The sequence below is a fragment of the Callorhinus ursinus genome, unplaced genomic scaffold, assembly GCF_003265705.2.
Source record: "Callorhinus ursinus isolate GAN/ISIS: 27379988/994484 unplaced genomic scaffold, GSC_fseal_2.0 scaffold4, whole genome shotgun sequence".
In the NCBI taxonomy this organism is placed as follows: domain Eukaryota; kingdom Metazoa; phylum Chordata; class Mammalia; order Carnivora; family Otariidae; genus Callorhinus; species Callorhinus ursinus.
The window spans coordinates 66244798-66310727 of record NW_027397066.1 but is presented as its reverse complement, the minus strand read 5'-3'; the positions used below and the strand labels follow the sequence as shown (position 1 = coordinate 66310727).

Genomic DNA, 65930 nt, shown 5'->3' with positions numbered 1-65930 from the left:
CTGTTGAGTTGGGACTTTGCCATCATTCTGGGCTTCTGTTTCCCTGTCCATTTAGATACTCCACTTCCTCAGTTTCAGAGCTTATTTTTGTGTAGCCCATCTTTCTGCTTCTGAGACCATTCTGTCTGAAAAGGTCTATTCTGCCCTCTTAAGTGGATCACCAGTTTTGCTATAGATAGAGAATTCTAGGTTTCGTGAAGAAATTGGATGGTACTTTGGTTCTTGATTGTTCATATGAGGTATTTTTACTTTTAAAATTGCTCAAGGTTTTATCTGTATTCACCAGTGTTCTCAAATTTTATGACAGGATGATTTTATCCATTGTGTTGGGCACTCTGTGGGTCTTGTCATTGTTTAAAACTTGCTCTTCAATTCTGGGGACTACTACTGAAATGGTTCTTTGCTCATCCCATTCACCAGCACTCTAATCTTTTCTGTTCTTGGGAATTTTTATTTGAGTGTGAGCTCTAGACATCTGTTTTCCATTGCAGTGTGTTCGGAGTGATTTTTACAACTTAAATCTTACAGCTTTTTTTTTTTTAAGGTTTTAATTATCTAATTTCTAAGACTCCTCCCCTTTCTACCTGTGTTATAAACAGCAACGTTGTTCTTACATGGATACTTTACCTTTTCCTCATCTCTGAGGTTATTAGTAATAACGTCAAAGGTTTGTTTCCAAGATGTTTTACTTTCCTGTTGCTTGAGCTTCTGCCTTTCATATTATAAATTTCCCTCAAATGTTTGGTGATCTTTGGCTCATATTTAGGAGTGGACCATGTAAAGGCTAATTGGATGTTGTGAATTGGGCTAGGGCTTGTTAACTTTGGGGTTTACTATTGAGTGATCAGACTCATTTTATTAGGAACGCCTTGATAATCTCTCTCCCCCTTCCCCTTTCCTAAACTGGTCAGATTCACCAGAAATCTTTGTCCACTTTCCTACCTGAAGGGTAACAAACCTGGCTGTCAGTGTTTTGAGATTCCAGTGAGGGAAGACAGCTGAAGGTTCCGAATAAGTACTTTGTTTGCTCTATGCCTATTGAGTACAAAGAGCACCTTTTCTTAATCCACTTCAGGTAATACCTAGTTTTCTGCCAGGAATGTAGGGTTCTCTATCAGTACAGAGGAACTTGGGGTTTAACTGCTTGTCAAACAGACTTTGAACCAAGCCTCTTAGTCCTTTTACCTCTTTTTTTTTTTTTTTTAAGATTGTATGTATTTGACAGACATCGAGAGAGGGAACACAAGCAGGGGGAGTGGGAGAGGGAGAAGCAGGCTTCCCGCTGAGCAGGGAGCCCAACGCGGGGCTCGATCCCAGGACCCCGGGATCATGACCTGAGCCGAAGGCAGACGCTTAACAGCTGAGCCACCCAAGCGCCCCTTTTTACCTCTATTTTTAAAGGTACCTGAGCTGTCAATTGCTGGGCCTTTGGGAGGTTCTGTGGTACAGTGAGATACCCTCATTGCTGATAGCATATTTGGTTTTCTTGTCTGTCGAGCCCATTACCACTTGTTCATAAGCTTTGCAGTTTTCCAAGATTCTGTGGCTGTTGTTTCCTCTCCCATTCTTTGTCCTCATGGTTTTTAACTGTCCGCGCCGTCGCCCCCTCCCCTCTGCCCCCCAGCTTTTTAAATTACTGGGATTTAGTAGGATTTCAGAAGGGACTAGAAGTGATACGGTCTATTTTTTTAACAGCCCTTTTTTATTTGTGTGGGGTGGATGGTGAAGCAAGGTTTGGGGGGAACATAAAAGGGCAGGTAAATTAAAATACGGGTAGTATTCTAGAACAGTACCTTCCAGAATTTGGCCAACAAAGTAAATTTTACAAGTTTGCTAGTTTATTATAGAATGAATTTCTGTTTATTAATGGACAGTGTTAGGTAGCTTTGATTTAAGTTCACCAGTTTTGTAGATTTACCAGAGCTATCAGTCCCACTTCTTTTCAAGTAATGTGTGAACTTCTTGGTCTGATGTCCTAGTTCAAGTTTTAATACCTTTTGCTTTACTAGATGTATGCTACCAGGTGAGTTATAATCTCTCGGGGTTTTGGTTTTTGTGAGTTTTATAAGGTTGCAAGTTTTGTTTACTACATAATTATTTCCACACTGGGTTGGCAGTTGCTTCATTGTTGTGTACAAGTTAGAATACATTATGTGGTGTTTCTGTCCAGGTGTCATTCATGCTGAGATAATTTGAAAGGTGGTTTCATTAATACTAGGATCCAAGTTATTAGACCTTTGCATTCTGTATGTGCTTCTGTTTTTTTACTGCTTGAAAAAGTTCTTTGAAATTGTTATCTTGTACTTTAAAAAGTACTTTAGGGTCTTGAGGTATTGGGAATTTTGAAAACCAGAACTGAACCCACTATCTACCACAGCATTTGTTTTGGTTCTGAAATGCATAATTTTATTTGGTTTGGGGTCAGATTAACCTGAAATGTCAAAATCTAGGTCCATATATAATATACTAACACATTTCAGTAAATTTCTTTGGGAGCATTTTACTTTATGTAATTTATCAGCATTCTAGCATTTAAGCATGACTCCAGACTATTCATGAAAACTGATATTTACTATCGACTTTTGACAGGCTGAGAGTGCATTCTTTATCCCTTCTTCACTGCTGACCATGTTTGAGAGTCCAGCCTGAAATTTCCACAGCTAAAATGATTCTGGCAAGATTGAATATCCGCTTCCGCAAATTGAATCAGCCTGGCTTATTAATTGCGGTTAGTTGCCTATGATCTGGTAAATTGGGGAAGGGTTGATTATAATCCTCCTCATTTCAAAGAGGCCTGCAGCCCATTTATATCAGAATCAGAATTGTTTGGGACTGTTGCCTGGGAAGTTGTGTATCACAACCCCCCTCCAAGTGCTCTTAGCTACACTAAAGTTTTACATATTGTCCCTTGAAGATGGTTAAATATGCTATTTCATAAGGATTTTTTGTTTTTATTTTTATCTCGTAAAGACAAAGGTGCACGTTCCATAAAACTTAACACCACTCAAGTCTTCGTCATGAACTCCTAAGTCTAGCTTGAAAAAAAAATTGGAAAGGCTTTGTATCCTAGTGAGTGTACAAGATGACAATGAGCAGTAGTGTACCAAGTGGGGTAAGGGATGCAGGAGTAGCAGTAGCCTGGGAACATGGCCAGTTGGTTTTATGAGTTTTAAATTCTCTACAGGCATTATGCTCTCATTGCATATTGCCCCTTTTTGGTTTGTCACTGATGTCACTCATCTATTCCTTTATGAGTTTATAATTAGCAACTCTGAAGTTGTCTTGTGGTGTGGTTACATACTGCCCCACTGTCCTTAGTATCTTTTAGGTTCTCCAGTAATTCCAGCAGCCTCCCATTTTGAATGGCTGTAGTATGGTAGCCTTAGGTAATGACTGGTATCCAAGGGACTATGCAATTTAGGAAGCAAGCAGTGGGTAACTGCTAAGTGTTAATTTTCCCCAGTAAGCCCTGTAAATTTGGGGGGGGGAAGAGGTGCTCTAAGGGCATGAAAAAAGGACCTTTCAAAATTGTGCTACTTTTAAAAGGTGAGGCTTCATAGGAATTCGATCCTAAGTAAGAGCAAGGTGTTCTTTGTTAAGAGCAGTTCAAATCAGTTACTTCAGTGGTCACGAGAGGACTTGCTTAAAGTCTTCAGAGAAAGTACAGATAAGCATTAATTCATTAAGCGATAGAGGTTATTGGATTTTTAAAATTCTATTTTGAGAAACAAGTCACTTGATAGGAAGATTGTTTACTTCAAGGTTAATTGGTATACATTTTATTTTGTAATTGGATAGGCTATATTCTGTTTGCACTTTAGAATTTGAATGCAGGGTTACTTTTCTGGATCTTCTATTTCTCTCAGAAATAAAATATTGGAGGAAACTTAAGAGGTCTGTTAATGGCATTACCTAAAAGTGACATTTAACATGTCATGGAAGCTATGCTTTGAATAAGTACTCGAGAAAAGGAATTTTATAAATGCCTTTTTTTTGGTTGAATGGATGGCCTTGGGTTACACAGGGATTAATCGCATTTTTAGAAGACTTGCCAATCACTAATGAAGGTGGAACCCTTTAAAAAAAATTGGGAGATGGCTCTTTATTACAGTGTAGTTAAATTGGCTAAGGCAATAAAACTTTGAAATGCTCAGAAATTTGTTGTACACTGCTTCTACAATCATTGATATATAAAGCATGCTACTACTAGTCAATTAGTTTTATGTATTAAGACTTATCAGCATGTCTTTTTTTAGTACCTGGTTGACTTGATTTTAAACTAACATGATGTTCTCTGTACCACTTAACATTTTCAAGACCTTCCCCAGCAAATTCTGTTAGAACCAAGTGTTTCCATTTCTAGAAGCCTATTTTTAGTCTTCATATTAAGTTTATAGGGGGCTTTAGTGGGGTTTTAATTTGCACTAAATTTTCTGGAAGATTATGTTCAAATTATAATGTAGTGCACTTGTCTTACAATTAAACTCTTAAAGCACTCATGCATTTTTTGCACTGTCTTTTTCTTTTCTTTTTTTAAATTTAAGCTTTCCCCTCTTGGGTGAATACCTTGGAATAACAGGTCCTATTTTCTTAGTTGAAAAGGTAAGACAACTGTCATGTTTAAAATGTAACAATGTTAAATGTTGGGATTCTTTTGAAAGAGTAGGCATAAGGGTCAAGTAGTGTTTTAAGTTGAGTCACTGAATTTAATGGAACAAAAAGGTAATTTTGAGTTTTCTCAGAATGTTCATGAGGAAGAATAGAGTAGGAAGATTTTGTATGGAGATGTTCAGTCTCTCTGGCCTCTACTGGGTTTGCTGTCAAATGTGAGGCCACTGAAAGTGCTGGTAGGTGTCTACTATGTTTGCAGACGTGTATATTTTTCAGAGGATGGCAAATTGAATTAGATGTGTAAAGTAGCACTAATGTTAGCCAAGGTATTCATACTCAGTGTAAATACAGAGGAAGCCTAACATAACATTGTTTTCATTATTCCATTTCCTATGTGTCCCTTGAGAACTTTTTTTTGAGGAATATGGGTCAAGTCTTATTTCTGGCCCGCCAAAATGAGAGGTTGCCATTATGGCAGGTCATGGTGTGGTGCCGAGCAGGTCTGCTCCGCCACAAATGACCTGTCTATAACCAGCTTGTGATTTGCCTTTTTGTTCTAAAAATCAGGCAAAATTAAATAATGGGCTTTCTTTTAATCTCTGCTGTGATTCTGTAATGAGATAATATGAAATTTTAAAACAGGTTAAAATAATCCTTTTTCAGATTTATTAAAATGTGTGAGACATTCTATCTCGCAGACTTAAAACAATTTCTAGTTTAATACATTCAGTGGAATCGATGATTTCAAATGAATGTTTCTGAGGTCCAGCTCTGTCATTTGCCCTGTGATGTTGGGCAGATAAAATTTAACTTCTCCAAGCATCAGTTTTTCAACTGAAAGTTATGGCTTCCTCAGGTATGGGTGTTATGATAGGCATGTGAAAGTGCTTTGGGATTAGTGGTTCTCAACTTTATTGTGAGATTAAGCACACACTTTGAGGCCATATCCCAGGCTTAAGTTGATTCTTCATGCGGTAGAACCCAGGCATCTATGTTACTTAGGTAAATCTGATGATTTAGGGTTGAAAACCAAAGCTTCATATTTAATGCTATGATGGTTGAAGAGTTAAGGAAATCATGCATATGAAAAGTTACCAAGTATTAACACCTATATGTGCTGGGCAATTATGAAGAGTATAATATGGCCAGGCTTGGGATAGACACAGCTGTCAACCATGATGGGATGAGTGCCCTTTTTAAAGTTTGCCTGAGCATCTGCTAGGACTCCCCACATTTGCTTCTATAACTCTTCTGGGCTTCCTGAGATGAGCAGAAAGTAGGCTAAAACAGTCTGGATTACAGAATAGCGTAATACCCTTTATAGAGGTAAGAAATATGGTCACGTAAGCGTTTTTGTGGGGAAAGGAGGAAGAATAGTTGAGTTTTGGGATTTAAAATTTGAGGTGTTTGCATGATATCCAAGTGGGTGTATCCAGTAGAGAGTTGGAAAACGGTTTGGAATTCAGAAGAGGTTATTTGCTGGAGAAAGCAATGTCAAGGGAGTAAATAAAAGCACCCTAGAGAGTGTGGGAAACGAAGAGAACCACAGGCTGAGCTCTGCTGCAGGCCATTTGATGGATGAGTGCATGATTGGTGTAGTCTGCCCGCACCCCCACAGCAAGCGGTGTCTTCATTTGTTGATCCTGTTTCCTTTTACTAGCCCAGTGGAATCAGGCAAGTGACACAGCTTGTCCTTCAGTTTTCTTAACTGTAAAATGGAAATAATAGTCCCTACCTCAAGGTTGTGAGAAGAAGAATCTCTATAAAGGGGCGCCGGGGTGGCTCAGTCATTAAGCGTCTGCCTTCAGCTCAGGTCATGATCGAGCCCCGCATCGGGCTCCCTGCTCCGTGGGAAGCCTCCTTCTCCCTCTCTCCCTTCCCCTGCTTGTGTTCCCTCTCGCGCTGTGTCTCTCTCTGCCAAATAAATAAAATCTTTAAAAAAAAAAAATCTCTATAAAGTACTTAAACAGCTATTGGCATATATTAAGTGCTCAATCATATAACTGTTAAGTGGTGACTGCCTTTACCTATTGAGATAAGTTCAATTTCTAATAAGATTCAATTACTATCCCGCTTACGACCCATGAAGTCTTCCTCAGTGACTGGAGCTGGTGTTGATCATTATCTTGAATTTATTCTCTGCCATGCAGTGTACCACTTAAGTAGACGTTGTTTTAATGTGTTTGATTTTTATTGGTCTTGCCTCCTCAACTAATGTAAGCTTCCTTTGGGATTAGGTCCATTTCTTATGCTTCTATATATAGCCACTAATTTCTCAAACATCAGTTGTCTCTATCAATATGGTGACTTATAAGAAATCCTAATGTTTTAGAATTGTTTTGGTGCAGAGTAGGAGCTGAACAATATTTGAATGCAGAAATAAATGAAAAGTCTAAGATTGCCTTAATATTTGTCTCTACTCAGGTATTTTCTGACAAATGTAGCACAAATAGCAGGTAAACGCTCCTTATTAAACAAGTGCTTTTCTTCTTCCTAACTCTTAAGCTGTAAGACTGCCTAGGAAAGCAGGCATTATGTGGAACTTACTGCCTGGAACCAGGGTGATAGCCTGTGCTTTATTTAAGTGTGCTACAAGTGGAGAGGAGTTTGTCACATGTTCTTCACTTTTTAGGCTCCTGGGTGTTGGCATCCTAATAGGTAAAATAGGGGAGGGGGTAGATTAGGCGATCCTTAAGTTCATGTCTTCTAGCAATAAATATGCTAGTACTCACTCGCAATCAGGAAACATATTTTTAAAGATTTTATTTATTGAGAGAGCATGTCTCAGTGGGGGGAGGAGCAGAGGTAGAGGCTCCCTGACTCGTGGCTCCTTCCTGGGACCCTTAGATCATGACCTGAGCTGAAGGCAGACACTTAACCGACTGAGCCACCCAGGCACCCCACAAATATATTGTTTTATACATAATTATAAATCACAGGAATGTTAGGAGACACATTTATATAGTCCTCAAAAATAACAGCAGCAAAATACATGACAATTCCTCTTCTCACGTTCCTGTCTCTCCCCACCCTCCCCAGAACAATCTACCAACCTACAAAAAGCAAAAATACTCATGTCTTGTGTCTTATCTGGCCCACAATTAAGGCGTCGATAATATACTTTGAATTAAAGATATGGGTTTCATATATACCACAGCTGGTACTTGAATAAAATTTTCAGCTTTCTAGCTGTGTGACCCTGAACATGTCATTTAGCTTGGCTATTTTCTCATCTGCAAAATAAAGATACTATGAACAAACATTTACACAGCACTTACGTGCCAGCCACTGTTCTATGTGCTTTACATTATACTTAACAGTTTTTACCTCTTTGTCATTGTAAAATTAATGACACTTCTTGCTCAAAGCACTTAGTACATTCTATTAGAGAGTATATACTCCATATATCACCCGTTTTTTTCCTTGGATATGAATTAAACTCCAAAGTTTCTAACATTTAAAATCTTTTAGAAAGTACTTTGTGTGAATGGAAAGGTGATACTGTGCTGGAGGAACAACCTTGGTGCCTAATTAAAATGCTGATACTTGAGGGGCGCCTGGGTGGCTCAGTCAGTTAAACGTCTGCCTTTGGCACAGGTCATGATCCTGGGGCCCTGGGATGGAGCCCTGTGTCAGGCTCCTTGCTTGGCTGGGGGTCTGCTTCTCCCTCTCCATCTACCTGCCACTTCCCTTGCTTGTGCTGTCTCTGTCAAATAAATTTAAAAAAACCTTAAAAAAAAATGCGGATACTTGATCATTATCAGAATTAAAATGAATTATCTAGCAGACAGGAACCCCTTTTCTTTTATTCTAACCTATGGATCACTAAATGATTTTTATTTTTCATTTTAATTTTTTTTAAATATTTGGGAGAGAGAATGAGAGAGAGAGCACATGAGAGGAGGCGGGAGGGTCAGAGGGAGAAGCAGACTCCCCTGCTGAGCAGGGAGCCCAATGTGAGACTGGCATAACCTGAGCCGAAGGCAGTCGCTTAACTAAGCCACCCAGGTGCCCCTTTAATTTTATTTCTTAAAAGATTTTATTTATCTGAGAGAAGAGAGAGCATTGGGGGGGGGGGAGTGGCATAGAGGGAGAGGGAGAAGCAGAGCCTGATGTGGGGTTTGATCCCAGGACCCCAAGATCATGACCTGAGCTGAATGCAGTTGCTTAACCAACTAAGCCACCCAGGCACCCCATTAAATGATTTTTTTCTTTTTACAATTTTATTTGACAGCGAGGACAAGTAGGGGGAGCATCAGACAGAGGGAGAGGGAGAAGCAGGCTCCCTACCGAGCAGGGAGCTGGATGCGGGGACTCCATCCCAGGACCCTAGGATCATGACCTGAGCCGAAGGAACTCATGAAGCCTCGTTAACAACTGCAAAGTGAAGTTGGATGCTTTAGTTATTAGAAATCTTAGTGATTTGAGGTTACTGGATGAAGTGTATCATGTGAAAAAAAAAAGACTGTTAGGGTGGTAAAATAGGACCAGTGATTAGGGAAATAATACAGCTTCCTAATTTAAAAATTTTTACACAACGAAGTGTCTAGTATAAAACAATGGCTTGAGTTGTCATTTCAAATGAAAGAATATGTAGAAGAGGTGAATGTCTATTTCTGGACTGTGTTCTCATGTTAAGACTCGTATTTCTAAGGGAATTATAAGTTCACAGTCATTTTTCTTCTAAGGAGCAAGATAATAGAGATTTAATCAGTGTCACAAATGCAATCATTTTTTCCTTTTAAGTAATAGTTAACACTTAAATAGCACTTACTGTGTGGTAGATATAGTTCTATGCAGTATTATTATTGGCTCCATTTTACAGATGAGACAGGGGCACAGGTTAAATAACTTGTCCAAAGTCACCTAGCTGGTATGTGGCCGAGTGGAGTTACACTTCAGTGGTCTGATTCCACGGTTTGTGCTCTTAATCTTAACAAAGGGCAGAGAGGCTGGGGAAGTAGCTGGAGCAGTGGGAAAAAACAAATGGGATTACAGAAATGGAAGAGGTACAAGGACAAGAGTCAAGGCACACTGAAGGGACAAGGAAGAATGTCCAGCCCCTCTTCCTCCAGTCTTCTTAACCACCAGAGAATGCTTTCATAATTGTTGGTTGTGGAATTCTGTGTTTGCACATAACCATTTATTGGTAACTGCTGGGCATGTGGAGAAAAAGTTAGGTTGCTATTACATTTGTACTTAAAAGAATGATGATAATTGAAAGGAGAATTACCACAGTGAGGATTATGATCTTTCTGAAGTGTTTCCACCATATTATCCTCCTAAGAATCTTTCTTGTTTTTTGGGATTCTTTGGCCTGAAATAAAAATAAACACAAATATAATGTTTTCTTTCTGTATCTGAATTAATGGGCACACCCCAGTACTTCTCAGAGCTGTCTAAAAGAAGAGATTTAGCTTGGTTTTGACCAATCCCAGAGTCTCAATAAGTCTGAACAGCTTTTATAATATGCACCAAGATTCCAGATGCCTTCCTTACTGTGTTCAGTTGTACTTTTATTAGTTTTATTAACTCCATAACCTTGACCAAGTTACTAACTCTTTGAGCTTCAGTTTCCTCATCTTCACTTGATTTTACTTAAATCCTTTACAACCCTATTTAAAATTGCTACCCCCCATGGGGACCCTGGGTGGCTCAGTTGGTTAAGCAGCCGACTCTTGATTTCAGCTTAGGTCATGATCTCAGGGTCATGAAATGAAGCCCCATGTCGGGCTCTGCTCAGCACAGAGTCTGCTTGAGATTCTCCTGCTCCCTCTCCCTCTGGCCCCCCCTCACTCTCTCTCAAAAAATTAATTTAAAAAATTGCTACCCCATCTCCATCCCAGAAAAATAATACTCCCCTTCAATACATTATTTTTCTCCGAAGTACTTATCTCTTACCTAGCATTATGTAATTTTTTTTTTTTTTAACAGAGAGAGAGAGAGAATCTTAAGCAGGCTCTCCTTTCAGTGTGGAGCCTGACATGGGGCTTGATCCCATGACCCTAAGATCATGACCTGAACTGAAATCAAGAGTTGGATGCTTACCGACTGAATCACCCAGGTGCTCCACGTGATGTAAATTTTACTTTTTGTTTGTCGAGAATGTAGCTCCATGAAGGCAGGGGTTTTGGTATGTTTCACTCACTGCTATATTATCAACAGTGCTTAACATAGAACATTCTTCTGTTTCTCTTTAGCACCTGTATGTTGCTACTGAGAAATGTGGTGCTATTCTAATTGCCGAGCCTTTGTTTTTTCTCTCTGAAAACATTTAAAATCTCTCTTCCTTTTTGATGTTCTTTAATTTCAGCATTACATGCCCTGCTGTGGTCCTTGTTTTGTTCATTCAATCTGGAAACTCATGTTACTTAGTTCTTGTATGACTCTGATTTTCTTTCCTTTGATTCCTTCATGTTCTTTTTCTGAAACTCCTGTTATTCATATGTTGGATCTCTTAGACTGAGTCACTGTCTTCCTTATCTTTCCTCTCTCTCTTTTTGCTCTCCTTTCTGAGAGAATATCTCAACTTTATATTAGAATAAATCCATTGAATTTTAAATTTTTACTATGGTTTTAATTTCCAAAAGATCTCTTTTCTATGAATAAGCTTTCCTATAGCTTTTTATTCTTGTTTCAGGGATGTATTACTGTTATTTCTCTGTAGACAAAGGATGGAGTGGTCACCATAGTCAAAATATAGATATTCAGGATAAGATTTTTCACCTAATCCATCTGATTTTAATATGCTGGTCACTCTGGCCTCAACTGCACCTGGTGTCTGAGTTTAGAGCCTCTCTGATCTATTGTCTTTATTTTTTTAATTAATTAATTTTATTATTTTTTAAAGATTTTATTTATTTGACAGAGAGAGACACAGCGAGAGAGGGAACACAAGCAGGGGGAGTGGGAGAGGGAGACCCAGGCTTCCCGCAGAGCAGGGAGCCCAATGCGGGGCTTGATCCCAGGACCCTGGGATCATGACCCGAGCTGAAGGCAGACGCCTAACAACTGAGCCACCCAAGCGCCGCTGATCTATTGTCTTTAGATAATAACATTTATTATCCTTTGTCAGGGATAAGGAGAGGAAGCAATATGGCTGTAAAAAGTAGGGAAAGGGCTCTACAGGTAACATGTTCCTTTTAAAGACTTTATACCCAGTCTCTTCCTAGACTTATACTGCATGTCTACTTTTACAAGTACCATGTATCTCCAATTTCTGATCCTTTCCAAGTCTATGGCCCAGATCGGCTTGCATCTTAATGTCTTCTGCTTACAAACTTATGTCTTGAGTTTTCTGCTCTACTGAGGTTATCAAGTATTCATACTCCATTTTCTAGCTTCCAAAATTGTTGACGTTTCTTACCTGTTGTCTTTTCTCTTTTTTTAACTTATTTATTGCATCTTAGAGAGTGTGAGTGGGGGGAGGGGCAGAGGGAGAGAGATAGGGAAAGAATCCCAAGCAAACCAGCACAGTGTGGAGTCTGTCGCTGGGCTCAATCCCACCACCCTGAGACTGTGACCTGAGCTGAAATCAAGAGAAGCTTAATTGACTGAGCCACCTAGGTGCCCCTCTCTTGTTTCTTATCCTAGTGTTTTATACATTAAAATTCCTAATTATTGCTTTACCTATCATTTTATTAGAGTTTTGAGAGTATACCAAGATAAATGTACCTGTTTAATCTGCCCAATTATAATCCATGACCCATATCTACCTGTAGGCTGACTGAGAGAAAGCTTATTGGCCTAGTTTTTATTAAAAAGCCAAATGTGCTTCCTAAGAACATTCAGTAGAGTCTTTTACATAAAGACCAAGGGAAAAGAGAGAACTAATTATGCTAGGCAAAAAATGGAGGTTTTAGTGAGACTGATTATGTGTTATCTGTATGAAAATATTGTGAGAAAAACAAATACTTCAGTCAAATATATTTTATTGAGCTGCTTCTATTCAACTGGCTTCAAAGATGAAGTCATTTTTTCTTCATGTAATCATATATGCATAAAAGTGAAATTTGTTTGAAAGGTAAGGCAGTAAAGAAATAAAATCTCTTAAAAAATTGTTTTTGCCGTATTTTCATGGTATTTAGATGATGCCACTTTCTGCATAAGAAAGATATATAATCTGGGTCACCTGGGTGGCTCAGATGGTTAAGCATCTGCCTTTGACTCAGGTCATGATCTCCAGGTCCTGGGCTCCCTGCTCATTGGGGAGTCTGCTTCTCCTTCTGCCTCTCCCCCTGCTTGTGTGCGCGCTCTCTCTCTCTCAAATGAATAAATAAAATCTTTTTTTAAAAAAGATATAATTTAATAAAAATTAGATCAAGCAATATGGTGGATTAGGGAACCCCGTAACCCTCCTGCCACTATTACTACACAGAATGCTAGATAAAATATAACAAGCAAACTTAAATTCATACCTAAGTTTGGAAGAAAGTAAGAGTAAGGCCTGGTGCAGGAATCTAGGAAAGCAGTGAAAAATTGCACTTATGGTGCAGCTCCTCTGTATTTGGGAGGGTGAGGATGTTGGCTTCTGTCGTCCAGGGTTTGGGGTTTCACTGCTCATAGGCATAGCAGGCTAAGCTCTGGGCTTACATGAGGAGAGCAATGGAACTGTACTGAATTTTCATCCTTCCTGTTAACTAAGCTCAAAACTTTGGAGTCTTCCTTAACTCTTTCTCACCACACATTCAATCTGTCGGCAATTCCAATGTGCTCCACCTTCAGAGTATATCGAGAATCCAACCACTTCTCACCACTTGTACTGCAGTAAATATTCATTTAATGTTACTTATACCTTTACCACTTTCTCTGCTCTTTAATTTTTTGCTGAAATTCAGACTTTTCTTCAGGTAATTTTCTAACTACCAAAAAACTTCCTTTAGAATTTCCTTTAGTGCAGATGGGACAAAGACAGCCAACTAGCCACTGAAGACTTGAGTTCCCCTTCCATAATGTAGAATTGTTGCTAGCAAGAGACTCTCCAATCTCAGGCCACATTTCTCAGGCTCCTCACCCCACCCTATGTTGTGTCCCTCTCTGCCTCTTGCACTTATGCAAAGCTATAAGACTTAATTCTTACCAATAGGTTGAGAGTAGAAGTGATGGGTATCACTTTGGGTCTCAAGTGGATATAAGCAAATGTGCTTTCTCCACTCCCTGTTTAACCATCTTCCACCTGAAATTGAAAGACTCTGAGGCCCAAGGCAATGGCAGAGTCACAAAATGGAAAAAGCTTGGGTTCCTGGATTACCATGTGAAAGTATGCCCACCAAAAAACTGTCTTGGACTGTTACATAACCAGGAAGTAAACCTCTATTTAGTTAAAACACTGAAAACTGAGGTATGTTGGTACAGCTAGTGTTTCTCTAATATTTCAGTTGGTAGTAGGATGAGATGTTGCTATTACAAGAATCTGAAACGTGGCATTGGTTTAACCATCAGGGTAGGTAAAACCTGTGAAGAAACTATTAGGGCAGTATGTTTCACAGAAAGATAAAGACCTATGTTCTTCAGAATAAAATATTTGATAGTTTTACTATCTCCTGTGACAACTTGGAAGGTAAACAAATTGCCTATTGACTCTCACTTTGGAAGAAAATGTTGGAAAACAGAATGATAGTGGTGTGAGTTCTAATTACTGGCTGCATTTATCATGGTACCAAATGGCTGATTTGCAAGAAGAGGAAAAGAGAGGGTGCCGAAATGTGGAACACTGAAACATTGGATAAGCTGATGTTTTTTTGGTCCAAACAGTAGGAAATAAGATTGAAAAGGTGTTTAATGTCAAATGCCCCTTAAGATTCTGCCCTTCCTCAATAGCACCCCCCAAACCTATTAAAACATGGGCAAAGGACTTGAATAGACTTTCTTCAAAGATCTATAAATGGCCAATAAGCATGTGAAAAGATGCTCAACATCGTTAGTCATTGAGGAAATGCAAATCAAAATTAGTTGCTAATAGAAAAAGAAAATGAGATGCTAGTTCATACCCAGTAGGATGGCTATAATTAAAAAAAAGGAAAAGAACAAGTGTTGGAGAGGATGTGGAGAAATCGGAACCCTCTTACACTACTGGTGGGTACTTGTGGGTACCCTCTTACATTATTAGGTTCAACCACTGTGGAAAATAGTTTGGAAGTTACCTCAAAAAGTTAAACACAGAATTACCATATGACCTAGCAATTCCATTCTTATGTATACATACAGAGGAATTGAAAAGAAGTTTTCAAACATAAGTTTGTACACGAATGTTCGGGGCAGCATTACTCACAATAGCCAAAAGGCAGAAATAACCCAAATGTCCACCAACTGATGGATAAACAAGTAGAGGTATATCCATACAATGGAATATTATTCAGCCACAAAAAGGAATGAATTACTGATGCATGCTATAACATGGATGAAGCTTGAAAACATCATGCTAAATGAAAGAAGCCAGGCACAAAAGATCATAGACTGTATGATTCCATTTATATGAGACAGCCAGAATAGGTAAATCCATAGAGACAGAAAGCAAATTAGTGGTTCCTAGGGGCTGGGGAATAATTGATTAATGGGTATGAGGTTTCATTTTGGGGATGAAAATGTTTTGGAACTAGTAAGGTGTTGGGTATACAACATGATGAATGTATTAAACGCCACTGAATTATATACTTTAAAATACTAATTTTACCTCAATTAGAAAAAAAAAGATTCTGAGGCGCCTGGGTGGCTTAGTCAGTTAAGCATCTGCCTTCGGCTGAGGTCATGATCCCAGAGTCCTGGGATCAAGCCCCACATCGGGCTCCCTGCTCAGCAGGGAGTCTGCTTCTCCCTCTGCTCCTCCCCCAGCTCCTTCTCTCTCTAAAGAAATAAAAAAAATCTTAAAAAAAAAAAAAGATTCTGCCCTGCAGTAGAGATCAAATTAAGGGTATAATAAGGTATCTATCCAAGCCTTACGGCCTCAAGGTAGTTGTCTTTAAATTGAGAGGGAGGCACGAGGGCAAGGAAGCAAATAACCAGGTTTCAGAATATTGTCCAGAAAAGAGCTTTATATGTGGCTACAGGCATTGGAAAGAACTAGAAACAAAAAGATTAGAAATCATCAATCATCAATTTTGAACAGAATTATAAATAAACCAAAATCTCGTCCTTTGAAAAGACAAAAAAAAAAAAAAACAACTTGATTGAAACATCAAGAGAGTTGGGGCACCTGGGTGGCTCAGATGGTTGAGGGTCTGCCTTCGGCTCGGGTTGTGATCTCCAGGTCCTGGGATGAGTCCCGAGTCCTGCATCTGGCTCCCTGCTCAGCAGGGAGTCTGCTTCTCTCTCTCTGCCCCTCCCCCTGCTTGTGTTCTCTCTGTCTCTCTCTCTCTCAAATGAGTAAGTAAAATGTTAAAAAAAATTGTGAGTTTAGGAATGAGGAAATTAAACCAACCATAGGCACAAGATAGACTATAAAAATTATATAAGAATACCACCTCACATGGCATGTAGTATACAGCTTTTATACATTGCTAGAGTCAGTCTTTTGAGGCAACAAAGGTAAAATTATAAAACTGGATCCTACAACACACACAAACATTTAATGTGCAACTTATCATATTAACAGGTTTAAGAAGAAAAATCATTATCTCAATGTAAAAACACTTGATACAATTCAACTCCCTTTCATGATAAAATTTCTTAGCAAATGAGGCATAGAAAGGAAGTTGTGTAACTTGTTAAAAAGTATCAAAATCTGAATGTAAATTTAATACTTAATTGGGAAACATGAGAAATAATCATTTTAAATTGGGAACAAAACAAGTATTTCAGATATCACCATTTCTATTCAACATTTTCCTGGCATTGCTAGCTAACATAGTAAGACAAGCAAAAAAAGTAAAAAATAAAAAATAAATAAAATAGGGGAACCTAGCTGGTTCAGTTGGTAAAGCATATGACTTGATCTTGGCATTGTGAGTTCGAGGGCCATGTTGGGTGTAGAAATTACTTAAAAATATCTTTAAAAAAGAAATATATATTGGAAAGGATGAAAAAATACAGTCATTATTTATATATGATAAAATTACAATGTACAAAATGTAAAGAAATGCATAGATAACAATTTTATCATGAAAAAGTTCACTAAGATTTAGGATACAAAATCAGTATGCAAAAATTGATTGTGTTTCTATTAATCAAAAAAAGCTTTTGAAGGAGAACTAGAAAAATGAAGAGACAGCATGTTCAGAGGTGGGAAAACAATATTTTAAAGATGTCAATCCTCCTCCTATTAATGTAATTCCAACTAACATCCCAACAGTTTGTGTGTGTGAGTGTAACTTGAGAAGTAGATTCTAAACTTCACTGAAAGAGAAAGACTTGCCAACACAATTTTCCAAAAGTAGAAAGTATCTTGCACTATAAGATATTAAGGCTTCTTATAAAACCACGGTAACTAAAACAGTATAGTACTGGTCCAAGGATAAAGAAATAGATCAGTAGAATAGAATACGTATATATAAATTAAAAGAAAGAAAACATGAAAACATGATATATGATAGGGTTGGCATTACAAACCAAATGGGAAAGGCTGAGCTATTCAATAAATGGTGTTTGGGCAAATTGGTTTTTTGAAAAGAAAAGAATAAAATTTTGATTACTATCTTATACTATGTGCAAAAATAAAATTCCAGATGTTTTAAAGATCCATGTTTAAGGGGCGCCTGGGTGGCCTAGTTGGCTAAGTGCCTGCCTTCAGCTCAGGTCATGATCCCAGGGTCCTGGGATTGAGCCCCAAGTCTTGCTCCCTGCTCTTGCCTTCTCTTACTATTTCTGTTGCTATCTCTGTCTCTCTCAAATAAATAAATAAAATCTTAAAAAAAATCCATGTTTAAGGAGCAGAATTTAAAAATTTTAGGAAACAATACTTTATAAGCTGGGGAAAGGAGTTTTTTTTTTAACATATTTTTATTCCCTTATTCATTATCTATTCAAACATTTGGCAACTTTTTTTTTTTTTTTTTTAGAGGGGGGCTTGTGTGGGCGGGGGGGGGGGGGGAGGGGCAAAGGGAGAGGGAAAGAGAGAATCTTAAGCAGGCTCCAAGCCCAGCACGGAGTCTGACGTGGGGTTTGACTTCGCAATCCTGAGATCATGACCTCAGCTGAAATCAAGAGTCAGATGATTAACCGACTGAGCCACCCAGGTACCCCATATTATTTAGTTTAAACTAAACTAAAAAGTAGACATGTGGCTTAAAAATTATACCAATAAAGGGGTGCCTAGCTGGGTTAGTCAGAAGAGCATGGAACTCTTGATCTCAAGGGGGTGAGTTTGAGCCCCACGTTGAGTGTAGAGATTACTTAAATAGATACATAAACTTAAAATTATGCCAATAAGGCAAACGTGAACGACAAAAACATGGCAAAGAGGATATAGTTTTGCTTCTAGTTTGAGTACTCCATCTGCCATATTTAGAGATAAATAGTAATTGTAATCAGATCTGGCTTTTAATCACAAATTACTATCATTAAAATACATTATTGTTAATATTTTTCTTAATCAGAGAGGAACAGCTTTCATCTTCTTAAAAAACCAAATTAGCTAATATTTTATTTCATCTTCATCCCATTCTTTTAATTTCTGTTTTTCTGTGTGCTTTATTAAAATGTTATTATAGAAGAATATATAATTTAGATATATATATTTAAATGCATTCTCAAGAACATTTTACAAATAAGTATGCATGATCAAAAAACTTTACAGATCATTGTCTTAGAAATAGTTTTGCAGGGGCGCCTGGGTAGCTCAGACAGTTGGGTGTCTGACATCCATTGACTCAGTCATTATCTTGGGGTCCCTAAGATCCAGCAGTGTCAGGCCCTGCCATCAGTGGCCAATCTGCTTGTCCCTTCCTCTGCCCCTCCCCTGTGCGCGTGTGCTCTCCCTCTCTCTCAAATAAATAAAATCTAAAAAAAAAAAAATGGTTTTGCAAAAGTGTACCAAGAGACATGAATGAGAGTGTTCAAGGCAGTATTGTTCATAATAAAGTTGGAATCTACATTAATATTTATTAAAAGGAGAAAAGATAAGTACACTATGTTTACTTAAATAGTAATGATATGCTGTCAGAAATTAAATTGATAAATTAGAGCTAAGTGTGTCCAAATGAATATATTTCATAAACATAATGTTGAACTAAAAACTCAGGTTTTAGTTCATTATATGTACATTATAATGTCACAAATATAAAGTTAAAAATGCAAACCAAGAATGTAGATACATATGTACCTACAGATACATACCAGAGGAATCAAAGCATGCATACAAATGATTCATACAAATTCATGAGAGTGGTTCTTCTGGTGCGGGAGTGGAATGGGCTTGGGAAAGGTACACAGAGACTTTAATCATATGTCTTTTAAAAACAAAGGCCCCTATCAAATATGGCAAAATATTAGGTCAGATAAAGTAGGCTTATGATTACAAGGGCATTAGATGTATTATTCTGAAAACTTTTTCATATGCTTGAAATAAATTTTCATAATAAAATAGTTTTGATTCCCAACTATGGCCTCTGTCCATGTACTATTTAAATACTATAACATGCTTCCTTTTCTTAAAAAAAATTTTATTTATTTAAGTAATCTCTGCACCCAACATGGGGCTCAAACTCATGACCCTGAGATCAAGAGACATGTTCTTCTGACTGAGCCAGCCAGGTGCCCCTATACATGCTTCCTAATACAACAGAATGAGTTAATACTGATCGTGGAATTTTAGAACTGACATTTCAAAATGCTTTGTAAGAATGTAATGTCAGTTCTCCACTGTTTGGCTGTTACGCTTTATCCATCTATTGTGACACTTAACCCACACTTAATATTGCAGTTAAGTAGTTAAGTTTATATAAATCTGTTTTCTGCAGTAGATTAAACTGTGGCAAACATCTTATATTCTTTTATTCCTGAAGATGACCAACATATTATTTTGTACATAACAGGCCCCTGAAGAACACTTTTTAATGAATATTGAATGAATCTAAATGGCTTAGACAGTATTATCTGAGCTCTTGTGTTATAACTTTCATAAAATACAAATGCAATCTTAGACAATCATTTACTTTATTGATTCTCCTTTGTAAATAATATAAACTGATGTGACCTTATCTTTTTTCTGCTATAAAAGTGATGTAAAGGATTGCTTTGCTCAAATAAATAGTATTAATTTAACTAAGGCTAAGGGCTTGTTTGCTAGGATTGTATGTAACTATTCATCATTGTATTCTTAATTCTTCATATAGAGCCTGGCAGACAATAGGTCCTCAAAAGATATTTGTTGAATAAATCAATCAATAAAAGTTGCAGGGATGGCAGAGATGAGAGAGTGATAAACTCAGTCTGGGCAATGGGGAGATGACCCTTGAGTTGGGTTTTGATGAGTGAGTAGAAGTTTTCCAGGGCAAGGAAAAAGAGAGGGAACAGCATGTTTAAAGGTGTGAAATAACACAACATGTATTTTGAAGGCCTACAAATAGTTTGGTAGTTTTTGAGATTTATAAATCACAAGACTGTGATCTCTTGGCGATATGACTAGAAATATAGTCTGAAGAAAGTTCATTATGTTAGGGGGGTTGGACTCTACCCTGTGTGGACAAAGGTGCACCATGGGAGGGTTTAAGGAGGCTATATATAGATAAGGGTGCCTGGGTGGCTCAGTCCCTTAAGCACCCAATTCTTGATTTTGGCTCAGGTCATTATCTCAGGGTTGTGAGATCGAACCCTGTGTCAGGCTCTGTGCTCAGTCGGGAGTCTGCTTGAGACTTCTCTCCCTCTGCCCCTTCCCCTGCTCTCTTGCATGCTCTCTCTCTCTAAAAATAAATACAGACATCTTAAAAAAAATAGAGAAGGCTATATATAATACTCCTAATTGCATTTTACTTTATCTTATTAAATTTTTTTAAATTATTGAAGCATAGTTGGCATGCGATGTCATATTAGTTTCAGGTGTACAACATGGTGATTCTACAATTGTGTACATTATTCAATGCTCACCATGATAAGTGTAGCCACTATCAATCACCAGACAATATCATTACATTGACTATATTCCCTATGCTGTACTTTTCATCTCTGTGATTTTTTTTAGAGGGAGGGAGGGGGAGGGGCAAGGGAGAGGGAGAGAGAGAGAGAATCTTAAGCAGGCTCCACCTCACAACCCTAAGATCATGACCTGAGCCAAAATCAAGAGTCGGTTGCTTAACCAACTGTCCACCCAGGCACCCCTCTGTGATTTATTTTATAAATGGTAGTTTGTACCTCTTATGCCCTTTTCACCTATTTTATTTTAAGATCTTATTTATTTATTTATTTGAGAGAAAGAGAGAGAGAGAGCAGGGAGAGGAACAGAGGGGGAGGAACAAAGAGGGGAAAAGAATCTCAAGCAGACTCTGCACTAAGCATGAGCCTTACATGGGGCTTGATTTCACGACCCTGAGATCATGACCTGAGCCAAAACCAACAGTGGGTTGCTTTAACCAACTGAGCCACCCAGGTGCCCCTGTCCTTCACCTATTTTGTCTGCTCTTCCAAACCCTCCCCTCTGGCTACCACCAGTTTTTTCTTGGCATTTATGAGTCTGTTTCTGTTTTGTTTATTTATTTTATTTTTTAGATTTCACAAAGCTATAGTAATCAAAACAGAATAGTATTGGCACAAAAAGAGACACATGGATCAATGGAACAGGATAGAGAGCCCAGTAAAAAACCCATGCGTATATGGTCAATTAATCTATGACAAAGGAGGCATGAATATACAATGGGGAAAGGACAGTCTCCAATAAACAGTGTTGGGAAAATTAGCTATATTCAAAAGAATGAAATTGAACCACTGTCTTACACCATGCACTCAAAATGGATTAAAGACCTAAATGTGAGACCTGAAACCATAAAACTCCTAAAAGAAATGGGAAATAATTTCTTGGATATTGGCTTTAGCAACCTATTTATGGATATGTCTTCTTAGGCAAGGAAAACAAAAGCAAACATAAACTATTGGGACTATGCCAAAGTAAAAAAACTTTTGCATAGGAAAGGAAACCATGATACTTGCATTTTTAAAGAATAGTCTAGTTTCAGTGTGGAGGATGACTAGAGTAGAATAGAACTAAAAATAGGGAGAACAATTAAATAGAGGGAAGACAATAGTTAGAAAAGAAATAATAGAGTGTGGTGTGACATAATGAGTGGTACTGAATGAGCAGAAGGTGGAATTTAGCCATTCTGTGGAATATTATCCAGCAATGAAAAGGAATAAAATACTAACACACACAACATGAGTATCAAAAAATTATTACTAAGTCAAAAAGTCGGACACAATATGTATTGTATAATTTTATTCATATGAAATTCTAGAAAAGGCAACTCTATAGTGACAGAAAACAGATCAGTTGTAGCTGGGGTCAGGGTGGGGGAAGTCAGCTGCAAAGGGCAGTAGGAAGATTTTAAGATGAAAGAGCTATTCTATAACTTAATTGTGGTTACACAATTGTACACAAGTACCACAATTCATCAAACTCTATACTTAAAGTGGGTGAATATTATTTTACGTAAATAATATCTTAATAAGTTGTTTCTAAAAGTGAAAAAACAAGGCCAAGAACAAAAAAGATTTAGGAGGTAGAATCAGTAGAACTTGGTGAGTAAAAAGTATGTGCATATTTTGTTTTACATGGTGGCTGTGTTTCTAGAAAAGATCTGTAAAAATAAAATTTAAAATGCTCTAAGGTGGTCTAAGGTAATTAACTATTCAAACCTCACTGATTCCTTTAAAAGTACTTTCTAATAGAGAATTTTGAACATATACAAAAGTTGACAGAATGGTATAATGAACCCCTACATACTCAACATCCAGGTTTTTTTTTTTTTTAAAGATTTTATTTATTTATTTGAAAGAGAGAGCACAAGCTGGAGGGGGTGCTGAGGGAGAGGGAGAAGCAGACTCCCTGTTGAGTAGGGAGCCCACCTCTGGGCTCTGTCCCAGGACCCAGGATCATGACCTGAGCCAAAGGCAGACACTCAACTCACTGAGCCACCCAGGCACACTCAACATCCAGTTTTAACAGTTATCAATTTATGGCCAATTTTGTTTCACTTATACCCCATTCTACTCCTGACCTATTCTGAAGCTAATCTCAGACATTATATAAATTCACTCAAAATAGTTTAATATGTATCTCTAATAAGTAATGACTCTTTAAAGCATAACTATAATACCATTATCATATCTAAAAATTAATAATACTCCTTAATGTTATCTAATATCCAGTCAGAGTTCAAATACCTAATTATCTCCTGAAGTTGCAAATTTTCATTTTTATAGTTTGAGTTAAATTCCAAATAAGTATTGCAATTGATACACCTTTTAAACCAATGTTTTGGTAAGTTCTCCCTTTTTTTTTTCCCTTGCAATTTATTTGTTGACTAAGCTGTCTGTTTCTTAATGTAAGAAATATATCTGTTATGCAGATAACCACCTACTACTTTAATGGACTTTTAATTTTCATTGTTCTATAATTAAAAAATACTTTAGTTGCATTCCAATAATTTTTTGATAAAGCCATAGTTTGGCAACATAAGATTATCTCACAGTATCCCTGGTATGTATTTGCTTTTGGCCATTTGTTTTGAGCACTATTTAGATATCAAGACAGGTGAGCATCACTTACAGTTGTTTGCAGATCATTGGTTCTATCAGTGAAGATATCCAGTCTGTTTTCGCTTTCCAAAATTTCATCAATATTTTGGGACATAATATTTTTTACATCAGTTACTTGACTCCTCAGTGTAGATATTGAGCTATCATCTTGATTTTTATTGTATTTCATCTATATAGAAGTGAAATATAATACAAATATTATTTTCTATAATTAAAATCTATTACAATATATTGTACAAATTGAACAAAAGTGTCAAAGGTACATTTCACTTGTTTTTCAGCATAAGGAATCAACTAAGCTTCAGATTGTTCCACCTTAATCTTGCTAAGAAAAGGTGGGGGGGATGGACAGGAGAGTGATATTTCAATGTATTCAATCAGTGGTGGAAGTCTTTTTTTTTTTTAAGTTGTTTATTTATAGATTTATATAGTTTTTTAAAGAGAAGTTTTAGGGTCACAGTAAAATTGAGTGGAAAGTACAGAGTCCTCACATATCCTTATCTCCTCCACCCCCTGACTCCCCAGCTCCCTATCAACATCCCACACTAGAGTGGTACATTTGCTACAATGGATGACCCTCTATTGATGTATCATTATCACCCAAAGTCCATAGTTTACTTTACGGTTCACTGTTGGTGCTGTACATTCCCTTGGTTTGGACAAATGCATAATGACATGTGTTCACCATTACAGTAGCATACAGAACAGTTTCACTGCCCTTAAAATCCTCTGTGCTCCACCTATTCATGCCTCCCTTCTCCCTAAGCCCTAGTAGCAATTGGTCTTTTTACTGTCACCATGGCTTTGTCTTTTCCAGAATGTCATAGAGTTGGAATCAAGCAGCCTTTTCATGTTGGCTTTTTTCACTTAGTAATATGCATTTAAGATTCCCCCATATCTTTTCATGGCTTGCTTGCTCATTTCTTTTTAGTGTTGAATGATAGTCAATTGTTTGGATGTACCACAGTTTATCCATTTACCTATGGAAAGACATCTGGGGTGCTTCCATGCTTTGGCAATTATCAATAAAGCTGCTATAACACTTGTATGCAGGTTTTTGTGTGGACATAATTTTTCAACTTATGTGAATACCAAGGGTGTGATTGCTGGATTGTATGGTAAGGTATGGTTAGTTTTGTAAGAAACTGCCAAACTGTCTTCCAAAGTGACTGTTCCATTTTGCATTCCCATCAGCAGTGAATATGAGTTCCTATTGCCCCACCTCCTTGTCAGTATTAGGTGTTGTCAGTGTGAATTTTGGCCTTTCTAATAGGTAGGGGGTATCTTATTGTTGTTTTAATTTGCAATTCCCTAATGATGTATGATCATCTTTTCGTGTTTATTTGCCACCTTCTTTGATCTTCTTTGGTGAGGCATCTATTCAGGTCAGCGGCCCATTTATTTTAAAGACTTTATTTTTTTAAGTAATCTCTACATCCAACATGGGGCTCAAACCTACAACCCCAAGATCAAGAGTTGCGTGCTCTACTGACTGAGCCAGCCAGGTGCCCGTTTGGCCCATTTTTTGATCAGATTGTTTATCATCGAATTGTTGAGTTTTCAGAGTTCTTTGTGTATTTTGGATAACAAATGTGTCTTTTGCAAATATTTTCTCCCGGTCTGTAATTTTATCAGATGTGTCTTTTGCAAATATTTTTTTTCCAGTCCATGGCTTGTCTTCTCATTCTCTTGACAGTTTTTTGATCCAATCTCTGTCTCTTAATTGCTATATTTAGACCATTAACTTTTAAAATGATTATTGATATAGTTGGACTAATATCTACCATATTTGTTACTGTTTTCCATTCATTGTTCTTGTCCTTTGTTCCTATTTTTGTCTTCTACTTTATCCATATTAACAAAAATGATCTCTACAATAGAGTGTTATATTAAAAAAGTAAGCTGCAGCTGCAGAACAATATCAAATAATAACTTATTGAACACTTAATATGTGCCAGGTACTGTTTTAAGCACTTCACACATATTAACTCATTTAATTCCCAAGCCACCATATAAAGTAGTATTTTTATCATCTTTTATTTTCTAAAGAAGAAAACTGAGGGGTCCCTGACTGGTGCAGTTGCTAGAGTGCTTGACTCTTGATCTCAGGGTCTTGAGTTCAGGCTCCATGTTGGGTGTGGAACCTACTTAAAATAAAAAAAAAGAAACGAAAACTGAGACTGAAAATAATAAGGTACCAAAATTGTTACACAACAAAACAAGGACAGACTCAAGCTCCAGAGATTAAGCCTTTACCCATTGCATTAATGACCTCAGTTTTGTGAATTTAAAAGGTATGTATAAACTTATGTTACATATATTACAAACATACATGCATATAAAATGTATATTCAGATATATTTATTATATGCATATTTATATATAAATAATTCTGGAAGGTTATGCACTAGGTTGTCTGTTAAGAGTGCTCACTTCAAGGGTTTGACTGAGATTGTATTTTGCTTTATATTTTAAAGCTTTGCTTTATATTTGCTTTGTATTCAAAATAAAGCGTATTTTGCTTTATATATTTTATGTTATTTTACTTTATTAATGAGCATTAGTTTTTAAATAAAAATAATATTAAAACCCCCTGCTCTTTGGCAATTGATCAAATCCACCTTTTAAAAAAATTAAGATCTTTTTAAAAAGTATTTTATTTATTTCTTTGAGGGAGCAAGAGAGAGAGAGAATGAGAGAGAGAGAGCATGAGCAGGAAGAGTGGCAAAGGGAGAGGGAGAAGCAGATTCCCCGCTGAGCAGGGAGACCAATGCAGGGCTTGATCCCAGGACCCTGAGATCATGACCTGAGCCACCCAGGAGCCCCCATCTTTTTTTTTTTTTTAAGATTTTATCTATTTGAGAGGTTGAGCAAGCGAGAGAGAGAGAGAGAGAGAGAGAGCATGAGTGGGAGGAAGGGCAGAGGGAGAGAGAGAAGCAGACTCCCTCCTGGGCAGGAGCCCGCCACAGGGCTCAATCTCAGGACCCTGGGATCATGACCTGAGCCCAAGGCAGACACTCAACTGGCTGAACCACCCAGGCGCCGCTCAAATCCATCTTAAACAGAACGCTGATCTTGCTGGTTATTGGATCATGCAATCTACAATTGATGTTCTGTGAGGAGCTCACTAGGTAAATGTAGAAAAGAAGAGGTTGCTAGTTGAATTGTGTCCCTCCAAAAAGATAGGTTCAATTCCTAACGCCAGATAGCTGTGAATGTGACCTTATCTGGAAATAAGGTCTTTGCAGATATAATCAAGTTAAGATCAATGGTTAATTTTTTATTTTTCTTTTCCTTTTTTTCTCTTTCTCTCCTTTTAAAAAATGCTTAATCTTTTTTAACCTAAGGGAATCATTTAAGTTTTGTTAAGATAATGTATTCATAGTCCATTCATTGATGTTAAGCTTCTACACACATACACACACACGTATTTAAATTTCTCAAAACTATTTTTATTTTGTTAACTATTGTATAAGAAGTTCAATAACTTTTATAAAATTTTCCACAGATTTAATGCTTACCAGGTTAGTTTATAAATGTTAAACAGAAATTTCTTTGATGTCAGATGTGTTAACTGCTTAAAATATGCATATTTTCATATGGTAACTAATTTTCAGGGAGCTATGTCAATAATATATTTTGGCTGTGTTGAATATGCAGAATTCTTCACAAGAAAATTTATGAATTTGAAATAAAAGCATCTATCCTTAATTATTTTTCAGGCATTGTGGTGGACACACCCTATGGTGACCACCCCCCCATGCATCACATCCTTGAAACGAACCTCCAAGTATGACTTGCTTCTAATTAATAACAAAGGTGATGGGATGTCACTCTTGTGATTATGTCACATTATATAAAATTTAGTAAACTGGGGGGGCCAGGGTGGCTCAGTTGTTAAGTGTCTGCCTTTGGCTCAGTTCATGATCCCAGGGTCCTGGGATCGAGCCTGGCATCGGGCTCCCTGCTCGGCGGGAAGCCTGCTTCTCCCTCTCCCACTCCCCCTGCTTGTGTTCCCTCTCTCGCTGTGTCTCTCTCTATCAAATAAATAAATAAAATCTTAGAAAAAAAACCCCAGAAGTTTATTAAAAAAAATTTAGTAAACTGTAGTAGAGAGATTCCTCTGCTAGCCTTGAGAAGCAAGCAGCCATACTGAGGATGGCAAAGTGGCAAGAACTATTATCAGTCTCTAGGATTTGAGGGTGTCCCCTGGCCAACAGCCAACAAAAAGCTGCATCCCTGGAAGAGCTATAAAGAAATGAATCCTGCAACAGGTTCTAAATGAGCCTGGAAGCTGAATCTTCCCGAGCTTCCAGATGAGAACATAGCCTGGCCTACGACACTCACCGCAGCTTTGTGAGACCTGAGAAGAGAACCTGTTAAGTGGGGCCTGGATTCCTGACCCACACGAACTATGAGACGATAAGCGTGTGCTGTTTTAGGCTGATTTGTAGGATTTGTTAGATACATAATAGAAAACTAAAGCCGGTATACCTAGAATACTTTATTATGGAAAAGTTCAAACATACACAAATGCAAAGTGAACAGTATAATCAATCCTTAAGTGCCCATCACCTAGTATCAACACATAGCCAATCTTGTTTCATCTGTACTACTACTGATTATCCCTTCCTCAAATGCATTATTTCAAAGCAAATCCCAGACATTATATTATTTTAATTTGTAAATGCCTCAGTTTGTATCTCTAAAAGATATGGCCTCATTTTTCTTAAAAATGAAACCACAACATTATCACATCTACAGAAATTCCTTAACATCATCAAACATCCAGTTTGTGTACAAATTTATCAAAAACAAATCGTTGTTGGTTTTTTTTTAACATTTATTTTATTGATCCAGGAACCAAAGTCCACATTTAATTGATATGTGTAAGTCTCTTTTAATCTATGAGTTCTCCTTAACTTTTTCCCTGTTGCAATTTATTTGTTGAAGAAATTGGATTATTTGTCTTGTAGATTTTCTCATATTCTGGATTTTGCTGATTGCATTGCTGTGGTATCGTTTAATTGGTCACTGATCTCTCTATTTCCTGCAAACTGGTAGTTAGATATGAAGGCTTGATCATATTCAGGTTTGATGTTTTGGGCAAGTATACTTCAGATGTGTGCTTTATACTACTCATTGTGTAAAAGTAGGAAACATAACTAATGATTGATCATCTCCGTTATTGTGACCTTAGGAATAATCAATGGGTTTAGGTGTGTTGAGCCCGTTTCATCTGTTAGGAAGTTCCTCACAGCTTTTCACCTAATTTTTTCAGTCATTGATGATGACTGCTTAGATAAATGATTTCATCAGGGATTATAAAATAGTGAAATTTATCACCTCTTCTTTGTTTATTAGCTGGAATACTTCTATAAAGACCAAAAAACCATTTTCCCTATCAACTACTTGTTTTCTTTGAGGTACAGTTCATATAGGAAAGTCAGAATAAATGGTTGAGTCTTTATTTATTGGTTTTCAGAGTGTTGAGGTGGATCCTTAGTATCTTCCAGGTTGACTGATGAGGGATTATTTTGTCTTTGATAGTATCTAGGAACTCATGGAATTTAACATATTTGATGTGTTACAATCCACTGCAGTTATTATTCTTTTCGATGTTCAAGTTATTCCTTTACTGACCAGTGTTAGCCTCTTTAAGTTGGCTCCTGAAGTCTTTTGCCATGAGCACAGTGAACTTTGATAGCTTCCTTGTTTCTGGCATGACAAAATGCTTCTGGCTTCTATGTTTCCTGCCTGATATCTGCAATCAGGCCTGGTTCCTTTTGGTGTAAAATGGTATTTAGAGACTATAATCTAGATGCTAAGGGGGCACACTGCTTTTGGGTTGCTCATTATTTCTAAAGTTTTTCAGTAGGTAGGGTAGGAAATACTTTTTTTTTTAAAGAGAAAATATATCATGTAATATATTTTTAATGAAAAAATTTTTGGGGTGCTTGGCTGGCTCAGTCAGTGGAGCTTTCAATATTTAATTTTCAATTAAAAATTTCACAGTATGATTTTCTTTTAAAAATATTTAATTTTCAATTAAAATTTAGGATTATAAGGTTTTACTTAATTCTTTGACCTTATATTTGCAACTCTTGCTGAAAATCTTGATTCCTAATGACATTAACTTTCTTGCTCAAAGTAATATATCTATATAAACCAATTTAAGAATAGCAACACCAATGTTATCACTAACAATGTGACACTTGAAAATAAATACTTTAAGATTTATTTTTAGTTCTTTTGTCATTAGGGTATAATTTCACTAGGAATATACAATCAGATTATTGTGTTTTAAAGTCACTTGAAATAAATTTTCACTGTCTTTCAAGTCATCAACTCAATACACAATTAGGTTCTTGTTTTTTTTTTCTTTTGAGTTTTAGGGATTACTTTTTAAAAATTAAAAAAATTATTATGGTAAGATATACATAACAAAGTTTATAATTATAATGATTTTTAACTTAATAGTTCAGTGGCATTAAGTATATTCACAATGTTGGGCAATTATCACCACCACCATCTCCAGAACATTTTCCATCTTCCCCAACTGAAACTCTGTACCATTAAACACTAATTCCTCCTCATCCCTTTTCCCCGGGCTCTGGCAACAACCCTTCTGCTTTTTGTCTTTATAACTCTGACTACTTAGGTATTTCATATATGTGGAATCACACAGTATTTGTCCTCTTCTGACTGTCTTATTTCACTCTATGGACATTTTTTTAAATATTTAATTTTATAATTTTATGTAATTTTATTTTTTATTTTATAATTATGTAAGATATTTACATGGTTCCAAAGTCAAATCTGCAAAACAAGTTTCATTCAGAGAGGCCTAGTTTCTATTCCTGTCCCCTATCACTATATAGGCAACCATTAAAATGTTTTTGGTTTATCCTTTTCTTGCCCCCACCCCCCTTGTTTTTTACTATAAGCAAACAAATATGTATATTTGTATTTATTCTCTCTTTCTTAAATGGTTGCAAATAAGAATAGTAAACAATAGTACACCATACATACTTTATCTATCTTGCTTTATTCACTTATCTGTATATCAAGAATATTCTTTGTCATTATATAAAGATAGAAGTTCTCTGTTCTCACTCATCTTTAAAGCTCTTCTCTCCTAATTCCATACAGTTTTGTCAGCTGTAATACAATGTTTAGGAGTATAGTTGAAGGTTACATACCATATACTTTCCTAATACTTGTTGAAAATCTGCAGCAACTGCATTTGAAGGAGAAAAATGTTCTTGCGACATCAAAGGATTTCTCAGAAAAGTATCACTAACCTGGGGACGTTAATGGAAACATTTAACCTATTTAGATAACTTCAACTGGAGAATTACAGAGTTAATTTGAAGCAAAGTCTGGCAGAAATGTGAAATAATATTCTATTTCCACACTATTTCTAGCTTTTTGGTGGCAGGGTGTCCTTTCCAATCAAAGATGCAGTATGTAGGACAACTGTGCTTGCCCATTCTTCTCTGCTGCTGTAGTACAGATCACAATCTCATACAGTGAGACTGCAAATAGCACTTTGAGTCTTTGGTATGTCTGAGGACTTGAGGGGAAGAGCAGATGCTCACCTCTGGCACACAGAGAGAGATGGGATTCCATGATCTTTTCTAAATAAGTGTTTTTTATTTTGCCCTCTTCCTCCTCCCTTCAAAATCCATTCAACAATGATGAAACAATCCCAACTGAATGTCATGGTACTATCTTTCAAACCGTTATTTTTTTTCTTTTTCCAACAACTTTTATGGTTGTTAGAGGACATTTCAAAGTCTCCAGAAGGAATTCTTGCAATTGTTTGTACTCCATATTGTATTCCCCAGAAATAGTGGTAAAATGTATGTGGTTAGCAATTTGGTATCTGGTTTTGGAAAGGTGGTAAAGTTCGGATGTTTTGTCATAGTAGCAGAGAGGGAGAACAATTAAAGTACAGTCACTTAAATTACTAACAGTGTTTAGCATCTAGACTCTAGCACTTATCAAGGTGTATCTGGAGAGTGAATTTCAATATTAGTCCTTAGAATCCTTGATTCTATATGTGGTTACAGTTTCAGTTGTGTTGAAGTAAGACAGTACACTAACAAATATGTGCATGATTCATGAATATGACTGAAAATAACTGTTAGTCACTATAGTATTGCTGACTGATTTTTCCATTAATATATTTTACTTATTTATTTATCTTAGAAAAGATCTATTTATTTATTTTAGAGAGAGCACGCACAAATGGGGGGGAGGAGCAGAGAGAGAATCCCAAGAAGACTCCCCACTAAGCAAGGGAGCCTGAGGTGGGGCTTGATCCCATGATCCTGAGATCATGACCTGAGCCAAAATCAAGAATTGGATGCTTAACCGACTGAGCCACCCAGGCACTCCTATTTGTAAATTAAATACACATGCTATTGAAATGGTATATTAAATATTAGGAAAATTTAATTTCTCTCTTATGTGTAAAGAACAAGATAAATACTAGGAGAGAGTCTAATAGATCTGTGTGGGTAGTCTTTGCAGACCTGCTTTAGGGTCTGGAGAAGTGTGGAAACAGGGCAGATGAAGGATAGGGGTAAGAAATCTCTGAAGGTCAAAAAAAAGAAATCTCTGAAGGTCATTAATGCTCTGTTTTATAGACAAATGAGTGATCTGCTTTCAGTTAGTGACACAACTACGAACACACTATAAAATAGAGACCTCATGGGGTACCTGGGTGGCTCAAATGGTTAAGCGTTTGCCTTCGGCTCAGGTCATGATCCCGGGGTCCTGAGATCAAGTCCCACATTGGGCTCCTGACTCAGCAGGGAGCCTGCTTCTCCCTCTCCCTCTGCCTCTCTCCCAGCTCATGCTCTCTCTCTCTCTCTATCTCTGTGTCTCAAATGAATAAATAGAATCTTTAAAAAAAAGAGACTTCATAATTTCAATAAGTGAAAAAGTCCTTGAAGTAGTATTAAGAAATTACTTACATTTTTAAGAAAGGCAGATGGTGTTATGGTATCCAAGGCATTGTCTGTGGCACATAGGTAAGTGATTCCATCAATAAAGAGAGTATGGTAGACAAAGCTTTGAAAAGAATACATTCATTTACATGATAACATTGAAGAAATTAAGTACCCTCACAGAGAATCTACTTTTTCCCAAGCTCTCAGTAGTAGTGTACAAGTTGTATAGGTAACTTTTTATAATGAGAATTAGAAAATCTTTCATATATGTGAAAAATTAAATTATGTTAAATAAAAACTATAAGATTAGAATATGTATTTAAAATTCCATCAATAAAAATGAAATACAATAAAGAGAATCTATTTATCTATCTATATTTAAAATGGCTTTGATGGGGCACCTGGGTGGCTCAGTCAGTTAAGTGTCTGCCTCCAGCTCTGGTCATGATCGCGGGGTCCTGGGATCGAGCCCCATGACGGGTTCCCTGCTTGGCAGGGAGTCTGCTTCTCCCTTTGCCCTGCCCCCCCGCTTGTGCTCTCTTTCTCTCAAATAAATAAATAAAATCTTAAAAAAATGGCTTTGATAGATAATTACTCATTCCAAGACTGAATAAAGATTCTCATCAAGTAGAAAATGCTATGTTCACTGATTTTTACTATCCTTATATCTTTAGGAAGGCATATTTAATTTTGGTACTTCTTGGCTTTCTAGTATGATAGATTAGAATTTAAAAGTTGTAAAGTGCCAATACTAAATATTCTGAATATTGGGGAGGGGGAAATTAAACTCCCCTACAGTATGTGGAAGTGTATCTTAGCTGACCTTTTGTGCCTTCTCAGAGTCACATGTTAGGAAGCTAGAAGATTCCTGGAAAGTGCCTCCATCTTTACTGCCCAACAATCCAGAAAATTTAAAAATATGGTAAAGAAAAAATAGTTGCTTGGTGCCTAGACTTTGAATCTAGTCATTCTGAACACTCTATATCCAAATGGTTAGCAGGCAATAGACCTGGTCAGATGCTAAATTGGATATACACAAAAATGACAGATCTCAGAAACAGGGAGAAAAGATAATCCCAGAGGCAAAAAATTTAATGTGCCCGCCCTTTCCATGTAAATCCTTCATATCATATGAATACAATATGCTACAAATATTTTTAATGATGATATTGATACACATAATCTCTACTTGAAAATATTATTATTTTGGGAGGAGTCTTTGTTGAAAAAGAGTTGCTAATTCTATCATCTCCCTGAAAGGTATATATGTGATTTGAAGTAAATTGATATTGGATGTGAGGAAAGAAATATTTTAAATTTATGCTTAGTACGTTATTAGTGAGTAACATTCAGAAACCATCTTTAAAAGTTAAAAAACTTGAATACCCAATGTCCAGGATACACTGTAATTAACAAAGGCAAGATGAGGAAAACTGTGTACATGGTACTACCATTTATCTATCATCCTCATATGCTCCCTGAAGGGAAATGCACATATATGCATGTGTCTCTTACGGAAAAGAAAAGAAAAGAAAAGAAAAGAGAAGAAAAAGAAAATGACAAACTGAAAACTTTGTCAAAATGGTTATCTGTCTGCAGGGAAGGGAGAACAGTGTGGAGAGGACAGGAATGAAAATTAGACTTCTTTTTTTGGGGGGGGAATTAGACTTCTTAAAGTTGTTTTCTCATTTTGACTTTGGAACCACATGCATGTTTTGCATAATTATAAAAGCTATTAAATCAAACTCTAAGAGAGAAATTCTTGTAAATAAAAAAAATGACAAAAATGAACCTCACTTTGTATGGAGGAACCCAGACAAGAGATGATGGTGGCATGGTTCCCATGGTAGGGCTGGAGGCGGTCGGATTCCGGATATTTGGAAGGGAAAGGCAACAGGATTTGCTGATGGATTGGGTTTGGATGTCAAAGAGACTAAAGTCGAGGATCACAAAGGTTTCAGGCCTGAGAAGCTGGAAAAGTGATACGTGCAAGACTGTAGGGGGGGCTTGGTTTTGGACATAAGTTTGAGATGCCCATTAGACATCCAACAGAAATGCATAATAGGCAGTTGGATTTATGAATCAGGAATTCAGGAAGAGATCTTCAAAAGATTCAAATTAGAATGCATAATCTAGGAAAGCAAATAGTAGATGAGAAAAGAATCTCCTTTTGAAATCATGCTGGCTAATAAGTGAGAACAAAACTAGAATATCACCATTTTGCACTCCCCAGTCAATGAATGGCTCTAGGGTATCAGCAAGGAATAGTACTGGCTGCTAGCATGTCAAAAGGAGATACAGGTAGACACATGTACCTAGCATGTCAAAAGGAGATACAGGTAGACACATGTACCATCTGATGGAAAAAAGCACCTATAGTCTTGCGGAAGGGATTCAGCCTGTGGATTCAGCCGCGTGAAACATGGTGAACTGCATTCTGCAGTCAGCAAAACCAGAGAGTGGGAAACTACACTCCACAGGTTCTTCAGTGATAAACTGTAAGGAAAGGAAAGGGATGGAGGGGGAAAAATATAGATTAAAGAGGTGTAAAAGACACCAAAAGAAAAAAATCGTGTGGGATTAGGCTCTTGTGTCTGAGGTTGCGTATTTAGGTGCTGAGGCAGTGAAGACCCAGGGTAAGTGACTGCTATAGGGGCTGGAATGGTGGGGAAGAGGGACGAAACTGTGGATGGGACAGGACGCATGGCCGGCCGTTTCGGGGATGGCTGGCAGGATTCCATATTTTTGGCTTAGGTGGTAGCTGCAGGTGGTGGGGAGGTTTCCTTGTAAAGCTTCACAAAGCTATACTTTCACTTGATGTGGTTTTTGTATTTTGTTTTATTCTTACAATATAAGGGTTAAAACAAACCTGCTCTTAAAAAGAAAAATGATGAGTCTAGAAGTAATAGATGCTCTTATTTCCCACCTGTTCTTTTACTAACAAAATGGTGTCAAGACTGGCTTAGGCCATACCATGTAGTGTCCCAAGTATAGCTTAGAGTGGTCTTATTAAAGATGTTTCAAGTGGAAGTTTCCTTTTTCATTAATGAAATATTTTGGGTATACTAAAGAAGTTTGGAGAATAAGATAACAAGAATATTTTAGACCTGCCATCTGGGTAAAATGTTACAGATACAATTCATGTCCCATGGCTATTCTTTCCCAACTTCATTTTTTCCTCCCTTTTTGCAGAGGTAACCACTATCTTGAATTTGGTGTTAATTATTCTCATTTGATCTTACCTTTTACATATGGAAGTTCTCCTTTTTGAGGGTTCAACTGAGAGCACGTGCAACTAACCTTTTTTTCCTTCATGTCATTACTATTGTTAAAAAGCAGTCTTTTATGAGAATAAACCTTACCTTCCCATCTGCATTATGGTCTTTGGCTCAGCTCTAAGAAGCACTAGTTTAAGCACTGTTGCTGCTGCTTCCTAAAAATAAATTACCAGCATTTACTTTGGGGAACACTGTAGTGTCTTTACTTAATCCTCTCCCTAAATTTACCAATGGTCTGATTGGTTTATTAAAGAGCAAGTGTTCACTAGTAGAACTAATGGGTAGTTAGTCAGAATGTGTGGCAAGAGGTAAGTTATGAAATAAGTCATTTGAATCTGAAGAAAAATATGAAAATTACACAAATATACATATACTTGTGTGTATACTTATGTGTGCAAATACAGGTTGCACTAATCAGTCTTAGAGTCACATCTTACATCTGGCTTTAAGGCTGGGAAGCACTATCTAATCAAACATCTTTTCAGTGACTTGTAGTCACTGAAACTATACCTAAAAATGTTGATGGATTAAAACTATTCAGCCCTTGGGGCGCCTGGTTGGCTCATGGTTGAGTGTCCAACTCTTGATTTCTGCTCAGGTCATGATCTCAGGGTCATGAGATTGAGCCTTGTGTTGAGCGGTGGGGGTGGGGGTTCCATGCTCAGCGGGGAGTCTGCTTGAGATTTTTCTCTCTCCCTTTGCCCCTCCCCTGTGTGCGTTCTCTCTCCAAAATAAAAATAAATCTTAAAAAAACCTATTCAGTGCTTATTCTTTGAATATCCTAAGCCTGCTTTCTTTCTTTTTTCTTTTTCTTTTTTTTCTTTCTTTCTTTCTTTCTTTTTCTCTTTCTTTCTTTCTTTCTTTCTTTCTTTTTCTTTCTTTCTTTCTTTCTTTCTTTCTTTCTTTCTTTCTTTCTTTCTTTCTTTCTTTCTTTCTCTTTCTTTCTTTCTTTCTTTCTTTCTTTCTTTCTTTCTGCATTCTTCTTTATTTTGATTAAGATAAACATTTTTTATTCAATATTATTCACTGATTTCTTTCTGTGAAACAGATAATTTTCAAGGTCTCTTTTTTCTGTTTCTTGTAAGGCTCATCCTCTGGGGGAAAATGTGCAAGATGTTGATGATTATTCAGAATATCTTAAATATGGTTAATTGTATGGAGTCCTATTAATTTACTTTAGAAATGTGAAAGGAACCTGAAAGTTACCTAGGAAGACTTGAATAGCCACATTCCTTTTTTTTTTTTTTAAGATTTATTTATTTATTTGAGAGCGAGAGAGTGAGAGCGAGCGAGCACATGTGCTTGGGGGTGGGTGAAGGGGCAGAGAGAGAGAATCCCCATGTGGGTCTTGATCTCACAATCCATGAGATTCGATCTCCCTCTCCCTCTCCCTCTTTGAGAGGGAGAGAGAGAGAGAGATAGAGAAAGCGCATGAGTGGGGAGGGGCAGAGGGAGAGGGGCAGAGGGAGAGGAGAAAGAATCTGAAGCACACTCTGCATTGAGTGCGGAGCCCGAGGCAGGGCTCGATCCCACAACCTCTAGACCTGAGCCAGAACCAAGTTAGATGCTTCCCAATAGCCTACATATGCTGAAAGTCTTTCCTGTTCTGAAAAATAAGGCCCCTTCCCGCACCATGCTTCTTCAGCTTTCACCCCATCTCACTCCCTTTCTAAATTCTTAGAATATCTAACTTTGTTCTCCTGACTTCCTCATCTCCCATTCAGTTGGCCTCAAGCAATCTGGCTTCTGCCTCTACCACTTCTTCCAAACTGCTACCTGTAAGGTCACCAATCATCTTTTTTGTTTTTTTTTTTTTTAAAGATCTAAATTTATTTTATTTGAGAGAGAGAGAGTAGGAGCAAGAGAGAGAGCAGGAGCAGCGGGGAGACAGAGAGGGAGAAGCAGACGCCCCACTGAGCAGGGAGCCTGATCTGGGGCTCGATGTGGGGCTCGATCCCAGGACCCCAAGATCATGACCTGAGGCAAAAGCAGAGCCACCCAGGCACCCCCACCAATCTTCTTCTAATTGTAGAGTCCAATAAGCACCTTTTAGGTCTTGCTCAACTTCTTTGGGGCATAAAACATTCTTGTAACTTTCTTCTCTTGGCTTTCAGGACGCCACTGCTCTCATTTGGGTCCCCTTCTCTCTCCTGCTCCTAAACAGTGTTCTGCCTTTTGGTCCTCTTCTCTCCTCCCTCTCATACTTTTCTTTTCTACCCTCTTCTACTAGCTTCAACTCTTAGCCATGACCCTCTGAGTGCTACCTATTAGTGCTACGTATTGGACATTTTGTTGACTTAAATCTTTTGGGAATAAGGTGGAGGAAGAAAGACACGAATAGATTGGCCACGTCCAATTTTGTTGCCAAGAGGCAACAAAATTCAACCTGTCCCAAACTATACTCTCCTCCCTTGCATTTCCTCTGACTTCCTCACAATCCTGCTCCTCCATCTGTAGTTTCAATCTTGTTTAATGCCACCTGAGGAAAAAATTTGACAAATCATCATGTGGTACACCTTAAATTTATACACTGTCATATGTGAATTATGTCTTAGTAATTCTGGGGAGAAATGATTGAAAAAAAATTGAGAATCATTCCAGGCATGACTCAGTTCCCTTAGTTTTACAATCTCTTTAGGATCTGCCCCCTCCTTTCCATCTGCACCTCACTGCCCTTTGCTCACACCCTTCAATCTCCTACAGAATCTACAGCAATGCCATCCTAACTGGTTCTCTCCCCTCCAATTCACCTTCCATATTATAACCAAACCAAGTTTTCCAAAGATGAATCAGATCCTGCTATTCCTCTGTTTAATTGCTCTCCAGTTTCCCTACAATAAGAAAACAAACAGTATAGGACTCTTCATTAATTATTCTCTGTCCGCTTTCTTGACCTAATCTTTAGCCCTACATATCGCGACCCTGTGTTCTAGCCACACTGAGGATCTTGAGGTTCCCCAAACACACCGTGCCGTTCCATCTGAGTGGAGCCCACATTTCTCTTTCCTGTCTCAGGCTAAGACTAACTCTTATAAGGCTTCCAAGCCAACCACCCTGATATCACCTCTGCTGTGGTCAGCGAGCAGCCACCATCCTGAATGCTACAGGAGCAATCTCGACCTGTCTCCACTGGAAGGCTTTTACACTGTAGGACAAACTATATAGTCCTTGGTCATAAAGAAACAACGAGCTCATCAAAGGGCAACTGCAGGTCCCGTCTTTTCTTCATTGCTGCATCCCCCACACCTTTGCCCCGGGATGATGCAACTAACACATGTTCAATAAATGTGTGCTGAACTGAAAGTCATTTCTCCTCAAGGGGAGTTAAAATATTTAAGGGTCTCCTCCAAAGGGGTCGCGTGCACCACCAACCCTAACCCCTAGACGGCGCACGTGCGGCCCCGCGGTCGGGATTCAATACCCGCTCGCAGGCTCCGCAGCTCACAGAAGCCAGCCTCTCGCGGGGCGGGGCCTCTCGCCCACCACGGCCTGCTCCCGGCCGCCCGGGGGCGCCGCGTCCTGAGGGGCGGGCCCGGCAGGCACCACCCTTGAAGAGGCGGGGCCTGCCGAGGTGGCGGTCAGGACCCAGGGGTACCTGATAGGAGCCTCCGGTCAGGGCCAGCTCCGCTAGGACCGCTCGGCCATTAGCAATACAGCTGTAGGTGATCGTCATGGTGGGCGGGCCAGTGAAGGAAAAGCTTCGGCCGGACTTAACCGCCTGGGACAGCCTCGGGGCGGTGGCTGGCGCGGGGCTCTGGGCGGTGCTTGCGCAGGCGCGAGGAGCGGTTGATTGGCAGGGAGGGAGGCGGGGTCATCCTTGGCTTGGGCTGAGCCTATGATGAGACCGGGCGGGGTTTCGGGAAAAACTGGCTTTGGGTGAGTGAAACCTTTCTCCTTCCTGGTTATTCTTAAAATCCATCGCTAGTTGAATGCATGCATAAAATGTGGTATGTTCAGCCTTAAAAAGGAGGAAAATTCTGACACATGCTAGGCCATGGATGAACCTAGAAGACTTTATGCTAAGTGAATAAGCCAGTCATAAAAGAGCAAATATTATATGATTACACTTACATGAGGTACCTAGAGTAGTCAGATTTATAGAGACAAATTAGAATAGTGGTTTTAAGGGTGAGGGGGTAGGGGGGAAGGGGGAGGGAGGAATGGGGAGTTAGTGTGAAATGGGTACAGAGTTTCAGTTGGGGAAGATGAAAAAGTTCTGGAAATGGATAGTGATAATTATTACACAACAATGAATATACTTAATACCACAGAATTGTACACTTAAACATGTACAGTTAAATGGTAAATTTTATGTTATGACTATTTAACCACAATCATAAAAATTAAAAAATTTTTAACCCATTAAAAAAAGTCATTTGGTGAGAGCCGGTGTACTTCACAGAACTACCTACCTACACTTCATTCACAGCCTAGAACATGAAAAGTACAGACCTTGATTTAAAATGAAATTCATCCATTAACTCAGCAAGTGTTTGTTGAACTCTCACAGTGCCGGGATGCTAGGATGCAGGCCCTGGGCCCTGGCTCTGAGGGGTTCTTTCTGGAAGTGGTTACAGAGGCATGTGCAGACAGACGCCAATCCCAAGTGGTATGTGTGGGCTGTGGTGGAAAGATAAACCAAGTTGCAGAAGCTGGAGTGGAGGCTGCTAATTCTCCTTGGGAGAGGGAGCAAAGCTTTCAGTCCCCGCCTGATTTAGGTCCGGTTGGAATTCACTAAGTGGGGAGGAAGGCTGGGACACTCTAAGCAGAGGGAACAGCTTCTGTAAAGGCTGGAGAGCAGGCAGGTGGGGGTTTAGGGAAAGGATGTGAGTGAGTGTGGCAGAGGAAAGGTGTGTGGTAGAGTGGGTAGGAGATGAGAGGGGGAGGGGTGGTCGAATGACTTATCCTGGATCTTGAGTTCCTCGACAAGAATTTTTAAAAATACAAGCTTCAGATAAGTGTATATATTCTCATTAGCAGGGTGTCGTGGTAGAGTGAAAAGAAGTCAAACTTGGATTAAATATAGGCATTGCCACATACTCTGCGCCCTTACTGTAACTTAACCTTTCTGAGACTCAGTTTCCTAATCTATAAAATGGGGATAGTTGCCAAATTTAAATTAAGTCGTCATGCAAAATAGTTAGCATACCGCAGATAAGCAATTGCACCCTTAGTGTGATAAATACATTAATGAGAATTACTTTCTTGCTCCTGGTGGTATAACTCTAAAGGAAAAACAGTCGATGTCCTTCTGGGGTGATTGGCAGAGGTGAAGACGGGTAGTCAATGGAGTTTATTTTAACCAATGCAATCAAATTGGATTTGACAAGCAAGTAGCAAAACTTGTCTGGACTGTAGCTCCTGAGAAAAATGCTTTGTTGAATCATGTTTCCTCCTGTATAAAGGAAATCTTCAATGTGCCTTAGCAGCTTAGAGAGACTATCTTGTGTTACCGGTGGGGTCACTGAATTAAGAGCACTGGTCACATTGTTTATACAATGTGGGAATGTGAAATATGTTAATTCTGAGGTAATGGGTTGGAATATTCTTGCTCACGGTAAAAATAAGCTGAATAAACTTGGCCACATGGCGGCACCCCTTGTGTTTAGTAACTAGTGGCGCGAAAGAGACTGGGCAATGAAATCATGAGCTATAGGAATGACAACAAGCATCTGATAGTTGGAAGGGTGTATATGGGGCCTCCCCCATCCTGGTCTCACCTTGTCACGTTAAAACAATCCTGTAAAGCAGGCATGATGGGTTCATTTTGCACAGCCCACACATTTAGACCTACGGAAATGTAAAACTTAAGTGATACCACACTCTCTCTTTGAGTCCCAATTTACCTGATATCTGAGGATTAATCTAGTCAACACCAGGTTTCCTCAGTTAACTCAGGATTTACCCCTTCCCCTGTTTCTATATGGGGTAGGGGTGGTGTCTGTGAGTGTGGGGAGGTCTGACTTGTGAAGGTCAGCTTTTTAAGGTGGCACCTGCTGCTAATGTTCGTTTTCTGTCTTTGGTCATCAGTTCACACACTCCCCTTGGAAACCCTAAGGCCCCTTCGGGCACTCTGGTTCTCTCTCAGCCACTTTTGTAGCCCTCTTGAGGGGAGGAAAACTTTCCCCTGCCCCCTCATGCTATTCTGAGGCCGTGGGAGGCTCGAGAGGCTGTCTCAGGCCTCTGGCCAACACGGCACGCTGCCACCGCTCCTGTCGTGCTGTCACTTTGTTGTCACGTGGGGAGCAGCTCTTAGACCTTACCTACCTGGGCAGCAAGGCCTTGGATTCCCAATTAACTGAGAGTCTTCTCATTACCACATCCATCACCCCTCACCTTCCAGTGGGGACTCTGGCTAATTGGCTTGCTTCCTTCAGACTCTGCCCTCCTCCTGCCTGTGGACACTCCAGCAAGTCTAGGGGGGGAACCTCCTACCACCCCGGGCATTCTTCCCAATTTATGGCATTAATGTTGACTTCTGCGGTCCCAAACCTTTTCTTTTCATATACTCTCTTTCAGGGACTTGCTAAAACCTATTTGGAAACTTTTAAGAGGAGAGAATCTTTTCCTTCTTTGCCTGCTCTTCCGCCTCGGTCCCTCCCCGCCCTCTTTGTTGTCTGTTTTTATGCAGAGAATAACAATGACAGCTGCAGCAGGTAATATAAAACATCGCAGGCATTTTTAGCTCTTCCTTGATAGTTTGACAAAACCTTGAGGGCGGAGCACAATGAGTGGTGAGAAGCTTGATCTGTGGGAAGGAGAAATGGGACTATTGTCCATTTCTTTTAACTCAAGCTTTTAGACTTCATGACTGCTTTCATTGACTAGCGAATCTACTGTCATTGCTTTATACAGGTTAGCTTCACAGACGGGAAAGTCACCAGGATTTGAATCATCCAATCTCTTAGGTCACTGCAGAGTTTGTAAATATTCCACAAGCTGGGGAGCATCAAGCACTCACTGATTCAGAATACTCCTTCTTTAGTATTGAAGTTCTCCTCTGAAGGACTCCTCTTTTACTCACTGTTGTTCTTCAAAATGAGAATATTTATATATATTTTCCTTATGGCATGTAATTGCTGTAGTAATTCAAACAATACAGCAGTAAAAGTCTCTTTATTTTTACCAACCCATAAAAAACCCACTAATCATCATCATCATCTACTTTATTTTTGACTGTTTTGATACATTTTTATATTTAACATTAATGGATACATGCAGACTATTTTTTCGGAAATCTGTTGTTTTGTTTTTAAATTAAGATATAGCTTTCTTTGACTATCACATATATTTCAGATATTTTCCTCTGAGGTTTATCGTTTTCCTTTTCTTTCTGGTGGCTATTCTTTTTTTAAAAAAATATTTTATTTATTTATTTGACAGAGAGAGAGAACATAGGCAGAATGGCAGGCAGAGGGAGAGGGGAAGCAGGCTTCCCACGGAGCAGGGAGCCCATCGAGCCCTGGCTCGATCCCAGGACTCCGGGATCATGACCTGAGCCGGAGGCAGATGCTTAATGACTGAGCCACCCAGGCACCCCTTTTCTGGTGGCTATTCTTTTGCAGACATTTTTGTTTCTTACTTAGTGAACCATGTCCCTACTTTTTATTATGATGTTGGAACTTAGTGGCTTGTTAGGCAAGGCTTCCTTTCCTATTCCCATATGAAAATATTTCTTTAATAGTCACTTTGGTTTATTTTAATGTTTAAATCTTTAATCCAACTGGAAGTTGTTTTTGTGTCTCTTGTGAGGGAGAAGTATGTGTTTTTCCAAATGTACTGCCAGTTGTTTCAAGCCACGTACTTGAAGTGCCACTTTTGCCATAAACTAAATTCTTCCACAACGTTGTTAATTGGATTTTAGAGTTGATTAACACGTCTGTTTCTGTGCTGATATCACAATGATTCAATATCTGTAGCTTGAATTGCTTTAAGTTGAACAAATGGGGAAGAGTTAATATATTTGCAGTATTGAGTCTTCTCATCCAGGAACATGGGTTGACTTTCTAGTTATTCTTTATTATATCTTCCTATAAAAGCTCTGTAAGTTTCTTCATAAAGGTTTGCCAATTTTTTTAAATCTTTATTCTAGGGTATTTTGGCTGTTCTTGTTTATTTTTATTTATTTATTTATTTTTAAGGATTTTATTTATTAGAGAGAGAGAAAACACACAGGGGGAGTGGGAGAGGGAGAAGCAGACTCCCTGCCCAGCCGGGAGCCCGACGCGGGGCTCGATCCCAGGACCCTGGGATCATGACCCGAGCCGAAGGCAGATGCTTAACCAACTGAGCGACCCAGGCATCCCTTGGCGGTTCTTGTTTATGGATTTTGTTCCCCATTTTGTCTTCAAATTGGCTGTTTCTGGCATATATTATTCCTTTCTTTTTGTTTTTTAAGTAGACTCCACGCCCAAAGTGGAGCTTGAACTCAACCCTGAGATTAAAAGTGGTGTGCTGTACTGACTGAGCCGGCCAGGTGCCCCTGTTTCTGGCATATAGAAAATCTGTTGGCTGTGATGTGGGGTTGTTGAGTGCAATGGCCAAGAAAGAATTCTTGAGATGTTGTCTGATGCAACTTAGTGAGTTTATCTAAGTAGCGTGGGATCAGGACAGGTGGGCAGAAAGGGCTGCACCCTTTTGCTGTATGAAGCTGGTGGTTATATGCTTGGTGCTCAGGGGGGAAGGGACATGCAGGCGGTATTAGATCAGAAATGTCTTCTTTGAATTTCTACTCGTAAAACTACTTTCACAAGATTTCTTTGGTGCTTATCATTCAGTTCAATATTAACTATCAGTGAGATACCCAGGCAGTCATGAGTCCCTTTCGGGATGTAGCAACCAGCACATATTTGATCCTTATCGGAGCTATGCAGGTCAGCCTTGTGGGCTAAAGTTAAACATTTTTCTGCTTCTATCCCTCATCAGCTATATTTAATTTATTTTACATATAGCCCCTGCTCCATTATATTGTAAACTCCTAAAGGCCAGGGGCTTCATGTACAGCACAGAGTGCTACCCTCCATGTGACCAGGAGGTAGGATACTATTGTTGGCTCTCATATTAGGCTTTTCCATTATATTCAGAGGCCAAGTGGAGGGGAGCCTCAGGTCGCAATATCTGTGAAAACTAGATAATGATTGAAGATAGTGTAGGGGGAGGAGATTGAAGGGACTTTGGAGTCAAGCGGACCTGGACTGTAAGGCTGACTTTGCCACTTTTTAGTTGTATAATCTTGGCATTTCTGAACCTTAGTTTCTTTCTTGGCTCATCTCTGAACTTAATTCAGAAAATGAACTTGGGGCGCCTGGGTGTCTCAGTCGGTTGGGCATCTGACTCTTGGTTTTGGTTCACATCATGATCTCAGGGCTGTGAGATCGAGCCCACGTCAGGTTCCATGCTCAGTGCGGAGTCTTCTTGTCCCTCTCCCTCTGCTCCACCCCCCCACTCTCCCTCTCAAGTAAATAAATACGTAAATAAAATATTAAAAGAAAATGAGCTAACATACATAAAGCATATTGACTGGCCCCCAGTAGGTGTTCCAGTGTGGATGGCCGTTATGATCATTATGAGTCCGTAATGTCATGGAACCAGATGTATCCATTAAGATGCACATTTAAGAAAACACAGCCTGGCCTATGTGAGCTGCCCCTCTAACAGTCAATGAACATATTTGAATCACCATTCAAGGCACATGATACAGAAGTCTTCTAAAATTCTTCCTTTTGAGAAATGTGTTATCTCTTGGGCTCTCCTCTATGATAAGTTTCCCCAAAACAGAGGTCAAATGTTACTGATTTTTTTTTTTAAAGATTTTATTTATTTTTGACGGAGAGAGAGTGTACAAGCAGGGGAAGCAGCAGGTAGAGGGAGAGGGAGAAGCAGGCTTCTCACTGAGCAGGGAGCCCGATGTGGGGCTCAAAGGACCCTGGGATCATGACCTGAGCCAAAGGCAGGCGCTTAACGGTCTGAGCCACCCAGGTGCCCCATTACCAATCTTTTTATCTCTAGCACCTCATGCAGTGGTGGACACAATTTAGGAGGCTGTATTTCATAGTATGAAGCACAATAATTTATTTAACCATTTGCCTACCTTCATTTTGTTGTTGTTGTTGCTAATACAAAAGATGTTGGAGTCTCATCTTTGCTAGGAAGCGTAGCCAGGTTTAAGAGAGGGTACGTAGAGGCAGACATCTCTGCAGGCCACGCAAACGGAACTTTCTGGTCTAGTCGGTTTTAAATCTAATTGCTGGTCGTGGCCAGCAGAGGGAGCACAGAGCACAGCTTTGAAGGAGAAAGCAGGTGCAGCTTACTGGGGAAGAATGAAAAAGGCCACTCAGGACTTTTACAGAGGAAGGGAGAGCTAGGAAAAAGGTCATTCCTCATTTTTGTTCTCTTCACCCTGTTCTCTTTGGTAACTCATTCAGGCCCGACAGGCCTCGTCTCATCTTTTCTTTTGCTCCTTGCTTAGCCACTTTTCATAGCCCTTCCCTTTCCTCTAGTTAATTACACAGGAAGACCCACAAGTGCCCTCATGTTCTCCAGGCTAGTTTCTCTTTTAGTCAGCTCAGTTACTTAGCTCAGATTCAGGGGATGGGCATTGGTGAGGTCCCAGAAAAACACGGAGGAACCCAGGTGCCTTGATTCACAATTCCTTCTGAATAAAGCCATTTGGGGGGACTGAAAGGGCTGGGGTTGGATTCCTCTCTGCATGAGGAATTGGAGAGGCAAATGAGGACTGGACAGAACGGTTGTAGGGAGTGGGGTTTCTAGAGAGTGGGGGGAGGGGCACTTCCTGCTTCATTGTCTTGCATAAGCAGATCTATGGCAGGTGCAGAATCACACGTGACGTAACCGCAACCACAAAGAAGCGAATATAGGCCAGTGTTACAGTTTTTTCTGTGGAATACTAAGATGTTGGTAGATATTAAGTGAGAATAAGTCTGTGATCAAATAAGTGTGTGGAAGCTGTTAAAAAATTGAACAGATTTCTCTACTGTGGGAGTTCTTAGATCCTTTAGCAGGCTAATAAATACGGTTTGTGAATCTCTGGTAAAAGGGGATATTATATGTATGTGGGATTTCCCAAACTTATGTGAACTGAACATTTTTAACAGATGGCATCTATGAAATGAGTATTTCATGAATCCCATTTTGGAAAGTGCTGAAATAGACTTGTCTAATGTTCAAGAAATTAGGCAATTACTCCATGAGATACAGCCATGAAGGATTTTCAAAAGGGCACTGTTTCCTTCCGAGATCTATGACTTCCCATTCCCACTGAAAGAGGTGTGGAGGAATGAGTGGAGTGGTTAAGGAAGGAATAGCAGAATCTCAAGTGGGGCTTTCTGAAGTCTCTCATGTCCCTCCCTTCTGCACCCCCACCAGAGATTCTGATACCATTCTCACCACCTCATCCCTATAGTTGAGGATCTCTTGAATTGTGAGCCACTTCTGTAACTGGGAGTGATCGCCTCTCTCAGGTGTATTGGAGGAGGAGATAAAATGGTTGTGAACTGTTGTCCTCCAAGTCAAGTACAAAATTCTCTGCCTGTTGTTTAAGTTTTGCCATTGTCTTCCCCAACCCCAGTTATCTCCCTAACTTTAACCTTCTTCTTCTTCTCCCCACATCAATCACTGCCACAGTGAATTTAGTCTGCTCACTAATCTGAGATCGTATTATGGCGATTCCAGGCTGGGAGCTTTTGTTCGTATAATTTTCCCCACATTCTCCTAATTCTTCTTCCATCCTTCAAAACCCAGGTGAAGACCTTCAGAGGTCACCAGCTCTCCCACTTATTTTTTTTATGGTATGGGTTTCAGCCATTAATGACATACAGCTAATTCTTTGTTAACAAGTCTGTTGGGTTTCAAAAGTTTATAAGTTGATTGTTTGGAATGTAGAGCACGTTTCTCTGCAGAAATATTGTAATTGAGTCAAGGTGTATTTGAAATAGAAATAGTAGAAAACAATCTTTAGTAATTAAAATAGCAACTCTAGTGATTAAACAAAACCGGGAATCAATAAGATTGAATTAGCTCACTCCCATTCATCTTGGTGCTGGTGTTTAAGGAAGAGCAGGTTTAATTAAAGGAGGATAGAGAGGTGTTGGAAATTAGAGGATATTCTGAATGGGCCTTATGGAGCAATTTCACAGAAGACACAAGGCTTTTTGTTATGTCTTTATTACTTCCCAACTCCTCACTCTGCATTTCCATGATGCTGGTGTCTGGCTGCTAGTGCTTTTGTACTTAGCCATAGTTTGGGTTATTTTTGGCTTAAAAAAGGTTATGGGAGAATGTCAGAAAAAATGGCAGAATAAAGGACCTCCAAAAATATTCCCCTTCATAAAAGCAATGAAAAAAAGGTATCTTTTTTTGAATTTATTTTGTAACATACAATTGTTGAATCACTGTGTTGTATAGCTGAAACTAATATATGTCATCTATACTTTAAAAAAATTCAGAATTAAATTTTTAGAAATCTAGACGTTAACCAAAGTCTTGCTAACCTAAGGATCATTTAAGTGGCTGAATCTTAGTAAGAATAATGAGCTCTGTGGCATTTTAACTTATCCTAATCCCACCCCCAACTTTCCAGTTACGCAGTAGTCTTTTTTTTCTAAAGATTTTATTCATTTATTTGACAGAGAGAGACACAGCGAGAGAGGGAACACAAGCAAGGGGAGCAGGAGAGGGAGAAGCAGGCTTCCCGCCGAATAGGGAGCCTGATGTGGGGCTCCATCCCAGGACCCTGGGATCATGACCTGAGCCGAAGGCAGTTGCCCAATGACTGAGCCACCCAGGCGCCCCTATGCAGTAGTCTTAATAACAGTTCATATTCCTGGGGGCAACTTGGCAGCCACCCAAGAGGGCAGAATGAATTTGGAACTCTTTCAAAGCCCCATTCTCATAGAATTGTCATTATCTGATCTGTCTAGTGGTTCTCCAGAAGAGTTTACTTACAAGGCTGACTCAGAGCTCACTCAATGCTAAAAAACCTTCTCCTCCCACAGGGGACATTGTCAAAACAATTATAAGCAAGGGTTTCAACTTGCAGATGCTGTAGGTGATGGGTAACAGTTGGGAAAACAGTAGACTAAACCAAAAGCTTAAAAGGAGTAGCTGGTGAATGCACTGTCCGTAAGGACTTTGAAAAGTTCTGACATATTTTTGGTAATCTAGAAGTCCATGTTATATGAAAGAGTTCTGAGCATGCTCGGGAAAGATGTGAGAAGGCTCTAAGCTCTCATGTCTGAATGACCTTGAGATTTTATGCAAGTAGGAAGTGAAGGCTGAGGTGGAATTATAAATTGAGTTTTTTTTTTAAGATTTATTTATTTATTTTAGAGAGAGAACGAGCACAGGTTGGGGGGGCAGAGAGAGGGAGAGAGAATTTCATGCAGACTCTGTACTGAGCACGGAGTCTGACTTGGGGCTGAGTCCCACGACCCTGAGATCATGACCTGAGCCGAAACCAAGAGTTGGACACTTAACTGACTGTGCCACCCAGACATCCCGTGGACAGAGTTTTAAAGGCATGCTCTAACACTTACACAGAGCTGCTCACAGCAAAGCCTGGGAGACTGATTAGTTCCAGCTATTTAAGGATATTTCTGTCCAGTCATTAGTTGGCCAATAAGCTAACTAAGTAGAGACACTAACATGACAAAGAATGTAGACTTTACAGAATTAGTTCAGAAAAGTCACTGAACAAACTGTTACTATAACAAGTGGCAACAATAGACTCTGCAGGTGGGGGTGTTGGATCTGATTGTCTGAGTTGTCACAGTATATTATTTTAAATGTCTAGTTCTTAACAAAAAATCATGAGACATACATGGAAACAAGAAAATATGTTCCATAAAAGGAAAAAAGCAATCAATAGAAATTGTTCCTAAGGAACCCCAGATGTTGGACTTACAAGACAAAGACTTTATTTATTTGTTTGTTTGTTTATTTATTTTAAGATTTATTTATTTGAGAGAGAGACAGAGAGAGAGAGAGTGCAGGGGGAGGAGCAGAGGGAAAGGAAGAGAATCTCAAGCAGACTCCCCACCGAGCATGGAGCCTGGCATGGGGCTTGATCTCAGGACGCTGAGATCATAACCTCAGCTGAAACCAAGAGTCAGACACTCAACCGACTGAGCCACCCAGGTGCCTCCCAAGACAAAGAGTTTAAATCAGCTGTTTTAAATATTCCAAAGAATTAAAGCAAACCCTAGCTAAAGAATTAATGTGTGATAATGACATTTCACTAAATAGAGAATATCAATAAAGAGATAGACATTATGAAAAGGAAACAAATATAAATTTTGGAATTTAAAGTACAAAACTGAAATGAAAAAAAAATCACTTAGAGGACCTCAACAGCAGTTGAAGATGCAGAAAAAAGAATCAGGGAACTTGAAGACAGATATGCTGATATTATTCAGTCTGGGGAACAGAATGAAAAAAAGAACGAACAAAAGTAAACAAAGCCTCACAAACCAGTGGGACATCAACAAATGTTACCAACATAAGCATAATGGAAGTCCCAGAGGAGAGGAGAGCAAGAAAAGGGAGAGAAAGTACATGAAGAAATAATGGCTGCAAACTTCACAAATTTGATGAAAAATATTCATCTACACATCCAGGAAGTTAAAGAAACTCCACATAGGGTAAACTCAAAGAGATCCACTCCTAGACATATTGTAACGAAAGTGTTGGAAATTGAAGGCAAAGATAGAATCTTGAAAATAGCAAGAGAGAAGGGGCTCATTACATATATAGGAACTCCAATAACATTAACAGCTGATTTCTTATCAAAAGCCAGAGGAGCCAGAAGACAGTTGAATGACATATTCAAAATGCTGAAGGAAAGAAAGAAAGAAGAAAGGAAAAAAAGGAAGAAAAAAACACCACTGTCAACCACAAATTCAGTATCTGGCAAGGAGAAATTAAAACACTGCCAGATAAACAGGAACTGAGAGAGTTCATCATGAGCAGATCTGCCCTGTAAGAAAAACTAAGTAAAAGAACATTATACAGTAATTCAAATCCACATGAAGAAATAAAGAACACCAGTAAACACATAGTTAAATTTAAATGATAATATAAATGTAGTTTTTCTTTGTTACTCCTTCCCTGCATAAAAAGACAAACTGCATAAAGCTATAACTATAAATGTATGTTGATGAGCACACAATGTATACAGATGTAGTTTATGATAACAGCATAGAGGAGTAGTGGGGAATGGAGTTATTTAGAGCAGTTTTTAAAATATACTATTGAAATCAAGTTGGTATTAATCAGGACCAGATTGCTGTAAATTTAGATGTTACTGGTAATCAACAGGGCAACCAGTAAGAAACAAACTCAAAAATATATAATAAAAGAGTTGATAAGGGAGTTAAGATGGTACACCAGAAAATATTTAACACAAAAGGCTGTATCAGAGGAATCAAGGAACCAAAAAAATCAGATATGTAGGAAACAAATAGCAAAATGGGAGAAGTAAATCTTATCAGTAATTAAATATAAATGGATTATACACTCCAATTAAAAGGCAGATATTGGTAGGATGAATTAAAAAACATCCAACTGTATGCTGTCTGCAGGAGACTCACTTTAGATTAAAAGACACAAATAGTTTGAAAGTAAAAGGATAGAAAAAGATATACTTTGCAAATAGCAATCAAAGAGGTGGTATAGGTATACTAATGTGAGACAAATAGACTCTGAGACAAAAAACGTTCCTAGAGACAAAGAGGACGTTTTATAATTCATCAGGAAGACATAAACATCTGCACATAATAACAGAGTGTCCCATTATATGAATTTAAAGCTCCCAGAAGGGAGTTTTGAAGGAAAAAAATTAAAAAATAATAGTTGGGACTTTACTGCCCCACTTTCAATAATAGGTAGAATAAATAGGCAGACAATCAACAAGGAAATAGAAGAATTGTATAACACTATACACCAACCAGACTAATAGACAACGCAGATTCTTCTCAAGTGCACATGGAACGTTCTACAGGATAGACCATATATTGGGCCATAGAAAAAGCCTCAGTAAGTTTGAAAGGATTGAAATCATTACAAAATATGTTCTATGACTACAAATCAATAAAATTAGAAATCCATAACAAAAGGAATTTTGGAAAATTCAAAATACATGAAAATTAAACAACACATTCCTAAATTAACCTGTGGGTCAAAGTAGAAATCACGAGTAATTCATCTATACTTCCAGATAAATCAAAGTGAAAATACAGCGTGCCAAACTGTAGGATATAGCTAAAAAAGTCCTTAGAGGGAAATTATTTATAGAGGCAAGAATCCCAAATACAAATTCTATAAATTGATAGATAGATAAATGCAGAAGACTGTTTGAGGCATGTGCTCATGTGATAGCAGAGAAACAGGAATAAATAAACTCAATCAGGCAAGCTCGTTCCAAGCCTCTGCTTGTGTTACATCTGCTAATTTCCTGTTGGCCAAAATAAATTACATGACAGAGTCAAGGGGAGGGGCACGATGGTGGGAGGGCCTTGGTGCTCTGACTATTATACTTCCCTAAAATGTTGCTTGTTTCTGTTTCCCTCTTTTTGAAGTAGGTATAGAATTATAAAAATCCAAGATAAAAGCAGTGAAAACCATGTTGCTTTCATTGTTCAAGATCTGTGGTTGTGAATTAATACTTAGCATGAGTTCATATGTTAAAAAACTGCTTTAACTGTGTATTCTAATCATTGTGGTGTCACGGAGGAAATATTTACTTGTTATACATTCCCTAATCAGCAATGTCGGTTCTGTTCAGATGCCATTGTTTAAAAGGTCCTGGAAAATGATTCTTTGATATGGCTTATCTTTTGAGGGTGTCCGTCTTGAATTAGAGAGTCCTGCTGGGGCTCTATTAATTAGCCCAGAATTAATAATCAATCCTTCACTAACCTGTGAAGTTGGAGGGTAGAATTGGAAAAAAGCCTGAATATTATATCACATAAACTAATTTTTGTATTGTCCACTTGGTGGTGGAGTTGTTTTTAGAAAGCAGTGTAAAGAGTAATGAATTAAGTAAAAGAGAAAGAGTCTCATGAATTTCTTACTATGAGAAAAATGCAGCATACATTTTTAGTAGGTATTTTTCTAGGCAGTAGCATTACCTTTATTAAAGTATATAAGAGATAATGTAATCCAGGGTAGGTATGTTCATATAATAGGTTTTTTTTTTCCCTAAAGAGTTGTGATAATTCCATTTCCCAATATATCAGATGAAGCTACTTGCTTACTGATTGGAGTTCAGTGCTCAAAAATATAGATTTTACAAATTGTCTTAATTTGGGTAATCCTAAACACCATCTTTTCTTTTTTTTTAAGATTTTATTTATTTGAGAGAGAGACAGTGAGAGAGAGAGTGTGAGCGAGGCGAGGGATAGAGGGAGAAGCAGACTCTTTGCTGAGCAGGGAGCCTGATGTGGGGCTCGATCCTGGGTCTCTGGGATCATGACCTGAGCAGAAGACAGATGCTTAACTGACTGAGCCACCCACATACCCTCTTTTTTGTTTTTTAATTTAGAAAAATCCTTGTATAAAGTAATACTCCTTATATAATGTTGTCTAAGTCCCTCCTACTCACTGGCATCACTTGGACTTGGGAGCTTATTAAAAATGCAGAATCTTGGCCCTCACCTCAGACCTCCTGAATCAGACTGCAGTTAGGGTTTTTGCACGCACTTTAAGATGCACTGTTCTCCCTTGGTCAGATGCCAGCAGTGGATGTGAGGTACAAAGGGAAGAGAAGTAGGCAGGTATCAGGACTGGAATCATTTAACAGTCACAGATTTGTTCTGAACCTTTAATTGCTTTTTTGAAGCCGTCCCTGAAATGCTCATGCTCTAGTGCTGGAGACTGTAAACATGAAGCTACCTCATGTTCTTTTAGATTCTAAAAGAAAGAAAGCAGAGTTGGGTCAGTCATTCACACACTTCTCAATCCATCATTAAAATATGGGAGATTCCGGAGACTGGTGCTCTAATCTGGCCAAGCCAGTAACTGATGGTGTCATATTTGGCAAACCATGAATCTCTTCGTTTTTAGCTTCTTTATCTGAAAACTGAGGTGGTTGGGCAGGTTTATCCTTTTCAGTCTTTCTAAGAATGCTATGGTTTTGGGTATAGTCAGGGCTGATGTTCAGCTGGTAAACCCAGGTCGCCCGGTACCTGTCTTTAGCCTGGCATCGGTTCCGAGTGGCGGTGCTGGTGCCCCGCTGGTCATTACATAGTTTGCTCCTGTTAACTGATGACTGGAGGGGAGCTAAGTACCAGGATCTTTTAGGGACTAAGTATTATCACTGTAGGTTCCCGAATCCTTGCATGTCATGGATTCAGAGACCTGTAAGTATAGGCCTGAGGTATAAGAAAGCTGAACCCAGCAGTGCAGGGAGTGGAAAGTACACGGGCTTTGGTGTCAGTCTTGGGTTTGAATCCTAGTTTGGCTGTATGGGCTTAAGTACATTACCTAAACTCACTTGGTATCAGTTTTGTTTCTTAGCTGAAAAATAGGATTAATATAATAATATGTACCCCACAGTATAATTATGAGGAATTAATAAGATGATTGATGTAGAGAATCTGGTAAATAATAGATGCTCAATAAATGTTAGTTTGCTTTTTCACTTAGGTATCCATATACAGAATGACTTGTACATACACTTTTTCTTCTGGAAACCTCTGTAATGTGATATACTGAATGGACAGAAGTACTATGTACCTTTATAAGAATAAAAGAAGATGGGGCACCTGGGTGGTGGCTCAGTTGGTGAAGTGACCGATTCTTAATTTTAGCTAGGTCATGATCTCAGGGTCGTGAGGTCGAGCCCTGTATCAGGCTTTGCACTGGGTGTGGAGCCTGCTTGAGATTCTCTCTCTCCCTCTCCCCCTCCCCCTCCCCCTCCCCACACTCTTGCATTCTCTCTCTAAAAAAAAAAAAAATCTTTAAAAAATAGTAGAAGATAGATAACTTTGAGGGCAATTCTAATAATTCCAATTGGGAAGGGGGAGTTTATAACTCTACCTAGGGCTCTTGCTGAAAATCAAAGATGATTTTCTTCTTTAGGCCAGTGGTCTTTAAACTTTTTTGCTTGCATGTCCTCTCTAAAACTTTTGAAACAAACAAACAAAACCAGCCATGTTCTCCACATACATTTTTAAGTTCACATCTAAAATTCTTCATCATAAGTTTAGATGTTGCCAAAGATGCAATTTCTGGTGTACTATAAATATTACCATTTAAAAATAAAACTATTGTTTATCTTTCTTAGATTTCACATATTTAAAGTTTGTAAAGAAACATGCTGGGAAATTCCAACCTGCAAGGAGGACCATTCTGTATTTTTACAATTCTTACTAGTTAATGAGAAACAGCTTGGTGAGGACTTGTTTTCCCTAGTGTCTCATTCTGTGCCCTGGGTGCTTATTTCAAGTTTCATTTCAAGAAGAGAAGGTGAAAAATTACATATTGCTCCTGACAGTTCAACATTGCATCTTTGAATAAAAGGGAGAGTGGCAAACTTTTTCTTAAAGGGCCCATAGTAAATATTTCAGACTTTGAGGATCACAGTCTGTGTGACAACTATCCAACTCTCCGTTATAGTACAAAAGCAGCCACAGACAATACCCAAACAGACAGGGCTGTGTTCCAGTGAAGTTACTTCCCCAATTAACAGTCACTCCCTTCACCCCCACACCAGCCCTAGGAAGTGAGGTGAGGCATCTCTATAGATTTGCCCAGGCCGGACGTTGGGAAGTCTACTTAGAGCTTGTTCTGGTGATTCTGTAAGAACGTAATTCTTTGTATTAAATTCCTTTCTACTTAAAAGGCCTTGAGGGCCTTCTGTTTCTTTTTAAAAATTTATTTATTTATTTATTTATTTATTTTTAAAGTAATCTCTACACCCAGTGTAGGGCTTGAACTCACAATCCCAAGATCAAGAATCACATGCTCCACTGACTGAGCCAACCAGGTGCCCCCAGAGGCATCTGTTTCTTGCATCGAACCCTGACTGGTTCAGTCAGAGTTAAAGGAGAAAGATGAAGGATGTAACATTTTTAACTTTTATTTTATTTATTTATTTATTTATTTATTTATTTATTTTTAAAGATTTTATTTATTTATTTGACAGAGAGAGACACAGCGAGAGAGGGAACACAAGCAGGGGGAGTGGGAGAGGGAGAAGCAGGCTTCCCGCCGAGCAGGGAGCCCAGGACCCTGGGATCATGACCTGAGCCGAAGGCAGACGCTTAATGACTGAGCCACCCAGTCGCCCCTAGGATGTTCTTTGAAACTAAGGCTTTGACTATACTTTTTGGCTTCAGTCTTTAAAAAAAGTTTACCAGCTTTTTCAAATCATTTTGTTTGATTCCTTAGATGACAAAGCAATATGCATTTATTACTTAAAACTTTTGAACAAAACAGATGCGGTGGTCCTACTTTTAACCACACTTTCTAGATGTTAATCATAATTGACAGATTTTTATCCTTTGAGATCTTTCTCTGACACAGGAGCTGTAAGAGAAACTTACTCGGTACATTCGATGATCTCTTGAGGTGCTTCCCAGCATCTAAGACTTAAGTACAAATTCAGTGCTTTTCACTGAGCTCTATTTGAATTCCTAAGACAGTGCCCTACCTCTGATGCTTAATGAATCTTTGTTGATACTGACCTAAATGATTCAAAGCCTGACAAGGAGCTGAAATGCAGATCATTTAAGATGTGAGTCTGAAGTGCACATCTTTATGTGTGGCAAAGATCCTGTGCAGAATCAGTGTTTTGCTTTTGTTTTTGTAATTGTGAAGATTTTATTCACATTTTAAACAAGTGGATACCTATTATACAAAAATAACAAATGTCTTTTTTCTCAAGTATGATCTAGATCTGAACAAAATGAAGTGATTCCTCATGCTATATCAGTAAAGATTAATACTAATAATACCTGACATTTATAATTGCTTTGTATTTTTTAACTGCTTTGTATTTTTTTAAATGCTTTGTATTTTACGAAGTACTTTGAGATGTATTTTATTTAATTATTTGAGATGTATTTTATTGGACCCTAGTGAGGCAGACTTAGGAAGGGTTATACCCATCTTAGAGATGAGTAAATGGAGACTAAGAGAGGTTCATCAACTTACTCAAGGTCACACAGTGGTGGAACTTGAACTAAAACATTTTGACTTTAATGTTCTTTTCCCCACACAAAACATTGCCCAACAATTGCCTTTATTAAGTGAGAATTTGAATTAAGATGACTTTGGGGGGTAATTATGGGATGGCTGGCATATACTTATTTAATTTTCACTTACTGTTGCACAACTTTCTCATCTTGGAAGCTAAGTGACAGTTTAGCACTGTTAATATAACTCAGTAAGTTAGTTGTGGCCTGAGGAGGGTGCTCTTCTTCAATTCAAGGTTTGAGAATTGATGTTAAATTTAGTTTATAACTTTACATATTGATTAAATAAATGAGTGTGAGCTTGAGTATATTTATCTTGGACCAAATATATAAATATATATATATATATATATATTTGTATGTATTACCTATTCAAAGAAGTGGAATCTTGTCTTTTCCCCTTAACTTTGAATATACCATAGATTTAAAAGGATAAAGAACCTTCCAAAAAGGAGATAGATTTAACTCTGATTCCGGAGGGAGGGTGTGAGGTGGGAAATGAGGCTGGATCAAACCAGCCCTGAGAAGATGGTCAGTGGCTGGTGAAACTCCTTAAAGGAGCCCTTCTGACCCTTTTCCTCTGACCCAGTCCTCACAGTGCAGACATTACATAAATTGGATTCTCTTCTGTGGGCACTCAGGTTTTGGATTAGCCTATCTAAATATTTGGCTAACTCCAAAAATTATGAAGTTTACATTTGTTTTTCTTGATTTACTGGTGGAAAAAATTAATCTTTTTTAATCCAAGCCGCCCATTTATGGACTGACTTGGGTAATATGTTTTCCTGGCCGGGCCAGCTTCCCCTCCCTGCACTTGCCACTGTCATGCATGCACACACATCCTCAGGTCTCTTTTGAGCAGGTGCTGCCCCATTCACCCAAGCCTGGGAGGCCCTAGACAGATTAGGAAGATCATGTGGTCTGTCGACCCAATGATCACTCTCATTGTCTTGGCCTCTAGACAAGACATTAGTTTATTAAAACCCATTATACTGTGGCACACTTAATTCCTTAAGTTACATAGTGTCAGGCAGCAGTGACCCTGCCACTTCCTAGCCTAGAAACTCTGAGCGAGTTACCTAACCTTTGGGTTTCAGTTTCCTCACTTGCAGAACGGGGCTGATAATGGTACCTACCTTAGAGTTATGGTTGTGGGGATTTAAAGATGCTGTAGAAAAACTGCTAGCATATGGCCTGATGAATACTTGGTATTATTAACTACACTTGGGTATATGCCCTAAACTTAGGGGGTAGGGTTTTTTGCGGGGAGGGAGTGAAGGACTGGTAATAATAATTTTAGGAACAATAAATTGAAATAGGGACCAAAGAAAGATTCCTATAAACTCATAAGCAGGAACTTAATAATGGGAACTTAAGGGGGAAAGATTCAAGGTTCACAAAGGAAATTAGTGGTCATTTTGAGAGATAGTGTCCTGGGTACAAGTGGCGGTATGGGGGGCTCAGGTTAGAATTAGAGATCTATCAACTCCTTCCCTAGTCATCTAACAGGAAGGATGCCTCAGCGTTAAACATCTCCAGGGTGGTGGCTGGAGCAGCTCAAGTAAAAGAAGATCAGTACTTGAGTTATACCCAGGAAGACAGAGGGAGGAAAAAATGGGTAAATTGGCCCCGGAAATGATGAAATTCAACAGTATTTCATTGCATGGCTATCCCTTTTATCCTCTCAGTGTTCAGCTCCTTCAGAGTTTATTTTTATATAGTTGAAATAATGTACGTGCTAATGATTTTTTTTTTAGTCAAGAAAAATCTCTTGTTTGGAGATCTCAAATATTTTTGGTTTGGCAAACTTTTTATAGCAATGGATTATGAAGTTCTTAACAGAGCATTTGAAGTGATATATTTAGTGTGATATGATTTTTATTGCTGAAAAATAGAGGATTCTCCCAATATATATACAGCATTCAGGTGATTTTCTCTTTCTTATCATCATTTAAATTTGTGTTTTCAACTTACCCTCATCTTCCTTCTCTGTTTTCAACTGCTGCAGAGAAAGGATGAAATAGAATTGATGTGAAAAAGACTTCCCTGAGAAGGGGGCATCTATTAGAGATATAGGATGCCTAGTGGACTCAAGGAAAGATGCCAAAGTGTGTATTTCTGTGTATGTGTGGGAGACAGGCTGAGGATGGTTATGTAAAAGGAAGGGTGTGGTCAACTTAGAAGAATTAAACTTTAGTTATCTTTTTTAAATGACATTCTTGATTCCAGAATCTTAATTAAGTAGACTGTAGTAGCCCAGCTAGGCTAAGCTGTTCTATGGAACAGATTAACCTGAAAATCTCAGGAGCTTACCACAGCAAAGGTTTTTTTCTCTTTTATATCACAGGCTGATGTAGGTTGGGTAGCTCCCCTGCTTGGCTCTCCTCCAAAAGGTGACTCGGGAGTCCAAGTTGTTTTTCTTTCACAACTCTGATGTCTTGGAGTACTTGGTTACCACTGCATGGATGGGAGAGAGAGTATGGATAAAGTACATCCTTTTTGGATTAGAAGTGATGCATCACTTCAGCTCATATTCCATTGTTAAGAGTTAGTGACATGACATGGAACATTCACCAGAATAGATCACGTATTAGGCCATAAAACAAATCTCAACAAATTTAGAGATTGAAGTTGTACCATGCATCTTTTCCAACCACAGATAGAAATCAACCACAAGGGGTGCCTGGGTGGCTCAATCATTAAGCGTCTGTCTTCGGCTCAGGTCATGATCTCAGGGTCCTGGGATTGAGCCCCACATTGGGCTCCCTGCTCAGCGGGAAGCCCGCTTCTCCCTCTCCCACTCAGCCTGCTTGTGTTCCCTCTCTCGCTGTCTCTCTGTCAAATAAATAATCTTAAAAAAAAAAAAGAAATCAACCACAAGAAAAAATCTGGAAAGAACACAAATACGTGGAGGTTAAATAACATGTTACTAAACAATGAATAGGTCAAGCAAGAAATCAAAGAGGAGAAATATCAACTGACACAGACGATTATCAGCAATGAAATTGAATTAGTAATAAAAAAAAGTCCCAACAAACAAAAGTCCAGGACCAGATAGCTTCACAGGTGAATTCTACCACACATTTAAAGAAGAGTTAATACCTGTTTTTCGCAATCTATTTCAAAAAATAAAAGAAGGAAAGCTTCCAAATTCATTCTGTGAAACCAGCATCACCCTGATAGAAGTCCAATGCACTATCCATTGCGCCCCAGCATCACCCTGATAAAGACAGTACAAAACCAGATAAAGACAGTACAAAAAAAGAGAACTACAGGCCAATATCTCTGATGAACATAGATGCAAAAATCCTCAACAAAATATTAGCAAGCTTTATCCAACAATACATTAAAAAAAACCATTCGCCACGCTCAAGTGAGATTTATTCTTGGGATGCAAGCATGGCTCAATATTTGCAAATCAATCAGTGTGATCACATCAGTAAGAGAAAGGATAAAAATTATATGGTCATCTCAATAGATGCAGAAAAAGCATTTGACAAAAATATGACATCCATTCATGGTAAAAACCCCCAACAAAGAAAGTTTAGAGGTAACAAACCTCAACTAACAAAGGCCAAATATGAAAAATTCACAACTAACATCATACTCAATGGTGAAAAACTGAGAGCTTTTCTTCTAAGATAAGGAACAAGATAAGGATGTTCACACTCACCACTTTTATTGAACATAGTACTGGAAGTATGAGTCACAGCAAAAAGACAAGAAAAAGAAATAAAAGGCATCCACATTGGTAAGGAACAAGTCAAACTTTCACAATTTGCAGGTGACATACTGTATGTAGGAAACCCTAAAGGCTCCACCAAAAAACTACTAGAACTGATAAATGAACTCAGTAAAGTTGCAGGATACAAAATCAATATACAGAAATCTGTTGCATTTCTATACACTAATAATGAAGTAGCAGGAAGAGAAATTAAGAAAACAGTCCCATTTACAATTGCACCAAAAATGATAAAATACCTAGGAATAAACTTAACCAAGGTGGTGAAAGACCTGTACTCTGAAAACTATAAAATGTTGATGAAAGAAATTAAAGGTGATACAAATGGAAAGATATTCCATGCTCATGGATTGGAAGAACTAATATTGTTGAAGTGTTCATACTACCAAAGCCATCTACAGATTGAATGCAATCCCTATCAAAATACCAACAGCATTTTTCACAGAATTAGAACAAATAATCTTAAAATTTGTATGGAACCACAAAAGACCCCGGATAGCCAAAGCAATCTTGAAAAGAAGAACAAAACTGGAAATATCACAATACCAGATTTTAAAATATACTACAAAGCTGTAGTAATCAAAACAGTATGGTACTGGCAGCACGGAAATAGACACATGGATCAGTGGAACAGAACAGAGAGCCCAGAAATAAACCCATGATTATATGACCAATTAATTTTTGATAAAGGAGGCAAGAATATGCAGTGGGAGAAGACGGTCTCTTCAACAAAGGTGCTGGGAAAACTGGACAGCTATGTGCAAAAGAATAAAACTGAAGACCATACACAAAAATAAACTCAAAATGGATTAAAGACTTAAACAAGAGACCTGAAACCATAACAATCCTAGAAGAGAGCTCAGGCAGTATTTCTTCTGACATTGGCTGTAGCAACATTTTTCTAGATATGTGTCTAGAGGCAAAGGAAACAAAAGCAAAAATAAACTGGAACCACATCAAAATAAAAAGCATCTGCACAGCAAAAGAAACCATCAACAAAACTAAAAGACAACCTATTGAGTGGGAGAAGATATTTGTAAATGACATATCTGATAAAGAGTTAGTGTCCAAAACATATAAAGAACTTATACAACTCAACGTCAGAAAACCCAAGTAATCCAATTAAAAATGGGCCAAAGACATGAACAGACTTTCTCCAAAGAAGATATCCAGATGACCAACAGACATATGAAAAGATGCTCAACATCACTCATCATCAGGGAAATGCAAATCAAAATCACTATGAGATCACCTCACACCTGTCAGAATGGCAATAAAAAACACAAGAAACAATAAGTGTTGGTGAGGATTTAGAGAAAAAGGAACCCCCGTGCATTGTTGGTGGGAATGCAAGTTGGTGGAGTGTGGAAAACATAATGGAGGTTCCTCAAAAAATTAAAAATAGAACTACCATATGATCCAGTAATTCCACTACTGGGTATTTACCTAAAGAATACAAAACATTAATTTGAAAAGATATATGCACCCCTATGTTTATTGCAGCATTATTTACAATAACCAAATTATGGAAGCAACCCCTGTATTCATCAATAGATGAATGGATAAAGAAGGTGTGGTGTGTATGTATATATATATATATATATATATATGTGTGTGTGTGTGTGTGTGTGTGTGTGTGTGTGTGTGTGTGTGTGTGTATAATGGAATATTAGTCATAAAAAAGAATGAAATCTTGCCATTTGCAACAACATGGTTGGAAGTAGAGAGTATAATGCCAAATGAAATAAGTCAGAGAAAGACAAATACCATATGATCTTACTCATATGTGGAATTTAAGAAACAAAACAAATGAACAAAGAAAAAAAGAGACAAACCAAAGAACAGACTCTTAACTATAGAGAACAAACTGATGGTTGCCAGAGGGGAGGTGGTGGGGGTCTGGATGAAATAGGTGAATAGAATTAGGAGTAAACTTAGATGATGAATACTGAGTAAATGTATAGAATTGTTAAATCACTTTATTGTACCCCCGAAACTAATGTAACACTGTATGTTAACTGTTAAGTGGAATTAAAAAAAAAAAAGAGTAACAACTTGACACAGTTCAAGGACTAAAATATATATATTTTTAAAAGATTTTATTTATTTATTTGAGAGAGAGAGAGACAGAGAGCGCACGAGCAGGGCGAGGGGCAGAGGGAGCAGCAGAGGGAGAAGCAGACTCCTGGCTGAGCAGGGAGCCTGATGCGGGGCTCAATCCCAGGACCCTGAGACCATGACCTGAGCCAAAGTGAGATGCTTAACTGATTGGGCCACCCAGGTGCCCTGGGACTAAAAGATAGTTTTAAGTAAAGTAGTGGCAGCTACAAATTTTCCCATTAAAAAAAAAAAAGAATTAGTGACACAATCCCACTGGGATTTATGGGACTGGGAAATAGAGAGGAGCACATGGATATTTGGTGAAGCATCAACAATTTTTGTTACAGACACACTGTGCCTCCATTATGTTATTCTGTGTCCTTTATCTTTTCATGGTTAATATCTCATGGAATTAGCATAAGGAAAAGGTTTTCTCATTCTGAAGAGTTGGTATACCTTTCTCCCTCTCTCTCTGTCTTTGTAGTTTGGAACTTTAAATTTAATGCTGATATTTACCTGAGCTCAGATTTTTGGTGGCATCATCTATTCTGTTCCTGTGCTGGGTTTCTAAAATCATTTTATGACTTTATTTTTAACTGACCTATTGTATTTGTTTTTATTCTAAGTTGCCACCCTCCTTCCTAGTTATAGCTGTTATATTGATAGGGATGTTTTTGCTGCAACAGAAAAGCCAACTAATAGTTCAAGCAATAAAGTCTTTATTATCTGACCTGACAGGCCTGGCAGTTCAAGGCTTGATTAAATTGGATGGTACAACAATATCAAAGAGGACCATGTATACTTTATTTTACTCTTCTGCAAACCTCAGTGTTCGGCAGTGTCCCCTCCTTGTTGTGAAGAGCTTAGTAGTTCTAGATGTCATATGCCATGGTAGACCTTGGTCAGGCCTGGGTATTGGGATGCAGGAGACAGATGATTCTCACAGATTGCTTATGATATGGTTGTAACGTAGTGCCGTTAGGCAGGCATCATGCCTACTTATTATATAATAATGTGTTATATAACCTGTGGAAAATGTTGCACACAATGCTGGTGGCAGCATAAGAAATTGTATCCAGAGTTGGATGTTAGATCCGGGCAAATGGCTTGTTGAAAAAAGTCACGTAAAGAAATCATGTTGGTGTGTCAGGTGACATGTTTGGCAGGGGGTGGTGGTTATAGAAATGGTGAGGAGTAGCTGGATTCTGGATATAGTTAGAAGGACTTGCTGACGGGTTGGATAGGAGGAGTGAGAGAGACAGAGATGTTGGGAATGGCTCCAAGTTTTTGGCCTGAACAATGGGAGGAATGGAGCTGCCATTTATTGAGATGGGGAATACTGGTAGCGTTTGGTGGTGTTTCATAAAATAAAATGTTAGGTTGGTAGCAGCAACTGGTGGTAGGGTGCTAAGGAGCCTTGCCTGGGGCAGAGATAGAGAGCTGGAATTGGAGCAGTGCCCTAGGTCCTAGGCCCCTAGACAGGTAGAGAAGATATCTGGCATGAGCAAGGACTCCTGGGTGCTGGAGCCCCTTCTTCATGTTCTAGGCCATGTTCACCTCCAGGTGTCATTGGATACAAGTGTTGAGTTTACAAAAAGCTCTATTATCCATTATTCCACTCAGCCCTCAGGAGAGCTCTGTAATGTGGGGACTGCTCTTATGCCCGTGGCCAAAGACTGGAAAACAATCTCAGACAAGTTGTTATTCATGGATTCATGTAACAAACATTTATTATGTGCTGGCTGTATGTCAGGAAATAAACCCCAGCTCTCCTGATTCAAGGCCAGTATTCTTTCCACATATCTACATCAATATGTTGATTCTGACTTCCTTCTCCTCTGAATTTTGCCTCCCAAATATTCCTCTTCTGTTACAGTTTTGTAATGTCTACAAATTCTTTAATACTTCTAAATCCCTTCTTCATGAATTTGGGCTGGTTCACTTCTAATGAATTAGAATGAAGCAGAAGTGATGGTGTTTAAATAGAGACCATGTTGAGAAAGAGACAGCAACTTCTGTGTGAAAAGGGCCCCAGAGTGAAGAACTGAAGCCTCTGGCCAAGACGCATGTCAGTGAACTTGTAGTCAGATCGTCTAGTCCTATTCAAGCCTTCAGATGAGTCTGTAGCCCCAGCCTACATCTTCCCTGCAACCTCACAGCTAGAACCATCTCAATAAGCTGTGCTTGGATTTCTGATTCTTGGAAACTGTGTGAGAGAATAAATATTTGTTCTTTTTTTAAATTAGATTTTTGAAAAATACTGAAAAATAAAGAAGGGAATAAAGACAATCTGTAATTTCATAGAAAGAATAATATCTATTCCTGGAAAAATTCCAATAGTGTAGAAAGGAAAAATTAAAAGGAAACTCTCCTTCTCCCATCCCTGATCTCTATTTCTTTTTTTCCCCAGTTTTATTTAGATGTAAGTGACTTATAACTTTGTATTAGTCCAAGGGATACAATATAATGATTTGATGTATGTATTCATTGTGAAATGTTTGCCACAATAAGTTTAGTTAACATCCATCACCCCTAATCTCTAGTTCTTCACCCCAAGGTGACCAAGTTATTCTTCTAGAAAATTTTCATGCATATGCAATATAATGTGTAAATCCTTTTGAGATGTCCACAAAAAGATCACATTACACTCTTGAAAAACAATATATTTTGAAGATGTCTTCATTTTAGTACTTACACATCCATCTTATTCTTAATGGGTTTCCTATTATTTGAATGTACCATATTTCTTTTAATCACCTCTGTATATGGATATTCAGGATATTTCCCATTTTTTTCTGTTATAAAAATATTGTGACGAATATTTTCATGCTTTTGTTGAGTACCCTCAGGTGAATTCCTAGTGTTCTAATTCTGACATCAAAGGGTATGTGCATTTAAAGTTGATACTGTCCACCTGCTCCACAATCTTTGCCCCCAGTTTACACTGACAAAGTATGAGAATGCAGTTTCCCCACAAACCTGTGCATATCTTTGATAGTAAACATCTTGTACTATTTTTTTGGCCATTTATTTTTCTTCTTTTGAGAATTGCTAGTGCCTAGTAGAGTATTTATCATATAATCTGTATAACATAATAATAGCAATCTCTAGCATTTTCTGAGCCTTCTTATACTTTACATATATTTTAATACTTACAAAGACCCTATGAAGTTGGTATATTATTAGGATGCTTATGACTGGTGACAAAACCAAGTCAGAGGGAGGTTAAATAAAGTGCTAAAGCCCAGGAGTACCTGGCTCACTCACTCGGTAGAGCATGGGACTCTTGATCTCAGGGTCATGAATTCAAGTCCCATGTTTACTTAAAAAAGAAAAAAAAAACTGCTAA

General features: G+C 38.4%; 1 protein-coding gene across 5 annotated transcripts; it reads right to left on the bottom strand.

Moving 5' to 3' along the window:
* Nucleotides 1-9135: 9135 nt before the first annotated feature.
* On the bottom strand, nt 9136-39275 carry LOC112835542 (uncharacterized). 5 transcript variants are annotated; one of them, XM_073891185.1, is made up of 7 exons: nt 37930-38000; nt 35612-35678; nt 32274-32370; nt 30492-30593; nt 23300-23458; nt 9845-9928; nt 9136-9575 (listed from the first exon to the last, which is right to left on the bottom strand). In XM_073891185.1, exons 1-7 carry the CDS (start codon nt 37976-37978, stop codon nt 9510-9512), a joined length of 624 nt encoding a protein of 207 aa, XP_073747286.1. In that variant the 5' UTR covers nt 37979-38000; the 3' UTR covers nt 9136-9509. The 5 variants fall into 5 exon arrangements, with proteins under 5 accessions (XP_073747286.1, XP_073747288.1, XP_073747287.1 ...); XM_073891187.1 differs by lacking the exon at nt 37930-38000 and adding an exon at nt 39123-39225 and having other exon boundaries at nt 9137-9575; XM_025887009.2 differs by lacking the exon at nt 37930-38000 and adding an exon at nt 39123-39275 and having other exon boundaries at nt 9140-9575; nt 35612-35682.
* Between the last annotated feature and the right edge of the window lie 26655 nt (nt 39276-65930).

Excerpts from the sequence above, each read along its gene's own strand:
- LOC112835542 (XM_025887009.2), bottom strand. The coding sequence starts at position 39,200 with ATGACGATCACCTACAGCTGTATTGCTAATGGCCGAGCGGTCCTAGCG. Across the intron at positions 35,683-39,122 it reads TGACCGGAGGCTCCTATCAG|GAAGCAGCAGCAACAGTGCT; the intron begins GTACCCCTGGGT and ends ATTTATTTTTAG. Across the intron at positions 23,459-30,491 it reads AAGTATTAGGAAAGTATATG|ATGAAATACAATAAAAATCA; the intron begins GTATGTAACCTT and ends ACTTCTATATAG.